The 71,868-nt window shown below is 44.1% G+C and overlaps 5 protein-coding genes across 5 annotated transcripts; 3 read left to right on the top strand and 2 right to left on the bottom strand.

The window, feature by feature from the left end:
• Positions 1-26,832: 26,832 nt before the first annotated feature.
• Positions 26,833-27,294, top strand: LOC128712898 (ESX-1 secretion-associated protein EspB-like). The gene has a single exon (XM_053807763.1). It carries the CDS (start codon positions 26,833-26,835, stop codon positions 27,292-27,294), a length of 462 nt encoding a protein of 153 aa, XP_053663738.1.
• A 2,160-nt stretch (positions 27,295-29,454) lies between these two features.
• On the bottom strand, positions 29,455-32,923 carry LOC128713530 (zinc finger protein GLI2). The gene is made up of 3 exons (XM_053808391.1): positions 32,268-32,923; positions 30,196-30,469; positions 29,455-30,102 (listed from the first exon to the last, which is right to left on the bottom strand). Exons 1-3 carry the CDS (start codon positions 32,921-32,923, stop codon positions 29,455-29,457), a joined length of 1,578 nt encoding a protein of 525 aa, XP_053664366.1.
• Positions 32,924-38,169: 5,246 nt separating this feature from the next.
• On the top strand, positions 38,170-44,702 carry LOC128713584 (cilia- and flagella-associated protein 44). The gene is made up of 10 exons (XM_053808443.1): positions 38,170-38,300; positions 38,371-38,533; positions 38,599-38,908; positions 38,981-40,472; positions 40,551-41,189; positions 41,252-41,359; positions 41,448-41,483; positions 41,673-41,856; positions 41,913-43,616; positions 43,680-44,702. The coding sequence occupies exons 1-10, from the start codon at positions 38,170-38,172 to the stop codon at positions 44,700-44,702; spliced, it is 5,790 nt and encodes a 1,929-aa protein (XP_053664418.1).
• An 11,372-nt stretch (positions 44,703-56,074) lies between these two features.
• Positions 56,075-57,013, top strand: LOC128714408 (uncharacterized). Its single transcript, XM_053809283.1, has one exon. It carries the CDS (start codon positions 56,075-56,077, stop codon positions 57,011-57,013), a length of 939 nt encoding a protein of 312 aa, XP_053665258.1.
• Positions 57,014-58,557: 1,544 nt separating this feature from the next.
• On the bottom strand, positions 58,558-62,321 carry LOC128712103 (THO complex subunit 4-A). Its single transcript, XM_053806999.1, has 4 exons — positions 62,076-62,321; positions 59,542-59,779; positions 59,274-59,480; positions 58,558-58,685 (listed from the first exon to the last, which is right to left on the bottom strand). The coding sequence occupies exons 1-4, from the start codon at positions 62,319-62,321 to the stop codon at positions 58,558-58,560; spliced, it is 819 nt and encodes a 272-aa protein (XP_053662974.1).
• Between the last annotated feature and the right edge of the window lie 9,547 nt (positions 62,322-71,868).

The raw sequence follows: 71,868 nt of genomic DNA, 5'->3' as shown, positions 1-71,868 counted from the left end.
GTTTTTGTGCCGTGGCAGTCGTCCAGCTGACCCGGGACAATGCGTTGCCACACACTGGTTGACATTTTTGGTTGTATGTGTCACTTCTTACATTGTTTCTCTAGTCTGCAATGTAGTAAAAACTTTGTTATTAAAAAATAAAAAATCAATTATCTATTTTTAACGACGTAAAATTTCAATACTTTGATGGAGACGCATGGTATTTCTTAATAAAATTAAATTAATTCAATCATATAGGTTTTAATGATGTTCACATAAAAAGTTCCCACAAAATAGAAGTTTTTACAATGTTCAAACTAATGTATCAACTCCTTCTAACTTCTTCACCGTAAGTGCACTCACAGCGAATTATCCTACCTAATCTAATTACCCCCACGTCCAACCATATTCTTCTGCTACCGTGTTCTGCTACCGCCGCTATGAAGCACTATGGAACCGAGTCTTGGTTCCCGATTTTCCTCATTTCATTATCTCCCTGAATGACCATCATTCACGGTATCGCCGGTAGACGAATCTTACTTAAAACAGGTTCAGCGTTCTGTTTTTGTGTATCTCGTTCGCAACTTTCGCTGTTTTGCGACTGTCAGTTAAAACACAAACAAAATAAGCTGTGTGTGCACACCGTTGGACGGCAACAACAACAACAAAAGTAGCAAAACACACATTCCCGCACAAACACACTGTACGCGCAGACGGTGAAAAAATAAAATCTAAAGTTTTCCACTTTCCCGCCACTCGGCAAGTTAATCAAAACTTTTTCAATTGCACTAAACGATATCATGTCCGGCTCTAAGCTCGGAAACGAAATTTGTAAACAACGGTGCGTGGAACACCCGGTGCGCGGAAGCAGGACAACCGAAATGAGCAGGAAACGACCAGCAAAACCAGCAAATCCTTCAAACGACTTGAAAAAAAATCCACCCACCGGTAGGTTAGGACGTAAACAGTGCCCGATAAAAACAACAAACAGTGTGCACTTCTGAAGTCTGTAAGCGGGTGGCCTTACGGCGGGACGGGAGAAAGCGTAGACAAGGTGAAACCTCGCCCAAGATGACCGGGCGAAAATGATCACCTGTCTGACCCCGGGGCGGTAGCCTATCTATCCGCCCCTGTTCGATGTACACCCTACCCAAACTTCTAAGTGACACGTGTGAATCGTCCATTCCACTCGCTAACATTGGGCTGGGGAGTTAGTTCAAGCACTACTGAACCGTCGCACCCCGGCGCGGCCCGGTTTCGTATGTTCTGAGACGTTATTCCAGTTTGAGGACGTGTGTCCCGTTCGCTAACTCCCCGGAGGCCATCATCGGCGAGACAACGGTAAGAAATTCGGCCCGCGTGCACACACATACACAGGCGGAGCGGACAACAAATACATCAAAATGTGAGCGAACGGAACATGGTACATGGTCCGCGGGGAATACAACCGGCAGACCGGCTGGTCGAAAACCGCACCTGAACCAAAAATAAGCAGAATGGAAAAATGTCCAACAATGATGAAAATTTATTTCCTGCTGCTGGTTCATTTTCGTGCGATGAACTAGCCGCCCTGTTGCAAAACAGTAGTGAACAAACAATTTGTGTGGAGAATCATTGAATCAGATTTGGATTGCTTTGATTATTTTTTTAAATAAATTATTGGTTATTCAATGAATGAGAATGAATGAAAGGAATGAATAAACGTAAATGCTTTTCCTGCATCAAAATATTTTTGGAACTTTCATCCAAGCCATCAAAGCTTCCTCTGACGGGGTTGCCTTAAAGGACTGTTTTGACACTTTTCTGAATGTCCTCAAGTGAGTTCCAGTGCTTCCCCTTCAGCTATCTTCTCAGCTGTAGAGACAAAAAAAGCCAGAAACAGACAAATCTGGGCTGTAGAGTGGTTTTTGAGCCACGTCGAGTTTTGCTTGGACCAGGTCACGAGGAACACGGTGTGACTGGGCGCCTCCATTGTACTGAGCGAAATAATCAAAACAATTCTCCTTGGAATTTCTCTTCCAATCAATTTGATTACCCAAAACGCCATTACCACTTGCCCCATGCTGCTGAAATGCAACTGAAATGTAAACTCATGTGAAGGGGCTTTTCTAGTTTTGCGATAAATCATGTAAAAATTAAAAAGAATTAAAATTAGAGCATGGTAATGATTTAAAAAATTTCAATATCATCGAACAGCTGTTGGTAATGGACTGACTTGTTTCAATGGAGGAATTTTAAAGTACTCTTTTTTTTCGCTCCAACTTTCGAACTTAACTTAAAATGTTTGACGAACATAATAGAACAGTTTTTAAGTATTATTAATTTGGATTAATGGGCGTCCCGGTGGCATGATGGTAGCGGCGCCGGTCTTCACACGAACGGACCGGACCAAAATCCCATCCGAGCCAATCCCCCGTAGCAAGGACTGACTATCCAGCTACGTGGTAAAATAAGTCGATACGGCCAGGCCGTTCTAACGAAAATCAATTTGAATTAATGAAAAAAAAAAATACTAATTTTATTACAAATTAAAACTTTACTACCAAGTACAGCATCCCTAATTCGTTATTCATTAACAATTGCCACAGTATTTCTACAGAAAACTCATCAACATTCGTAATGCGAGCAAAACTCCAACATATTGAGTTAAGGTCTAAAGTGCGTTAATAAACAGCAAAATAAAATTGTCAAACTAAAACAGTGAATAAACATGTGCTACTACTGTTAGTACTAATACTCGTTATAAGTTTAAACAATTTTTAATTTTGTCATTTGCTAACAATTAACAACGAAAGGTTTGAACGCGACGACAGCATCAATGTGCGAAAGTTCATTCTTCTCGAAGGATCGTTGAGCGCATCGTATTAGAGATGAGGATAATCACTCTTTTTGTGAGTTTGAATCAGATATAAACCGAGAGTTTAAAGATTCATAGAATGCAGATTCCTAGACTCCTCAGTGAGTTTCTTACTGTTGAGTAATAGTGAGTTGAGTTGATGAGTAATGGTAATGAGTAATGAGTAATGAGTAATGGTGAGTAAAAGTGTTGTGTTAATGAAATCAAACAGTTAAGCAGCGTTGAGTTAATATGAAAGCAAAAGAGTTAGTATACACGTGAAAGAATAGTAAAACGAGTCACACCCTTCGCGCTGAGTCACAGCCATGCACACACTTGCACGTTTCGACTCACTCACTCACACTTATTGAGTGCGCACATCTCTACATGAGACAAACTGCACAACAATGAGATATGAGCACTATCTCAGTGAGACGATAAAAACGGTCGTCAACAGAGACATCAGGATGTCTTCTACATTATGCCAACAACAGAAGTGTATAGCAACAGTAGAATTTTAAGGTTTATTTACTAATACTTATTAGTATGGAATATTTTGACCCATTAGAACATTACAAACAACATTAAAAAAATTCTTATAGTTATAAGTTACTAAATAAACCAAAACAAGCTTAATTAACTGAATAATTCATGTCGAAGTGTTGCTATCCTTTAAGATGTCCTTTTTCGAAAAGTATCTCATCTGCATACTTTCCAAACAAAACAAACACTGTATATAGTTGTATTATTTTGTCTTGCAGCTACTGTTTTGTCCCACACCGTACAGCAAAGACCGCCAACGCACGATACAAACAACAAAATGTTGTTCTATAGTTGCGATACCATGATCCTGCGTTGCCTTTTTTGTTCTTTCCTTCCGTCTCTTCCTTCCTTCGTGTGCCTGCCTGCCCGTGGGATGGATTCTTGTTCGGTCTAATCGAACATGGTCGCCCGCTCAAGGGCAAGGGCACACGCGAGCACAACGAAACATACGACCGGCGTTCGTACACAAGCGTACCAAAGCAACCATGCGTCTCCATCGTACGCCGGTGCGCTTTTCTTGGTTTTCTGTTGCTCCACCATCCTCGGCAGTGGGTGGTGTATAGCGTCTTGACTAAAACCGGTAAGATAATATGACGACCGGTGGTACTGCAGAGAGAGTGAGGGAAGAGGTCAGGGACCCAGGCGAAGAGCAAGTGAAATGGAAAGTTTTTTATTCGACCGTCGTTCGTCCTTAAAACAAGCAACCTTTATCCCATCTCGTTCTCGCCATCCTTTTTGGTCTAGCTCATGTATTTCGCAATGGCCGCAGACCTGCATTCTCTCTAATCGCCTCTGTCTTCTGTCTTCGTAGCTTATGTGTGACCGACGGTGTGGTGGTGCAACCAACCAACCAGCCAGAAGTGAAACGAGCGCAAGAAGTTCGTCCCCAAGCACAAGCGTTAATGTGGAAGAATGGAAGGTACGAATTGTTATTTTGACTTGCACCGGTTTCCTTTGTCGACCAAACACGACACGATGGTACTGACGGGCCCGGTCGCTAGATCTTCCGGTTCAATGCTTCCGCTCGCTGCTTAAATGCCATGGAAAATAGCATTTTAGATGAAGATCTCTTCCCAACCGTTGCTTCTAATGCATAAACCACGGCTTTTCAGGCGGCCGCGCTCTGCCGGCATACCCATTTCCAGCTCTCTCCCGTCCCTTGGTTATTGCTTGTCTTTGGCCAGGATTTACGAATGGAGCTTTCTTGGTTGCTATGTTTTTTTGTTTTACCTTGTGTTCATACCATCTTTAACACGACGCAACGGCGCACCATGCGGTTCTGGGTGCACCGTTTGCTATTTTGTTCACATCCGCCATTACGCTGTTTGTGCTTCATTCCGGAATTAGATTGATAATGTTTGCGGGACAAAAAGTTTAACAATTATTTACCGCATGCAGCAGACAGACTGATGGTGAGGGTTCGTATCCGTGTCGGTCCGGAGGATGTGTTTTCCTTTTTATACTGATAGGTTGCTTTTGTTTGTTTGGGTGCACGTGAGCGCATTAGACGGCTTCCGGACAGAGGAGCACAATTTATGCCGTTAAGATAAAGGTGCTTTCCAAGACAATGTTGTATAGTTTACAGTGAAAGAAAATGAGGAAAAATATTAGACGTGTGTTCGTTTTTCGGTCCTTTTCAGTTAGCTACTATTTCTTGTAGACGTAAAAGAGTTTTGCCAAAAAAAAAAACATTCCATATAGCAAGTTTTATAAACACAGTATAAAGCTCATTTGATGTGGAACAAAAGCCAAAACGATGTTGCGGTGAATATGTCAAATATGAGTTAACTGTCATTTTCGAGCAGCACGGACAATGAGACACCCTGTTAAATGTCACCCGGATAATCGGAGTTACAGTGTATTTACTTAGCATTGAGTAATTGAGTAATTCATTGAGTAATTCATTCATTCATTGAGTAATTCAGATTTATAATTCTTACTAACTGTGATGTTATTTTGAAAAAATATAGATTTATTATTTTATCTAAAAATATTCCTATATGTGATATTAGACCTCTTTGAAAGCTCCTTATCCAGTCAAGTCTCTCTAAAGTAGTATCTCTCAAAGATAGCAAGCCACTCTAAGTTGAACATTTTTGACAGTCCCTTCATTTTCAATACATTCTATGTCTCTCTAAGCAGCAAAGTCTCCCTAACATCACTTTCTCTAAGCAGCACATGATGTTTGCACAGTAATGTCTCTCTAAGGTAGCCGTGTTTTGGAATTTGCCAATGGAAGCTCGTGATGGCTGCGTTCACAGAGTTGAACGGTTGAAGACTTTTGCCATACAAAAATGGTATACCATCCATGTGTTTTTGTTTTCCAAAGCTGCAATTTATATATTCAACATATTAAATATTATTTGTGTGAGTTAAAATATTACTGAACAAGTTAAAGTTCTCCATGGAAAAAATATTCGAAGATTCATGAATTTATGAAAATTCATTTCATTTCCTCGGATATATTTCTAAAAATTCAATATTTATTTCAAAAAAAAATATTCAGAAATTCAGAAATTCATATTACATCAAAAATTTAGAATTCAATTTATTCAATATCAATCTGTGAGGATTTAAAACGTCTACAGATCATGTCAATTGTTAATCAAATTGACTTTACTCAAACTTTAATCTACACTAAAAGCATTAAATTACTGTGGAATGTCGATTATCCTTCGAGAATGATTTATCCTGATACTGATTATCCGGGGCTCGGGAAGTACTAGAAAATTACGTAAAAACGTAAAGAGTGTAAATTGAATTTTTGTTCATCAGATATCTTGAGTTCTTAAGCTGGTCAAATGTCCGAAATGTCTGAAAAAAATGTCCGAGATCCTTATTTGGTCCATAGTTAGACAAACTACCAGGTTGGTACTATTTAGATGAAGATTTCGCTGATGATGATGATTCGTTGATATTAAGATGATGTTTCTCATTTTAACTTCATTTCTTATCCAAATAGAAATTAAAACACTCCAAATACTTACTCTTGTTAAAATACTAAAGACAACAACTAAAGATGGTAACAGTTATGTTTATCAACCTCAACGCAAAATCGCTATTCTTTTTGATACTTAGCACATACTGTACATCCTCAACCGATTCCATCATAGTACGCTTCCCACCCGATATGGTCCAAAAACTAATCTAACGTGCTCTAAACGTGTATGAAAGTGTTTGCAAATGAGAAGAAATCGCTTTCCTCGGTCTGGACACCTAGTCTAGTGCTGCATCTAGTGAACAAACGATCATCAATTATGCAAATTTCGTCTCTCTTCTGCCGCTACCTTTGCTGGAGAGAAAATTGTTTGTTTTTCGCACTTTGCGTTCGAGACATTACACGCAATGTAGCGTCCTTTGAGAAAGGACCGTTTGGCACATCGGTGCGATGGTATCGAAGACACCCCAACGGTCCGAAGGTTACTGTTGAAGGTGTGGATTATTAATTTTCGTCCACCGCTAGAGCGCGGGGAAAGGAACGTTTAGCCGATCCTCGAATTTTATTCCACTTCAGACTCACCGTCGGTCAAAGTCCTCGAGGTTGATTAGCAAATTGCAATCTGGTGCCGGAGTTTAGTCACATTTTGCACACCCAGTCTAGGCAAAAAAAAAACGATGTTATCACGCTGATAAACTCCAACTCGAAGCAGTGAGGGGAAAAACGGTCAAACAGAAATCCAGCGACCAGAAATACCAGCGTTAACCTCTAATCGGAACGCCAGAAAGGAAAGATTGTAATCGTTTAATTTTCCTTCTTTTTTCTGTTGTGGAGGTCCATTCCAAAACACGGACAATTTCACACGCCGCAAAACCGTCGGGTACATGGGTCCGGTGTATCCGCAGCAACAGGAGCGAACCATCGTCATTTCACGGTCATTTGCGTAATGTCTTAACCGCGTCAGGTTGATGGACGGCTGTGGGGCGACGTGGGTTTTGCGCCGACCCTAGCGTAGGTGTTGCCCGGTGTGACCTTGGGTCCCGGGACATGGGTTTCGTGTGCGACCGAAATAAATGACGCCGAGTGCAGTGCCGAGAGCACACCAACCCCTTCGCTTACATGATGGATTGCTGCAAACTGTCGGAGCCTCCAGTTCGATTGGGGTTTTTTTTTTTGGAAGGGGACACAAACCGGCGTATCGTGCCAGACGCGCGTGTTAGCCGCAATTAGGTGTGGGAATCCGTCTTCATTAGGATGGGTTCGTCATGCAGGTAATCGAATGTCGTCTCCATTAGCTGCCATTACGACGAGAAGGGAGCAAATGGATGGAAATATATCAAGGATCATTTAAATGAGGCCTTACGTTGTATTACGTCAGACATGGCATTTGAGCATGAAACCAAACCCTTGTTTGTTTTAATTATATTTAATGCAAATCAAATCGTTCAACATTAATTACAAATATATTTTATTTTCATTGTTTTATCAGTTTCATCGTCTTCGGTTTAGATTTCCTAACAAGATAATGTTTCTTTATGTTGTGATCGTTAGACGTCTACCTTCATAATAGTATTTTCACTAGTCGAAGTGTCAGTCTTCTTCTTTGGCCCGCTCTTATTGTTGAGCACGTCGTGCTGACATGGCCTGGTCACCAATACGTTTTCGGTATTTTATATTGATGGCTGTTCGTTGCGGTAATACAGGGGGTGGCTTGCAAGGCCTCTCCCCCCGCCACCTGTCTCGTCGGTGGGCCGACGCACCCTAGCTGTTTAACGTCCTGTAGGATGCCAGAACAAGGGGGATGCCTATTTGACCAGGCTACCCCCTCCCCTTCTCAAATTTAGCCAGCTCCTCCCACCTCCCAAGGGGTTGGGTTTCCCCGTATACCCAAGCTCGGCTATAGGATAGAGACTGTTACCGTTCTGTACGACGGGGACGTATTTGAGTAAGAGTAGGGGCAGGAGAGCCTATGTGACCTTCGAGAGGTGTCGGATCCTGTCCCGTACCGGAGGTGTATTGCTACACAACCGTCAACAGAACAACAGAACGAAGTGTCAGTGTTTTGTATGATTAGTCTAGAACCGATTACAGGCAGGATAAAAAATGTTCTTGTACCACAAATCCGAATAGAACGCACGTACGGAGAACGATCAAGCTAAAAATTCAAGATTACCAAAACCACCCTTTTTGTAACAAAATTCTTAGATTGAATGTTAAACACCGTTCTTTTAAGCGCTTAACACCAATTATTTACAGTGGAGCACCGATTATACGGGTGCCATTTAACCGGGTGTCTGGTTATCCGTGCAGCGCGGAAATGACAGTTCCAAAGCAGATTTGACATATTCCATGAAACATCGTTGACAGGAGAAATGAAAGACCCAATTTTGTAAAACAAAAAGAGCGTAAATTAAAGAAAAAAGCAACTACAGTTTCGTTGCAACAATAACACACACAGTGATAATAAATTATACACCAAAATAGCCCTCCCCATGATACATTACACACTATTTAATGGAGTCCCGATGAGCACGGATAATTGGCGTTCCACAGTTTATTTATTGTAATATTTTTGTATACATAAAAAAGTAAAAGGCGATGCTGAATGATATGATATAAATACACTTATTTAAACATGCACAAGCTTAAAGAAAACAAAAGATAGTATAACATACACAAAGTTCAACTAAGTAAATTATTACTTATCTTATTCAAATGTTCTTTATTTTCCCATAATTAATATTATGAATATAATATACGAACTTCAACAAATTTTACATCCCCAAATAAATATATTCAACTAAACCACATCATTAAAATCGGGCATATCTGAAACGGGCCGAAGCGCCTATGCCGGTAACATGAAACTACTGGCTCATAAATGTTCTGTCACGATCGATTGATTTATTTTTAAATGATCACCTTTCGGTCCGCTAAATAAATCTCGCATACGCCACCCCGGCATGACCACACACTGCCCCGAAATGCCGGCATTGACGCAGTTGGACGCACAGTTGGAGGTCATTATCTGTTCCGCTATATAGCCTTTCCCGTACCCACGGAAAGGACGGCAGCACACACATATATATACAATAAGGGGCAGTATATGTTTGCCGTGAAAATTGCCGACCAAACGGCAAATAACGAATCCGATACCTTTCACGGTTGCGATCGGTGCTATGTACATCGTGTTCCCATTTTTCCCGGTCTGCGTCTGCTCGGAACTGTTCGTAAAATGTCTCAAGGTCACGGGGTTGCCCGCCGTACGCACACACGGCTCACACGGGAAATCATCCCCATTTACACACACACACACACAGTGGCATCGATTCCTTTGCTTGGTACATAAGGACTGCAGCCGGTTTGGTTTGTGCGTTCGGGACGGCATCCTTAAAATCGTTCTTCCGTCCTTTCGCCCGTTGTGCTCATTAGTCGCTTATCTCTGAGGCTCACCGAGGCCGGTGTGTCGAGCGTCATCGTGCTGGTAGCCCATGTGTTCGGTATTTCGCTGCGTCCTTTCGGGAGCATTTCAAGTTCAACTTGTACCGATGAGCCCTTTGAGCCCCAATGAACGTTTATTTCTATTCCAACGGTTTGAAGCACCATGCATTCTCCCAAATATTTCCATCAAGCATTCGTTATGTAAAAATTATTTCCCATTTCGACTACAGCAATTGTTCGCTCATCGAAACCAAATACTTTGTGCCTTTCACCTTTACTCTCTCTCACTCTCGTTCTCTGATCCCTCAACTTATGACGCATAAGGCGTGATAATTGTAAGTACCAGTCGAGCCCTTTTCAAAACACATCAACTGATTTCTTGCTCTCTCCCGTAACAAAAAAAAAAAGATGGCCACACAAAAGGATTGAAAAGCCCGTTTCGAGTGGTGCAAAACTTTCGCAAAAAGGATAGACGGACGTGACAGGTTCGAAATGTTTCGGGTAACCACCATCGCCACTAGCGAAACAGAGGAGATGCACGTTGAGCACGCCGGTAAGTGGACGCTTTCCCGGGGACGGCAAACGGTGCAGGCGTAGCCCCTTGAGGGAATAAAATCCTGCCGGTGAGTAGACGGTTAGGTAATGGAAATCGTAAAAATTTCGTGCGCGGGCTGCAGATGCCGCTGGGAGTAGTAGACATCCGGGGTGAGCGTTATGAAAAATGGTTAGGACGACCTTGAAAGTGAAGTGGAAATGTTCAAATCTAAGGTAGCGGAAGGATACCAAAACTGCCCCGGGCATACGGTTGGGCTGGGCAAGTGTTCGTCTCGTCACGGGCCAGGCCAGAAGGGAGAAATGGGAGTTGTTTTTTTTTTGCTTCTTTTCGAGACACTTCCCAGACGGAAATGACAGCCAAGTGGACGCTGAAGTGGAAGAAAATAGAATTTGTTGGCCATAATGCTTAAAAGAGCAAAACAACAACGGCAGGGCGAGCTACCTTTCACTAATGGTTGTGATGTTTAGCATCGGCATTAGCGTATCCGATGATGATTTGTTCGCGGTAGGGAGACCCATCGTGAGGTTGACCTTTAATTCATTGGAGGAATGGGCAATGAGAAGAAAACGTTATTAAAGATGTATAAATGAATTATTCTCTTTTAGAACAATTTTCATTGAGTTTGTGGACCTCTTCGCGTCTCGAAGTATGCAATCGAGAGCAATAGCTTTTATTTTTAACAGTCTGGCAGGTTTTTTTTGCGTTCCATTTGAAGTAAACCAGAAAATTATGTATTTTTAAATTAAGTAAAAATCGAGATAATATTTCTGTAGCGAATTTATATCTCATGCCAATTTCTAGTCTTTATACGCGAAAAGTTTTGTGTCGTATTCAAATTTTGTTATGGGTGCTCCCCTCGCAACAAGGACGAATAGTCCGACTAAGAGGTAAAAGCTTGTCGTATGCCAGTATATGGACGGTCTGAGCAACTTTAAACAGATCGAGACAAACACCTCAAAACATGGGAAAAAAGTCCCTGAAGGTGACAATTCTATGCCCGATGGCCGGAGCCATCCCTTGTGCATACAGGGAACTTATGATATTACAACGTAATCCATATCATGTGTCAGATTAGTTCATTAAACATTGGAAACCTGTACAGCCAGATTGCAATCATTCGATTATGGGACTTTATAGAACCTGTAATCCTATAACTCCGGTACTCATGCGCGCAACGGACACATAGACTCTTCCTAGAACAGACAAAGAACTTTTAACCACGATCGAAAGGAAGATGCTGAAATGTTTGATCCCTCATGTGTGGAAGGATAATGGAGGAGCCTCTGCAATGAGGAAGTATACGAGCTGTACGTTGAGCTCACCATCGTACCTCGGATTAGACTCGCCAAACTCCGGTAGGTTGGTTAGGTCATGAGAATGACACCGGACGACCCAGCTCGTAAATTACTTTAAGATCGTCCAAATGGAGAGTGTAGGCTTTTTTAGGCCCAAGGCCCAAGGCACGAAGGCACTCGACCGTGAGCGATTAGAACAGTACCGGACCATGCTGCTTTACGGCCCTAAGCAAGACGGCAGTTGGGGCTACTACTATTCTTAGTAAGGTATAATTTGTGGTCGGGGTCTTCTAGTTTACGTAGTGGCTTAATTCTCCCTTAGAGTTTACCACGACCACGAAGAGGTAGTAGCTCCTAATAAGATAAAGAGTATGGCAGGAAGAATTGAATAATTCGAAAATATCTCATACATCACATCCATATCCCTCATACATTTCTTTAAGGGCTCACAGGGCTTTTGCTTAGGAATACATCACGAAGCGTCCAACATTACTAAAAACACGACGATCCCGAAACCAAAATTTAAGGGAATATTAGTTATGGTTTGAGAAATGTGATCGTTAAGTAGCATACTTAGTTAAAGGAAGAATGACATTGAACATCCCTAAAAATCTAAACAAATTTAGGTGAAATATTAGATTTTTTTTGTGAGAATTGGTATGTTACATCCATTACTAAGTAAGAATTGCTATAACATCCTTATCGGGCTGCCCGATAACATCCCTATCGGGCTGCCCAATAAGTCCAGGCATAGTCCAGCCGGTTCTCAGTACGCCGAGCAAACAACTTTGTTTCAGTTGTGTTTTACTTCTGATCGCAACCGGAGTTACCTCCGTCTTCGTCCCGAATCCTCTTTCGTTGGGCATATTGATCAAGCTTAAGTAAAAGAAACTAAATACGGTTTCAAACAATCTTACCGCTTCTGTGTGGTTACTGTACTCAACCAGATTCCTGGTATTGTTAACGGATACTTCAAAAACTTCTCGAACTGTTGCTCCTGTCATCAACCTTGTTATAATATCTAGCGTGTTCATCTGTCTCTGTAAATCTCCTTCGATGGACTGCATTCAGTGACTTGAACATGATTCTAATAATGTTTTGGTTAAATTAATTTTTTAAATTAAATTTAAATTTTTGTTTTTTTTTTATGAATTTTTCACGGAAATGAGGTGATAAGTAAACCTTACATAAAAGCCTAATGATTTTAAAGCTTTCTCCTGGTCCTACGACAGCAAAACACAAAACCATACTCCAAACCAACGAGTGTGGCGATTAGCATGCAAAGAAAAACGAATCATAAAATGTCTTCCCTTTTGCAGACATCCAATAGTTGCAAGCACGATATTTATGTTTTGCCCCGTCGTAGGATGGCTCTGCCTACCGTTCGCTGCATGCCTTGTTTGTGCCGCTCGTTCGTGAACATATTTTAAGCTACCGTCTGCGTAATAAAACACACCGGCCACATCTGTGGCATTGATGTGAGAATCGACCGTAAAGTTGATATTTACTGACGTACGAACGTTACTCAAAAAAAAAAATGGCACACTCGCAGCCTTTGCCACGGCTTCGCCACCCAGCGCACGCTTAAAATTACGGTTTTAATTATCGAAAACGGTCCACAAACTTCGTGCGTTCGGATGAGTGCTGGGGGAATAAATTTTATGGAGATGTTTTATGAAGCTGGTAATGCAAATTTATACAGAACAAGTTTAACGTTTTAATTGCGAACTAAACGTGGAGTCGTATTCAATTGACGGGATAATGCGGTTAGCGGTCTGATTAGTCCTGCACTGGGCTGGTGCGGAGTTAGTAAAGTTATACAATCAGTATGAAAGGGATTTACATCAAATAATATTAAAACTAGACAGCATCTAAGCTACTCTTTTTGAATGGTACAAATATTTCATGTTTGCTTAAAAATGTGCGAAAAACTTATGACACACAAACCATTTAGCACCCATTAGAGTAATTGCATTTGTCGTACATAAAAATAGCAACAGATAATCTAATGCTCAAGCTTTAATCCGTCGTAAAAAGCTAACTTTTTTAAAACTCCTCGCATCAGTACCACCATATAGTCACTGTCCAGTTTTATCACTCGCAAGATCACAAATCCTACTTCAAACACATCCAACCCCAAAAACGCAGGACAATCGGGCCGTGTCTGTTCAACGACGTACCAAACCATTCGACTCACTGCCAAACCTCATCAAAACAGTTAATTGTATTTCGTCTGATGTCTGGGAGCCAATCAATCGAAAACTTTATCCTTCTGTACCGCCGGTTCAAACAGCACCGGGACAGCACCCTCGCAGCAGGAGGTGTGTCCAGTGCAGCGAAAGTGCGATATTTGCTCCGGCATTTGCTCGTATCCCGTTGGCCACGGTGACAAAGTTTGTCCCGTGCCCGTATCCTGCGGGCGCAATGTCTTTTGCGAAATGTCACACCTTCCGTTGCAGGCGAAGGGGAATCGGGTTCGGCCTTTGGAAGGAAGCCAATCCACCCCCTTTGGGGGGAAGGGGAGAGAAACGAGAACGATCTGTCCCGGGGTTATCCGCTTTTCGATTGACTGGACTGATTTAATTACGGTGCCCCGTTAATAAGTGATGGGCTAATGAAATAGTTTTTCATTAAATTTGCATCGATCTTAGTTGGTCGGTGGGATCGGTCGGCATTGAAACAGGCAGAGGGCCGGTGGTCACTGTTGGGGATAGCCGTCATCGGTGCTGGTGCTTTATTTATTTATTCTTTGCCTTTTACCATCGGTTGAGAGCTTTGCACGGACGCTGGGCTGCCGGACAGCCGGTATACGATGTACTTCCAAAGCTGCAATGCACTGTGTTTGGGGCTTTGGGTGCGGTTTTGTTGCAACCAGCATTATTGGCCATGTTCGATAACACTATGCTGTAGGGCTTTGGCACTGATAGGGAATGTGGAGTACACAGTAAGTGCTCGGTTTTACGTTTAGGTAGCTTAGAAAGAATTATAACGTAAATATGTTAAATGAATAACAGTAACAATTTAAATCTACTTTTCTCAAACGTTGTTGTAAATGTTGTAAATGAAGTTTATAAATGTGGCAGTAAATTTATTCCCAATTCGTAAACCATGTTTAGTTTTATTTATATATTTGAAAAGTTAAACAACAGTAAAAGTAGTCCATGAAAGGATATTTTTTATTTGCGAATTGCATAACTTTAGGAGTTTAGGTACGACTGTATCTAAATGATGCAATCTACGCTCAAAAAATGGAATAATGCTTTAACTCAGTGTTTTTTAATTAAATTGAAGTTTATTAAGTTGTAAAACAGTGCTGTGTTGCGCAATAGTGTTAACGAAAACAATCCAACACTGTAACAGGTTTACAACTGGCCATGCAGCAAGAAGCGAAGCAGAATAAAGATGACTACGATATATGAATCCCTTAAATGCAGAGGGACACAGGCAGTGCGTGGGACACGCAGACCGAACGAGGATTAGAATTGCATTTTCCAAGCAGCATAACTACTGCACCCGCTGACGCCCAACGAACCCGGCCCGGTTACAATGTGGTGGGAAAATCGATAACACAGTCGGGGTATCCTTCCCGATGCGGGACACACGCTATACGAGCGCCATCGACGCCAAATGCAGCTGTCGACTGAAATCAGATTAAATTCAGTCACCCCTGCTCAGACAACTGGCCGGCTTGGGGTGGCCTGGGTGGTAGAAGGATGGGCAAGGGACAGTAAATAGTACTTTACATTCCAATTTCCGTCGATCAGCGTGGTGTATGGAATGGGTGGCCGGTGGGGGTGGGGTACATGGGGACAACACTGCACGGCGATGCAACGTGCACCGGTGTCCTTGGGTTGCTCGGTCCGGTTCATTCACCGACCATCATCGAAGCGTTGCACTTCGAAACCGAAGCAGGCCATCATGATGAGCAGGCCCCGGTTAGATCGAGTGTGTTGGATTACAATTCACCCGTGCACCCCCATCGACCCATCCTCGTTTCCGAACCTCCGTCACACTTTTTGTGAAGATTCTACTACGAGTTCATCGAATCGGTCTCCGCTCCCGTTCGCTAAAGTGCATGTTTTTCCCACACCTCACTCGCAATGCGACAACGCCCATCCGTGGCCACCCGTCCACGGTGCAAGAAAGCTTTCCTTTTGTTCGACCCAAAATCGACCGTCTTGCTGCTTTGGCAAGCAGCACTGCAGCGGGAAAGCCACTGCCACCGGACTGTCAATCGATGTCGAATGTCGATAAATCTACGTGCACGATGCACGGAACACGTAAATCACGGCGTAAAATGTTGTAAAGCTGGTAGTATAAATTTTCATTCCGTATTTGATCCGTACCGAGCGCTGCCGGTCGTTTGTCAAGATTTTTTTTTTTAACGGGCGCGCATCCAAATCACGCCAATTGGGTTGCACTGTGTGTGATTGTGTGAATCGTCCATGGTTCATCGAATGGATGTTTGTCTCGCGAGCGGATCATTGTGGGGAAGAACATAAATTTGATTCCTCGATAGTACTCACGCAAATCAAAGTCTTTCAATCTACTCCAGATGGCTGTACGTTAGAGAAAGATAGTTCCATGGCCGAAAAGAAACGCAATAAAGCAGAATGTGTTCCAAATAAAAGTGACACACAATATCAAGACATTTATTAAACAGTTTAAACACCTTGACGAAATTTTAAAATATAGGGAAAACCAACAAACTTTTAATGACTTGCATCAAGTGCACTTTTTTACTCAATTTATTGGTATTACTTACACTTACCTACTTACTCTTAGCCGAGCGGTCTTGTCCAACAGCAGGAGTCCTCCAAACTGCTTACGGTCGTCTAGCAGTCGGTTATCTATCCTTTCTGGTGACGCATCAACGCCATCACTCCAGCTATGGACTATGAAACTCGAGCAAGTACAGAGATATTTCACAAGGATGGTTTTTTGTCGCATCCTGGGTTTCAATTGTGACGTGCGATGCCAAAAGCTTGGTCGAAAATCATTGTAGACGGGCCAGACCTCAGGCAATTTTCATCGGCGGGCGTCCCTGTTGTGCCTTCACTCCGTTCCCGGGTCGTTATTTATATTCCTTCCCGTGTCTCCGACGTAGATACGTACTCTAATGACCCCGTTTCTAGTTTGTCTTAGACATTTCAACAGCCTTCCAACCTTTCCTTTGTCTTCTTTCCGCTCCCGTCCTAATAATGTAAGCTTAAATTAGGTTTTACTTGGTATGTATGTTGAAAGTAACTTATATACTAAGCTTGTGTTAGTAGTTAAACCCTCTGGACGGTAAATTTTAATTCAATAAATACAAATACAAATCTTAATTTGGGCCTACCTTGCTTTCTCTGTCCATGTGGACGACCTAGAAGGACTTCACAGACTGGGTCGTCCGGTGTCATTCTCATGACATTACTGGCGATTCTAATCCGCTGTACGACAGTGAGTTCGCCGTACAGCTCGTAGAGCTCGTCATTGTAGCGACTCCTCCATTGTTATTCCACACATACGAGGCCGAAACTCCTTCTTTCGGTTTCGGGAAACGGTTTCGTCAGTTTTGGACAAGGTCTAGGTCCATATCTCAGAACTGGAACTATATACGTTCTATATAGGCCATGCTTCGTGCGTCGCGACAGGTGTTTTGAGTGGAGAAGTTTCCCATCCCACCATCAACTTGGATTTTGCCTTTTTCATCTACAACCGGAGATTTTCCGCCGCCTGCTTAATCCTTTAGGAAGCATACAGATAGTCTACGAGATAGTCTCCGAAGATTTCACCTGCGAGTCATGAATACCCAAGCTTGGAAATATGGTGACGCATCCACACATTCCACACCGCACAACGCGGTAGAGCCAGCTTGTCTACTCCATCCTCTATAATCTGATTGTTCATTGTCATTTGTACTAATCTGTTAAGTTTTGTTCCACCATCTTCTCCAAGATCCGCCGAAGATCTGATCAGTGGTTGATTTTCAGTTTCGGCATCCTCTCTGATAGTTTCCTACTATCTATTATGTGAATGGGACAAGTCAATCTTGTAGTATTAGGGAGAATATCTTGTTGGTGGTAACTCTGTAATGGCATAGGATCCGAAATCTCTTGAAGATCCCACAGGCTCTATCAAACTCCTATTCTGCCACGTCCTCGTTGTGCGGTGTGGAAGCATGCGTCGCCAAGCTGGGGTATATCCCTTGGACAGATGTCAAAACATATAAAATTGTGGGTGTATAGTACAGATTTCTGAATTATCTGAACATCGAAGGTATCTCCAGAGGTACCTGTGGTCTTAAGCGTAGGGTCAGCCACCTTGCCTCAAATGGAAACAGTAAAGAAAGGAATAATAAGGAACCAAATCATTTTTCCATCATTTACCTTGTTGATAACTCAAAAGCTCATTCATTTTCCAAGATTTCCTCTCCGTTTCATATTCCAAACAATAACAAGGACAATTGCTTAAAATTTGCACCACCGTAATAAGCCTTAACGCATAAATTAAGCATGAACGACACGATTCCCGTGGCACACCGAAACCATCACACATTCTTGACAATTTCGTACTCATTACCATCGCAGACCGGTTCTTCTCGAAGACACCGACCTACAACGCCCCACTCAGGCACACCTGTCCGTTCAACATTTCACCCGTACGGTGTGTTTTCGTTCTTCAGGACCATTGTGCCCACAGGTCCCTTCCTTCCCCTGCTCCGCTCTTGCTATCACGTGGTTACGTTTGCTCGCTGCACATCCACCAGACCTGGTGTGATAAAAATATACCCTACCCTGTCCTGCGGGCCAAAAACCGCCGGCAAAACACCCACACCCACGCTTCGCTCAGCATCCTTTGAGACGAAACAAGAGCAATCAAAATTTCCATTTTCGCTCATTTGCATTTTATTATGATCCTCGTCAGCATGTCCCAAGAACGACAAGAAAAGGGGACCGGCTGAAACGAGCAAATGGGACGCGTTTGCATGACTGATGGATGCTTGCTAATGAATAACCTTGACGAAACAGTGTGCAGACATTGGCCCATCCGAACGTGGAGGGTGGCGAAATCCTTCCCAGACACACACACACACACACATACGGGGTGTGTACCACTCTCGATGTCTCGTGCCATCGCCTGTCCTGTCTGGCGAGTGCCACCACTCATGCATGGCGGCATATTACGGACGTGCAGAAGTTCCGTCCCACCCCGGGGGGTCAATATCGATGCATTTGACACGTCACTTACGCGAGGTTTTATTGCGCTCACCCTCCACCATTGTGACGTCACGTTGTGGACGAGTTTGAGACGGATCCGTTGCCACGAATGTGGCGTCTGCTTTGCATAATGAGCGAAGCGGGAAATGATGTGATAAACAAAACAGCAGGTGGAAATGCAGAGCAGTTGGATTATCCACTAGAACGAGCTTTGCGTGGTCTGGCTGGATGGAGTGGTCATCGGATGGTAAGATTTAATTATTTCTAATACATTCAATAAAAATGCAGCTGAAACGGTGGTTGGTAACGTTATGCGCAGGCATTGTATGATGCATTTGCACGTATCGTATCGTATTATTATCAGTGATATAACGTGATTGCCTTTCCCCATTTGTTCACAGACGAGAACAAGTCAAGTGCGCCTGGCAGTATGCAATGTTGGTTTTTGTGGAATTCCATACACTCCGACACAACAAAAAGGTTATTTTTGGTAGGTTTTTTTTTCATTTAAACTACTTCTAAAGTAAAATGGAGATTTATTTCATGGGAATACAGACAGTGTTCGATCTTACTAGGTCCTAGTAATAAGGGGCCTATATCCTTCTAAAGAGAACCGCTGTAGTCTAGATCAGCTAGAGATCCGCGTATCTCAAATCCAGGAGTAAAACCGTTCATGCAGGTTGAAGTTATGAAGTTGAATTGATCATTTTAAATGACTCGTTGGTAGCAAATACATAATTAGAAGGCATTTTCAACCATTAGTTTGAATTGCGTACTTGAATTTTGGGCCTAAAACTAACTCTGCTGTCAAATATAAAGTACCGCGTATCTCCTAATCCGCGTATAAGAGAAACCGTTTATCCCGGGGACTACTTGTACAAAATTTACACTTTCTAGTGTATGTGGAAATTTAATTTTAAATACATATTATAGATATAGCAAAACACTTTACTTGATGATTTTTTCCTCGAACACCATATAGAAGCGAATTATTTTAAAATAATATGAGTTTAGGTACTGAAACTTATATCTTTTTTGATAAAAAAGCGAACATCAGAGTCAGCCAAGTCAGCATAGGATACAGGACAATGTATTTAGAGCTACTGAGGGAAGTTTTTTGATATTTGGTAGAAATTGGTTTAGGGCCCCGAACTTCTAGCGGACCTGAGCGTCACGAATACCAACAACCATAGGCGAATCCTACGACAAGCGAAGAAGGGTCGCTTAAGACCTCGTCGTTACGGGGAGTCCCGGAGAAAGTTACAGTGTAAAAAGTGTTTGTATCCGTCCCTAGTTGTGCGAGTTGAGAGAGAAAAAGGGTGTCTTAAAGATCGGTAAGCCTCGTCTATTGATAGGCCTCAACAAGCATTCTGCTCAGGGTCTCCAAGGATTTGAATTCGTCACTGTTAAATTGTATTTTTAACACTTTGACCGAAACATTAAACATCCTATACATACTTTGGTCCGAAGCTATCAAATATTCGTGAGACTTAGAGCTTTATTAAAACGCAATAAAACAGATCACATGACAACATGGTCTGAAAAAAAACATGGGAACTGTGAAATTCCCCAGTCCTTAAAGTTAACTGCAAATTTTAAAGCAATGTTCATTAATCCAGTAATTTCCAACAACTGCATCCATTGTTAGTTGTTATTGCAATACTTGCAGTTTCCTTATAAAACCACCTCCACTATTCACTCACAAAGAATGTGGCTGTGCTGACAAAAGAAATAATTTTGAACTAGCATAATTTCTGGCACACAACTTCAATCTTTGAGTAATGGCTTTACGTGGCTTTCAAAACAAATCCTTCATCCCACCCAACAAAGGACATTTCGCACGAAAACCCGTTGCCGCTAAGGATTGATCGCGTTCAACTGCACTCACGACAACAAATTTCCCCCCTCAAAAAAAAGGCAAAACCTTCATCATTTTTCATTCCCAATTTGTGGAACAGATCCCGCAATAGCTCACACAGTCAAATGCATTGCCCTGGCCTCAGCCGAAACCCGTGCTGCTCTCCAGTAAAACCCACGCAGATGCCATGGTCCCATTTGACAGCGTTTATGCCGTGAGTGGCAACTTTCATTTAAACTTTTCCCGCTCCCAAATCAGTCATCTGGCGATGGTTTTTGAACTCGCCACCTTAACCATACTGCCACCCCCCACCCACCACCGAAGCACTACTCGTCGGCTGCCCTGTCAAAACGGATAATTCGTGAAAGGGATGAAAAGTGAACGCACCGGCAATGTGCTCCGACGGCACATTCGACGGCCCATTTGCGGTGCGACATCGGGTGCATCCGTTGCAGATGGGACCGAGGGAAAAGTTTCTACCATGCCGGTGCTTTGCAGCTTGATGGGTACTGTGCACTACTTGCCTGCTTGCCTGTGCACTTACTGTAACCGGGGAAAGACTCATTGCGCAGCGCCAAACGGACCATTGCCATCGTGCAACACTGGCTAACTTTTATCGTGCTAGGTTGGTGCGTCTGATACGGTCGCACCATGGGTGGTACGGTGGTGCAGGAGATTCTTTTTGGGTGGTTTCAGTAAAATGCTGCCAGCCCGTCGATGCAGTTGCTTCTTATCCGCTACATCGGAAGTGATGCTGGGTCGAACTTTTGCGGGATTATGGAGCTAAGAGATACATATTTTTTATTACTTTATGCTAGCCAACCGACACTGTTCACTGGTTTGCAACAGTGATGTGCTAAACATTCGCTTGCCATTACTAGTGGATGAGTGTAGTAAGCCCATGTTTATAGCAAATGTTCCATTCACTTCTATTCCATGATTCCCTTCTTATCATTAATTCGGTATTTTATAACAATAAGCAAACACTGGTACAAAATCCTGCTCCTCTTTTCCATTCCAATCATCTGAGAATAATTTGTTTTGATAAAGTTCTCAACTCACTTGCAAAACATACCAACGTTAGTGTATTAGTGAAAACTCCTGCTGACGGTTGCAACTCACCAAAATTCACCCCCATTATCCCGCACACTCGATGGTCATCCTTTAGCGTTTAGGATCAACCCGGTTCGCAGACAGCGAGACACACACACACACCGAAACACACGTGGACACCAATCGGCCACCGCTACCACCGTCATCAATTTCGTACACCCATGCGCCGACCGGACGATGCAGACAGTCTGGGAAAGTTTTGGTTTTTCCACCCAGCCCATTTTCATTTCCTGTTTCTCGTCGGCACTCGGCACACTGCATTTGGGCAAACCCAGTCTACGGTATTCATGTTTTCCGGCAGCCGATGATGCTTTCCGTAGTGGTAAACAGCAAATCCCTCCCGTCGTAGTAGGTGTGGGCCGAGCGAGAGTGAGTGAGCAGATGATGAGTGCGAGAAGTGTGTGAAAGAGAGCCTGAACTAAATGAAATGTGACATGTGCAGGTTAACCATAACTTTCTTCTTTTGTTTTTAATTTTGTCGTGTTTGGAAAACCATTTCAAGAAAAACAATTGTAAAGCCAATTTTTTTAAAAGGTAGAATATAAAAAAAATAAAACTTTAAATTGCGGCAAAAATCCGTTGAAAACATCTGAAATTAACTTAAACCGAACTTTTCCTGTACATTCACCACATTTGCAGTGTGGTAAATTATAAATTATTAGTAGTACGTATAACTAGTAAATTATTTGTAGAAACTGTTTAAATTGTCCTACTGTTTTGAATGATTTAACATTAAATTACTTACTTACTTTCTCATCAGGCACTACAAGTGCTTCCCCGGCGGTTCACCGTCATTGAACATTGGTGGCGAATTGTATGGAGAGTATTTGTTCATCGAACATATTTCCCATACGTCGCTGCGGAGTTCCTAAAATCGGTCACTGTCCAGCACTGTCGTATGTAAAAAATCGTAAAATCTACCAATTGAGTTCATAATATAAAAAAAATAAAAACCATAAATTTATCGTCACTTATGCCTGATACTGCACTGTAACATTAACTGTATAACGTTAAAATAATAACTTTTAAAGCAGTTTGGCAGAAGGAAATGCCTACATAATTGTAAACCTTAGTCGAGACTTAGCTCGACAATGCATTAAAATAAAACAAAAATACATAATAAATTAAAATACTACGCGACCGGTGGTATAATGTTAGTGGTGCCTGTCTTCACACGACATTACCGGTCCAAAATCTCATCCAGACCAATCACCCGTAGCAAGGATTGATGTAAGGCTACGAGGTAAAATAAAGTTAAAGAAAGCCAGAAATGGCAGGCATGACCTAGAATGCGATTACGCCAAGAATAGAGAGAGGCATTAAAATATTTATAACAACTTAAAAAGATTATTGTCAAAAAAAGGTTTAAAGTATAATAGAAAAAATATTCGCACAAAATTTCAAACAATATTTTAAAAACTTTTGAAAAAACGCAATAAAAATTCAAATAAATACTTTGTGGCGTAACGACCTACCATGGCCTGCCATTTTGGAATTGTTAGCACCTTCTTTAGCTCGTTCTTTAGCACCTTCAAACACACCCTTTGGGCCATCCCAATAAATAAAATTACCACATAAAATAAAGCAAATAAAATAAATTTATGTTTCAAACCACATCTAACCACATCTTTTGCTAAGCTTTCCCATAGTGCACACAAGTGAGAAGAATTGGTCACTGCTCATGCTTCAACCGTCTCGCCACAGTACAATTTTACTGCCGTGGCAATGTCTGCCTAAACTTTATTGCTGGTCAAAAACGATCAGCATACAACCAAAGCTCATCAAGATGCGGTGGGATAAGGAAACAAAGTCCCACAAGCTTTTTCGGGGGGACGTTATAAACCCAGCCACACATACACATGATAAATGAGTGGCTCTGGTTCACTTCCTCGTTTCACTATTATTCTGTGCGGCAATAACAAAGCAAAACAGCACATCCTTGTAGTGTATCGTACTACAAAGAGTGTCTCTTGATTTGTTTTTCCCTCCCAAAAAAAAGAAAACGATTTTCTCTCTCTATTATTTTTTGTTTTGCTTTCAAGTTTGCAATTTTACTCGCCTTCGTACACGGTCTGGATCGGATGTGTATGGCTGTATGTAACGGTGGAACGGTTGAACGGTATAGCGCATCGAAGTGTCTGTAAACGAGATCCTTTCCCGCTTTTGCATACAACCGTCGTCGAAAATTTAAAATTCGTTTATTTCACCTTCTCCAATGCCACTGGCAGTGTGGGACACGAAGTGTCTGGCATTGGACGCTGGCCGGAAACGGCAAGATACCGTCGGCACGGTGAGACACCGGGAGACACCAGGGAACGTGCACGATAATGAAAACTCTCCTGCTCACCCGTAAGGCTGGCTGATTTGCATCCGTGCCGTTTTGCATTCCCAGTCGGAGTTAATCGGTGCGGTAGTCGCACTACCATGGGCATGGGGCTGTCTGGCTGGCTGCAAATGAAAGCGCCCAGCGCGGGTTTTCCAGCATTCCCAGTTCCGTGCGTTCTGGACTTTTACGAACTTCGTGCCGTGGGTCCGCTGACAGAAGCTTTGGCAAAAAAGTGGAAGGCTTTATTATTACTCCGTCCGGTTTGTCTACATGCCGGTCAGTGGAAATTAGCCCCGGAGTTACACAGTCCCGTGACGATCCCCCCCGACAGCGGCAGAGGAAACGTTTTGTCCGTTTTTGTCGCGCACTTTTCCACCCGGGCCAATATTTTCCCACTGCATTCCTCTCGATGGTGTATGATTTTTTTCTTGCTTATTTTTGCTTTGCTTTGTTGCACAATGTTTCGTTACGTTAAATAAACCGCGCGGAGTACGGAGTGAGCGCAATATCAACACGCCGGCACCATTGACTGGGAATGCAAATATTGGATCGGTGCAGGCAAAAATGTTAAATCAAACTTTGCCTCTCGCTCGCCCAAAATCCTTTCCTTCACCCGCACGCTCAGTTTCCGTCTGTGTGCGTCATTTCCTATAGCTCGATTCCCGCCGTAACGTTCATTCCCTCTCGGGGTTTTATTTTCCGAAGTCCGTCCTGAATTTGGATGTTTGCTTTGGGAGCGTTTCCTTTTTTTTTGTTTTTTGACTGTTGATGCTTTTATTTCACTGCAATCACGAAGCAGACGGACGCAGACGTACCCCGTAAATCCTTCATAGAACGCATCTAGCTTCAGGCCGGGTCATGCATATGGGGATGCTGACACAGATGTGAGTGTGTGTTTTTTTTATGTTGTGTTTCAATTCATGCGAACCGACACTGGCCATAACGTCAATTAAAAACCTGTTGAAGTTTAATCAAGCGCTCAAAACGCCGGGCCACCGGTGTAGGGTTTGCCCGGCAGGCAGGACGTACGTGAAGTTGATTTAATTTTTATTTCATAAACACAACTTCATCAGAACGCAATATTTAATGCCGGTTCGGCTGGCCGGAGACTTTTCGGATCAAGACAAATCGATCAATCGAAACGAGGAACGGCACAAACGTGTATGGATTTATGAGCAATAAATTGAGTTGCTCGAAGCTCGAGAGTTATGAATTGTGGGCAAATTGTTTGCTATTCATCAGTAAATGATGGACATTCAATTATGGTAAAAGTGCATCAAGTTTATGCATGTGGAATTTATTTGCTTTTTTTTTGTTTTTTTCTATAAACAACATTAACTAATAATATCCTAGTATACGCAATTTCATACACACAATTAGTCTTCTGTTACTAGTAATTTTTCTAGTAATTACTTACTATTTAATTATTCGTAATTAATATCAATTCAGCAATAACTACTAATTAAGTTATTTCCTAAAATGCTGTTTATATCGCACTAGTTAATATATCATTTATTTATAATAAGTGGTTCATTGTTATTAGTGATATCAGATGGTAATTTTAAAGTATCTTAAGCACCGGACACTCCTCATTAGTCGATTTTGGTCGATTTTGTTGTGTTTTGTAGTTTGCAAATTCAAGTTAAAATCGAATCGAAAACATGAGCACCTAATTTGTCAAAAATCAGAAGTTTTACAGATTCGATTGTTCAAAGCTTTAAGTTGTGATAAAGATTATAGATAACTTTAATAAGAAGCAATAAAATATCTGTGCAACAAAGTTTCGTGTCATTCCATGATTATTATTTGAAAAAAAAGTTCCCAAATTTCTAAATTCAAAATGTTTTCTTGAACAGATTCAAATTCTTTGTCGAATATGGACGTTTAAATATGAACAATCGCTCTCATTTTTGTAAATGGAGTTTTGTTCCATGACCAATTTGTTAAGCTAAAAATTTATTTGAATACAAATTTAATTGTATTATTACAATCTGCAAAAAGGTTTCTCGTCCCTGAATACCTCAAAAACACGTTTTACAAATTCCTCCCTACAATTGGAACAAAAGATTGCCTAACTCTAGGCGCCATTTGCTATTACAGGGTTCAATGAGCCACTTTTCCATGTGTCTCGGCTCTAAAATTTTAATGTGATTTGTCAGTCTCGCACCCTTGCTGTGGAGGTCTAGAAATCCGCAGTTCGTGGACAAAATCAGCTGGCCATTACAATCTTACTGATGAACAATGACGTTGTAAACAACGAACCTTTTAGTATCGTGGTACAAACGTATAAATTCCAGAATCGCGCTCGTTTGTACTTTCCTGCCCGATTTGCATTGAATAACACCACCAGTACACATCGTTCAATTTAACGATTTCCGTTGGATTTAGCAAAAAAGTAAAACTAAAGCAACAAACAGTAGGTTGCACCGTGTTGATAATCGTATCACAGCTCATAACTTTCCAAACAACCGCTTCCCGGTCGAGCAGGTTTGCTTGCGGGCCAGCATAACGCATGTTAATTGAATAATACTAACAGACCGGCGAGCTTATCACAACCACTGGCGTCTAATTATTTCAGCGACATTAGATGGTTCCCGCCGGGAGTGCAACCACCGCCATGCACACGGTCATGCAAGTCTCGAATTTAAATAGTCTTTCGTTGTGCTCGTTGTGGAGAAGTCACACAAACCGCGGTCCGTACTTGGGTTGCACCACCAACTTCGAGAACTTGTTCCTCGCACAAACATGAACCAGCGAAAAATAATCTGCACAACTGTGCTGCTCGTGTGGTTCCATTCGCAACATACTGTTGGTGCGGCGCCGGAAGAAACAGTGGAATTACCGGTCAACGATAGTGAGCTGGATGCACGTGCAGGACCGTTTGATGTTCGACCTACGCTTCCGACGACAACTGCCAGCGCTAAACCTTCCTCGACGGAATCTCAGCCGCTTGGTGGAGCAACCGGTCTGCTGGGTGGAGGCGGTCTACCGGAACTAGTACCCGGCGGGCAACCAGCGGGCGCTCCGGCAACGCCTCAGTCCGCGTTGATACTGGGAGCTTTTCAAGCCATCATTACACCCTTCAATCCGGGCATGCTTGGTTCCGTTATAGGGGCACTAGGGGGTGGCGGTGGAAACATCGGTGGTGGAGGTGGTGGACCACCCAGTCTACCTTCCTTTCCCATTGGGTCAAAACCTCAGACGTAGTTTTGTTTTTAAACACCCAGCTAAACATATCAATAAAACTGTTTTGAACTTCCCAATGATTGTGGTTTTAAGCGCCAGCCGAACAAAATGGAAAAGAAACATTTATTTTGGCACTGCATGTGACTGATAAATGCAACAACAAATGCTTCGGATCATGGTTGTTTACCGTGCACTGCGGGATCAATTCAACACTGGATGTCTAATTATATTTGGCCTGCTTTTTTACAGCAAACCGACTATCTGCAGCTTGTTGACTTATCTGATGCCAGATGGAGGCGCATGAACATAGATGGGGGCTCACCCCGGTCATAGGTTTCACCAATGAGGAGGGTTTGATTAAACCGTTGAACTGTGTTGGTTGAACCGTGGGACCTGTTGTTTATTTACTTGCCTGTTTTGTTTTCCTGCCGCACCGGATGCAATGGGAATTAGTGAACTTGAACCATTATTTTTTATTGTGACAACACTCACGTACTCGAGGCACCCCTAAAATTAAATCGAATGATCAAAGGTTTAGAGAAAGCAAAACATACATTTTCAAGGTTGCTAAGCAGTTTGCCTTCTGTAACAAATAATGTTTGTGAAAAATAAATGGAGAAAATATCAGTATTTAATAAGTTTTTTCCAAACTTCTGACCACAATATGCCAAAATATGTCCAACAATATTCTGCACATTTCGAGAATCAGTGGGAGCGGTTTTATGTTCAATGATTGCATACTGTCAGGCGTTGAAAATCGTGCATGATGTAATTCGCATGTGTAAGTCACACATTTTCACTACTGTTTTACTAGATCGTATGAAAAAATTTGTAATTTTCGTAAAGAACATAAAAAAAACAGTTCATTAGCATTTTGCTATTCTATTCTTCATCGTTCAAATCAGTAGGTTTTTCCTATAGCAAATAGCTGTACATCCACAATTTTGTATAATTCGGTTAGATTTAGACGAAGAATGTTGGAGAATTAACATAAAAAATGAATATTGAATAGTAAAAGACACAAGCAAATAAATTGGAGCAAATAGATACAAGAAATAGAAAATTGATTGTTGGTTACCGTAGCCCCAAACATTCGGCATAAAGTGATGCAATTGTCCATTCAGTTCTCATTCAAACAATGACTCGAAACGAAAGTTTTACACCAGCACCATTTCCGAAACACTTTCGTGTATTTGTTTTATATTCCATTGCTGCACACACCGTGCATTAGTTAAAAGAAATTGAGTTTCAATACACACCACAGGGTTTGGTTTTGTTCTATAATTGTACTTCCTCTTTGCACTTTCCTCTTACTTTCTCTTCCTTTTCACTGCTGCTTCTGTCTTCCTTGTCATTGACACTATTTGTAGGTTGTTTTCCATCCATTCGACGCATCTGCTCTTTTCGACATTCTGAGGCAGCTTCCGCTACACCTCCACTAACCCAAACACATTCTTAAATCTTAGAGCCTAACTCTATTATTCGCTTCCATTGTTCACTTTCTTTGTGGCACTACAACCTTGGAGGTTCTGAGGCTTGCGATTACTAGCTTTCCTTCGCTTGCAATAACCCGAACAGTTAGTTGGGATAGTTAGTTCGAACAGGATACCAGTCCTGTTTTGTGAAAAATCCTCAACCACTGTACTACCCCGGGCCGCGTCCCAACACATCCCTTCCTAACACTCACATCCAAATCACAAAACCGTTTTTAGCACCGTTCTACTATTCTCCCTGTGCACCATATTGTTGTTGTTGGGAGCTGTGCATAAAGTTTAAAACATTTGCAGCACATAATAGTAGTAGTTCGATCGTATCGTTACATTAAAGATATGTTAGCTTGCTTGTGCGCGTTGTGGCGCGTTGTAATAAAGATAATCTTGCGATAGATAGTATGCGCGTTTTGCGTGTGTGTAAAATATTAAAGTAATAAAAAAATTGTTTCACTTACAGACTACAAAATCCATCAGTTGCGTTGCAGAACACAGTTTAAAATGTTTGTTTCAAGGAAACAGGGGGCTCAAGCGGGGGAAAGAGCAGGATCGGAAAATGGGTAAAGGACGAGTGTGTGTGTGTGGGAATGGAAAGGGGGAGTAGCTGGTTTGCTTGTTTGGTTTGGTTTTGGTAAGGGTTTTTGGGTGGTTTGTGATTTGCGAAAATAAAAAAAAAACATCGTGCATACTTTCATCGGTGATGTATACTGAGATCGAGCGGACTGTCCACGTCCATCTTGAGCATACGGGGCACCTTCGGGTGCCCGGAATGCTCACCCACGGTCCTGTACAATTCGTCATCTTCAATCGGGACCCCTCCCAGCACCGGACCGTCCCATGGTACGGGATGCGGTTCCATCATCGCGCCCTCGGTTCGTGGCTCCGGCACGTCCAGCACGCGTCGATCGTTCGGTTGATCGCGGTTCCAATAATTTCCACCGTGCGAACTGTTCACCGACTCCTGACAGCCCGGATGTTCGCAGGTCTCCAATCGGTGATACGAATACTCCGGATAGAGCCGTGCCTCCTCATCGCACCGGACCACATCGATCAGTGCGCCATTGTCCTCGGAATCGTAGTCCGGATACGAGCCAGCCGCATCCGAATGGGTGCTGTCCTGCGAGAAGCTTTCGTACTCCATGCAGTACACATCCGACAGCAGGGGCGAACGGCTCTGGTTGCTGGTGTGCTTGAACGTTTTCACGTGCTTGCGCAATGAGGAGGGATCGGTGTAACGCTTGTTACATCCCGGCACCTTGCAAACGTACGGTTTGTCGTTCGAGTGCGTTCGCGTATGCTTAAACCGATCCGACGAGTTCGAGTAAGCTTTGTTAAATCCCTACACAAGGGTTTGTAGAAAGAAGAAAGCAAAAAACCAACAAACCGTTAGCAACGAAACAAACAACAGGAATGCACGAGCGGTTACACTTACCTCCACCGGGCAAACGTACGGCTTTTCGCCCGAGTGGGACCGCAGATGGATCTTCAGGTTTTCCGCGCGTGAAAAACATTTGCCACACTTGCCGCACTGGTGCGGTTTCTCCTTGGTGTGTGTGCGCACGTGCACGAGCATCTTGTAGCGCGCGTTAAACCCACGGTCCTGGCGCAGGCAGCGCTCCCAGCGGCAGTAATACAAACCATCCAGCCCAATGACCGCGTGCTTCTGTGTAACGTGACTTGCTAAATCCTCCAGCTTGAAGAACACACTGCCGGTGGAAAAGAGGCGAAAGAAAATGGAGGTGTTCGTCTATTAGTACACGAGTACATTAGTACAGTAGTACGGAGTTTCTTGCACGATCGAGCCGAGGGGCTGAAAAGCGAGGGAAGGACAGCAAAAAAACCCGTCACGTAGATGTGACCCACCCGATAAGATATCGACCACCATCGGCGTCGTTTGGCAGGGGACCACCGGAACGACCAATGCGGCCCACTTTTCGATTATGCGATCATTATCTTCCACCCATTGCCGGCATCGGTAGACCACGAGGGCTTGCCGTTCGGTAATCTAGCCAACGAAGACAGCGCCTTTGCGAAAGGGTGTTGCCCACCCTATCGGACTATTCGATCGCTGCAACCGGAAATAGACTTAGCATTCCGGTCCCTCACTTCCTCCCACGTGCACGCGCAAAAAGTGTGACAAACAACAACATTTTCTCCACAAAACCAACAACAACCGAAAAAATCCGCCATGGTGGAAATTATTTCAATGTTGCGAAACCATTCTTATCATCCGGTGTGCGTTTGTGTGTTTGCCGTGATGGTGGCCCTGTTCGCATGCTTCTGGAGCAATAACAAAATCACTCAAAATAGCAACCAAACGTCACGGGTTGGACAAGCTGTACCGTTGGTATTCCAGGAATTGTGGCATGGCTGTATTAACGCATTTATCAGTCACGCTACGGCTGATGATCGCAACGAAGATGCGTCGAGAGCTTCTTTGCGACTTAATCTGCACGCACACACAGGCAAGTGCTTCGTGTCTTGTTGATAAGCCCTTTTCGGGGATTTTTAATCGGAGCATTCTGGAGTTCTAACTTCTATCGTTCGCAAATTCGGTTTAAGTTTGGTTCGTTAAAATTCAAAGTCAACAAATCGTATTGCATTGATTTTGGAGAGATGTTGCAAACCGGATCTGCTTCTTTTTTTTTAATCACACATTTCTTCTTCCTCAACTCCATATTGAAACTATCCTACATTGACCAGAGAGCACTGTCCGACTGGTCACTGCTAGTGGCATCTAGCATCTCCGCCGTCTACCTCTTGTTGAGTACAGACATTCACAGCGCAGGCTAACGTTGCTCGCTGGCGCTAACTGACATCTGCACACGGTACACCAGAAAACGTGTACCGTTGGGTTACAGAACGGCCGGAGTCTGGAACGGGAAGTGGTCTGTTTGTTTTACGTGGTGGATAAGCGGATGAATGCGCCACCACTCGGTCCGTCTCGCTCGGTTATATCTCGCGACAATCTTATGAGCCACGGTGAGGAATAAGATAACGTACCGGGCTAGTTCGTTCTCTTCCCTTTTTGTTATATCATGGAAAAATATGTATGGAAGTGTTTAAAGTGCCGGGGCTGTTGCTTACTACGGGGCAATATTTATTTCGAAAATGTTGTTTAAAACATCATTTACGACATGATCTATTTGAATTTGTCTTGACGTATCAATTTCGCTAAATTCTTTGGGCACTTTTTAGCGCCATCTGGTGTCTGGTGGGACATACGCAAACAGAAATGAACAAACAATTCTTCAAAAGACACTTAAAATACTGATGTTTGTTAAAGTTATAAAACAATCTCACATAGCGCTTATAAAGCGATAAAAAATAATTTGAAAATCAAATACTCGTTCGTTTCGCTCTAAAAATTACTAACCGGAATAACAGCGCCATCTAGCTGCAAATACCAGTTACTACACGAGATGTTTCAAATGTGCTTCTCCTTTCCTCCGTTCCTTACATAATTAACGATTCAACTTGAAGTAATGCAAAATGTCCGCTTACCAGTAACAGTTTTCCCAGCGGCAGATAAACTCCTCGACCGTTTCCGTCTCGGACGGTGAGCTGGCATCGGTTTCGCGCTGTATCGGAACCACCTGCTGATTCTGCACCTTCATAATGACGGAATTGCGCGGTGCGGTGGTGTTGGTACCGGAACCGAGCGCCAAATCACCCAGCGTCGAGAGCCCGTACCGACCGGTACCGGTGGGACTCGGTGTACGATCGCGCAGAGGCGGCGTATGCGGTGGTGACAGCGGTCCTGCCGCCAGCTGATCCTTGCCGGAGGTAGTGGCGGCACCGGTGGCGGTACCGTTGTTCGGGGCGCTACCGGCTGTGCGCCCGTTCATGTAAAAGTACAGTGGCGAAGCCGACGCCGAGGAGGGCGACGAGGCGGCCGACGATGCCGGTGACCGGAGTCGGATCGGATCGGTGGGTACCGGGACACCGGCGGCGGCTGCTACCGCTGCAACCGCAGCCGCAGCCCTCGAACTTGGGGGCGATTGCATCGGCAGGATGAAGTCGTACGGGTGATAGTACGGTGGCGTAATGGGATGGTAGGCACTTCCTAGCCGCTCATTCGGTACCGGGGGCGACGACTGGTAGTAGTAGAAGGGCTGCAGACCCATCCTGTACGGAATGGTTTCTTTGTTGATCAGCATGCTCGGCGCGATATGAGTTTTTTTTGTTGTGTTTCGTCGTTGGTGTTGCTTATATGCCTTTATTTCATTTATGTCATTTAAGGTTTAGTTCTTTGGTTAAGTGAGCACAGTCGGCACTGTCGCACTGTCACTTGCCGCTTATCTTAACGTGTTAATTACTACTCATTCCGCTAGCTACAGCTTATTTGCATACATGCACAAACACACGAATACACGCTAGTGAGTTACCAGTGGCCAAGATACACGGAGCACCATAAGGACACCACACACGCTCAACAACAGTCCTGTAACGCTGCGCCAAGATCGCACACACTAGCAGGATGGTATCATTGTTGAAATCTATTCTCTCTCTCCTCACAAACACACACGGCGTTTTTGCTACTTTCCTGCCAACTAACCGCTAAAAGGCTCACACAACATGGACGGATGAGCAGAAACTGAGGCCGACTGGGCAAAGGCAATGGCGCAATCCGATCCGGGACCCGCTGGATCGTCACTTATTATCAACGGCACTCAACCACGCGCGACCTTTTTCGTTGTTGTTGTTGTTGTTGTTGTTGCGAACCTGCGCGGTCCGTGGTCCGAGCGGTGCGAGTTCGAGATGCTGACTAAAAGCCCCCCACCTAACCGGAACACATTTTAACGCGCGACTAAAACGAATGTACGAGCGCGCTTACCACCAACACGAGGGTTGCTTTCGGTCAGCGACTTACGGCACGGTACGAAACCGTCTTATCAGTGTCTCGGGTGGGTTGGCGGGTGAGTGCTAGTGCCACCGCCACCACACCCCAGTAGGGGCGCCGAACACCCACCGGGTGACAGAGATTTTGGGCCCAAACGAGGGACGGGGGGGCATCGGGAATGGAAACGGGCAGATCGTTCCTATCTGTCGGCGTGACGACGGGATGTGCGTGTGTGGTGGTGTCCCTGTTCGAAGGCCGTTTCTGAGTCTCATAATACGGGAGCGTCATTCGTAGCACGTTGAAGTAGGTCTGGAACACGAAAAACGCCCTTTCACGGTGTGTCTGATACCGCACATGACTGCGGCATTATCACAATTCGGAACTGCGGCATGGAAGGGAAGGACAGTTCTCGGGGTGGTATTGGTTGTCCCAGCAGGTGGCAAACCGTACTTGAGACGCTTGACAAATCCGGACGCGTCGATAAAGCGGCGATGACATCTTCGAGGGCATCGGTTCGCTATCGTCCCTAGGCCAAGTGGGTTGCAGGTGACAAGCAATGGATATTTGGAGAGGAGAAGAGGGGGTGGGGGGAGAGGGAGGAAGTGGATATTTTCGTATCGTTACAGCTTGTCAGGAAAGAAAGGAAACTAGTGTGTGACTAGTGAGATAAGATGGAGGCGCACGGTGTTTCTACTTTCTTCTTGGAAGTTCTTCATGAGGGATTAGTTTCTAAGTTCTGCAAAAAAACCCCATTAAATTCTATGAGTCCCCAAAGTCCGCGAAGATATTTGAGATGTCATAGAATTCTACTAACTTCCGAAGTTCAGTTGGTCAGTTAACCCGCATCTAATTGCCAAATATAGAATTGATCCATTTAATGCTTCCAACACCCTGCCTAATGTATTCGTTATTGGGCTCCTTAAGGTGACATCCAGCAAGGCATAACTTTGAGAAAATTGCAGGACTTTTGATACATGAGCCATGTCGAAAGCCATGTACTCGAGTGAATGTACCGTCGAACGTTACAGAGGACGTAAGAGCTCCTTAGTCACAATTGGTAGTGTCCCACACAATAGGAAGAAGAAAATGAAGAATAATAAAAAGAAGAGCAAGAAGTAGAAAAAGAAAAAGAGGAAGAAGAAAAATAAGGAGAGAAGAAGAAAATAAAAAGAAGAATCAAGTGAAGAAAAAGAACGATAAAAGTAAGAGAAAAAGAGAAAACCGGTGAGAAGAAAAAGAAGAATAAGATGAAGGCAAGAAGAAGTAAAAGAAGGATAAAAAATAAGAAGACGAAAAATAAAAAGAAGAATCATGGGAAGAAAAACAACGAGAAAAGGAAAAGAAAACGAGAAAAAAAGGTGAACAAAGAAGAAGAAAGCAAGACGAAAAAAGGAAAAGAAGAAGAGGGAGGAAATGAAGCAGAAGGAGATGGAAAACAGATGATAATTACATTAGACTGGCATAAGTCCAATAGTTTTCATCTCAATAGAATGTTATCATATATTCATCGCAATAGAATTTAATTCACTCAAAAACAAAAACAAAGGATAGCAAAAAAAAAAAACCCAGACCGCACAATCAAAGCATAATATCTCATCAGTACAGGATCGACATAATTGTTTGTATCGGTATCTCATCGTCTAGACATACCAGTGCCGTTGTCTTCACATCTGTTGTTGTGTTCACATATTACGTATAACTTTAATAGGCGACCACTAACGAAGAAAGAACACGACAACGGTTGCCCACTGTCGAGTGTTACGCAGTGAGTGGATTCTTCTTCTGTAATGCCGTGACATAGCGTAACGGTGGGATTCCCACCAATAGCCGGCACACCAATGGAATCAATCCCCTGGCTGGCGAGGCGGTTCTTACCAGTTTCCTTGTACGATCGCTAGACTATGCTCACTGGTACGTGGAAATCCTGTACGAACCGGTTCACGAAGGCGTCCCCACGGCGCCCCAAACAGTTCGAGCAGTGCATCGATCCTGTTTAGCCACCGGGTCGTCACATGCGCTACAACGCCATTATGCGGCTCAGGGTCGTCCGTCTGGGTTCCCCGCCAAAGGGCATCTCCGGTTCGGCCACACCGACGCACATGTACTACGCATCATTTCGGGTACGACCACTGTACCCCTCCCCCCGACCCTCCAACCCGGGCACCAAGAAGTGGAGTCAGGCTTTCCGATCGGGCGTGTGCTCTCCCGCAACCTAACCTTACATTTTGTTTTGTCCGACAATAAATTCTTAGCATTGCAAATATTGACTTTCATCGGGCATCCCGGGGGCGCTTCTTGATAACGTGCGCCACCCAGACGTGCACGGTAGTGCATTTGATAAGATCGAAACAAGCTACCCGGGGGCATCTTCGCTGCAATCCGCTATCTATGACGTAGCTAGTGTGTGTGTGTGTGTGAAAGGTTTTTGTGTGTTTAAAGGTACGAATCGGTCACTTAGGTCGTTAGTGGTACAACCACCAAACCGACACTGGACAGTGGTTCATGTATAAGTACTGTTCCAGGGTAAGACGCTTTCGAGTGCCAGCTAACCACAGGTATCTTGTGTCACGTAACTCGTACCTTAATGCTTAACTTCCTTTGCGGATTTCCACTTCAAAAGTCCTCTCTTAGATGGCTGTTGGTGTACTCTTTTTGGACTTGCCACTCCATTCGGCCAATCGGCCAAACGGCCCCTCCGGGAATTGCTGTGCTGTGTGTCGCTTTTGTGTCATCTCAACCCATGAAGCAAGTTGCGCGCTTATCGCGTCTGGAGCACAGTACAGCTGATAAAGCCTTAAACCGTACCGGATTGCTGAAGCACTCGGCCACGGATGTAACCGGTTTGTGGCGGTTCGGCACCGACGATTAGCATGCTTTTCCTCCCGCTATGAATCTCGCACCCATTCTTATCGCGAGCAATATTCCGTCAATTACGGAAACAACCCATCCAGGGCTCCGAGGTTCGGGGTGCCGTGATTCCTGCAACGGTGGAGGGTGAATGTTGCCTTCAGAGAGGTGGGGACACATTTTTTGTTTTCACTACAATTGAAGCCGCTCGGTTGCCAGTGCCCCCGCCGAGACGGTTTGGACTTTGGATGGGATTTTCGGGGTGAAAGTTTTTGTGGCAATATTGAACGCACATTACATCACCCACAAGTGATCATGCGGATGGCACAGGAACTTGTTGGAATTGCGCACCTAGACTCCAGTGCATTGAGGCACGTTCTGAGAGGCCACAAATACGCGATTCTACCCCTTGCCGTATCGTAAATGAATGGTCTGAGTTAGATGTAATACACACATCAAACCTGTCACGACTCATTGACGCGAACAACCAATCCACCCGGTGAGGGGGAAATTAACCCTCGGGGTTATCAAAAAAACCAAACCGCCCCAAACCGGATTCGATCGCCGCCGGCTATGACACAGTCGTTGGGCGATCCGCTTATGCGCAGCCCGCTCTTATCGCTAACACGCTGTCCAAGGGCCACAAGCGGTTTGTCCTACTTAGAGCGAATGCATCAAAGTGCAACCGCCAGGAAAGATTCGCGGCCGAAACCGTAACGCCGGTTACCCTCCCGAATTCTGCGCCCTTTGCCCTCGCTCAGCTTTAATCGACCGTTTCGGCAACAGTCTACCTGCCGCGTCTAGGTCCAGGGACGTCGATTAATTATCTCTCCCCTTATGCTGACGCTGTTCGGGAAGTCCGAAAATAACTGCTAAGCCCAGCCCCAATCCCAGGCGCATGCTGAACACGAATCCGGTTCGTGTCGGTTGCCTGGGGCATACGGCTTGAGGTGACTGATATGGTACCCTGTGCCCTCCAACAGGGTAATTTCCGAAACTGATCAAGCTTGTCGCTCGTTCTGAACGCGATGGAACCCTTTTTTTTGATAGTGTCACGATGCTTCTAGCACCTTGGACCCGGTCGATCAAAACAAGGCAGAACAGCTGTAACGCGTCTTATCAGACGCATGTGGTGAAATTGGCGCGTGATGTTTCATCAGCCACGTAAAGGTATGCTGCTGGGCGGGGTTTATCGATCAGGGGGTGGCAATAAACCAAGGTGCCAGGAGGGGAAGTATTTTGTTTGTTTGATTGAGTTGCGAATGGAGAGACCAATGTCACGGTGCATCGACCGATTTGAAATAGGGATTGAGATTGCATTTAATCTGTTTATTAGGGTAAATTTTACAAAGATTTATTATCTCAAAAGTTTGTGAAAGACAAAAAAAGGAATATTCCAAATAAATATTTAAAAATAACATTAAGAAAGCAATAAAATTGTACACAACTATATCCAGATTACTTTGTCACCCAAATTGCATAACTTTAGGCGCTCTGAAGTTAATTTGGTTTTGGCCTTATTAGTAGCTAGTTTATCAATGCCAACAAGGTTATGTTAAACCGAACATTCTTCCTTGGTTGCTAGAGATTTCCATGGTTACCACTCGCCCGCCTACGTGTATTAGCAACCAAACAGTTGGTTCCCAAATGTAATGCAGATTCTTGGTAGCCTTCGACACATTACCACCGTCAGTGTATAACAAACCTTGGAAAGCAATGGACCAACAACGCGCAGCGTCATCCGAACGTTCCGCATACAATACAGGACGCTACGATGGGAAATCGCTCATATCCAAACCGATCCGTAATTCGTCCTGTACGATTCCGAACGAACTGCTGGAGTTTGAGTAAGTGACTCGCAGCCGATATCATTTCGGCAACAACATTCACGCATGCATTCTGCCGCCCCAACACTAGCTACTCGTACGGATACGACTGCAAACGCTACTTTAATCTGTGCAAAATTGCTGAAAACGTGCTGGTGTTTGCATCGGGAAATCTGATTCATTTCTTCGACGTGGCAACACGTACCGTCACGACACGCCGCAGCTCCACCGGTGGTGGAATCGGCTGCCTTACGGTAACTATGATGGCAACGCGGTTGTTTACCTCCACTAACAATGCATCGCGCTGCATCGTTTGCAGACCAACCCGTGTGAAGAGTTTGTGCATCTCACTGTCGGCGAGAATGGGCTCGATCCGCCCATCATCATTTACCAGTATCCTGAGATGACCGTGGTTAATCTGCTGGCTGGTGGTACGACGAGTGGCTATTCCCGCATTGACTACACCGTCGACGGTAAGCTGCTAATATCGCAAGGCATCGAGCCGGACTATATGCTCACGGTGTGGAATTGGGGCGAGGGCGAAATAATTCTGCGCTGCAAATCCTTCTCCAACGATGTGCTGAACGTGATGTTCTCGCCGAGTGTTCCGGGACACATCACCACATGCGGTGAGTATTACGCCGCTTCTACCGGCTGTTCAATGTTCTAATCCACCAGTATCGTTTGGATGCTTGGGGCAGGTCTTGGGCATATTAAATTCTGGAAGATGTCTAGCACGTTCACCGGATTGAAGCTCCAGGGAGAGCTGGGGCGTTTCGGCAAGACCGAGATATCAGACATTGTGGGTATTTTGCCGCTGCCCGACGAGAAAGTGCTTTCCGGCTGCCAGTGGGGCAACGTGCTGGTGTGGGAGGCCGGTTTGATCAAGTTGGAGGTATGCCGGAAAGCCCGCAAACCTTGCCACGACGGTCCGATTACGCAAATTCTTATGCGCGATGGCGAAGTCATGACTGCCGGGCTGGATGGTCGCATCAGGGTGTGGTTCTGGGAAACGGTGGAGCTGGCCGATCCACCCGACGATGATCGGTTTGTGGAGATTGAGCCGATCATGGAGTTTAGGATCGGGGCGGAGCTTATGTGTTTGGTGCGCCGGCACGGTGACTTCCAGTGGTATGCCCAGGATGGAAGTGGTGGCATCTGGTTGTGTGATCTCACCCCGGCGCACCACACTGAACCTCCGCAACAGCTGTTCAAGTGTCACGCCGGTGCAATCGTATCCGTGCAGGCCAGCCCTGTCTCCAGCCATGTGGCGACGCTCGGTGTGGACGGGATGCTATGTGTCTATGAGTACGGAAAGCGGGAACTCCTGCTCAGCCATCGGTTCCAGTGTGCCGGCCAAACGATGATCTGGTTACCACCGACGCTTGATCCAACCGGTGCCATCCTGGTGCTTGGCTTTGCTGATGGATTTCTTCGTACGGTCGCGATCAATCTTCACGAGGGGCATCTTTCATACCCGGAGAATCGAGTTAATCTCATACAGCTGCTGAAACCACACTCGCAACCGGTCACCGCACTGGGGCTAAACATTCGTGAAACTATTCTCGTGTCCGGATCGGAAGATAAGACGATCTTCGTGCACCGGTGCGTGCAGGGCAACCCTCACGTGACGCTGGAACCGATCGGACTGGTTTATACACCGTCTGCCGTCTCCTCGTTAAGCTGGAAGCCGGACACCTCCGCCACTGCTCTCGTCGGCTGCAGACACGGGCAGCTGCTGGAGGTGGAGCTACCGGAGACACCGGTGGATTACACGACCATCTCGTACCATCTACGGCACGTGGAGATCAGACAACTTACCTTTCAGTCGGTTAAGTCGGAGATTAAGCGTAATCTGCGCGTTGCCGAGATTGAGAAACGGAAGCAGGAGAAACGGGCCAAAAAGCAGCAAACGCTGGAGCGTCTGCGGATCGAGAATCCGAAGGCAGAAATCAACGAAGAAGCCTTCCTGGCCGATTCGGACGAAGAGGAAGAGCTGGAACCACTGTACATTCCCAAGGTGCCCAATTCCGTACTGTGGGCCCGGTATACGGACGACGATACGCTGTGGCTGTCAATGGGAGGTTATGACGCTGGCTACGTCTACGAGTATGGCTTTGATGATGAGGATCCCCTATCGTGCACGCTTATCCCTGATCTGGAGGATGTCGAGATGACGTGCTACCTGAGAGAGTAAGATTAACTTTAACTTGGAATTGTGGCAATTGGGTTCTGACGTGTTCTTCCTCCCTTTTCAACTGCAAACTGTAGCACTAACTACACCATTTTCGGTACCGGTGACGGTGCGATAAGAGTTAACCGAACAAAGCGTGATTTCCGCGATCTCAGCGATTATTGGACGCTGCCGATGCATGATAATCGCACGGGACGAATTACCGCGCTCGCCTTTAGTTACGATTTTTCGCACATCTTCAGCGTCGGTGCGGACGGGAATCTGTTCGCGTATCGCTGGTACGGTGAGGGCGAACCCTACCAAGCCGTACCGCCCAAACCGCTGGAAAAATCCGTCAAGCGTGTGTTCGACATCGACGAGCGGGACTATCCATCGCTCGAGGAACAGAAAGCAAAGCAGGAGCGTGATCGGTTGGCGAAGATCGTGTCCGATCGCAAGGAGCGCGTGTTGCGGACGGTTGCCGAGCATCGGCAGCGCTTCGAGGCACTGCTCGAGCGTAACCGGGCCGTGCCGGAAGCGTTCCGTATTCCGGTGACGGATTTTGTGCTAGACGAACGCATAATGGACGATTTGCGCCAGCAGCTAGAGGGCGAATTGGGTCTGGTGCACCGCAAAATGGCGTTCGATGTGGAGAAGGTTCGCATTGCGGCTGATAAGCTGCAGCGTTTCTTTCTCGAGCCGCTGGAGAGCTATCCGGTTGAGGTGCTGGCAGTAGGGTGCGTAGTGAATGGGGCCATCAAATGAGCGGTTCGCTTAAAACACATTTTCCATTCAACAGGAGCGGACAGTCGGTGAAAAGTTTTCGTATCGAGAAGCTTGATGATGATTATTTTCAAATCGTAGAGCAGGTGGAGAAATTGGTTGCAGAGGAGGCGGAACGTAAACGGTAAGTCTGATAGTCCCAGCGAGGTAAAATGTCTCAACCAATTAAACACATTTTTAAAGAAACATTTTGTTGTTGTCGTTATGCAAAGCCGCTTCATTGAGCTGTGCAAAACTCCAGAGGACAGGTTTGTTAAAAGTGATACTCATATGCACTGTTTGATTGATTGCACGGGATTGAGTGGTTTGTTTTGTCCATCTCCAGACACATTATTAGACACATTCCAGACACATGCATTAGAAATGATTGTGTAATTTTACTTGAGTTATGACAGCTTCAGCATATATTGCATTAAAATTCCCCATCTCTTCCGAAGAATTCCCGAGGCATCTTCCACCAAACGGAAAGATCGCCGAAAAGACTCGCAGCTGCAGCGTAAGGAATCGTTCCTCGAAGGATTGTCCCAATCAACGATCGATTTTAAGCTTGAGAGCAAAATGCGACGCTTGCTGTCCAAGTATCGGGACCGAAAGAACCAAGAAACGATACGTCAGCATGAGGTAAGCATGCGTTACACCCCATTAATGCCGTCGCAGATAAACGACTTCCCTTTCAGTGGGAAGAACATAAAGCCTCCAAACCGGACCCGAACGCAAACGATCCGGCAGATGATCTAGCCATCAAGGAAGCGGCTGGATCGATCGGTGATTATAATCTGAAAAGCGATCCCGATTACGAGCCCACCGAGGAGCGGGTGGAAACTGCAACGGGCAAATACCACGAGCTGTTGCGTGTGCGGCAAGAGATGTTCACCTTGCGCAAGGATTACAACGCGCGGGTGTTTGCGCTGCGCGAGAAGAAGGTTGCTCTGATGCGATACATGGCGAAGCAAAGGGCGAAGCTGAAACAAATTCACGCGGAAATTCCGGAGGAAAAATGGAAACAATTTCCGCTGGACGTTACGCTGGATTTGGCCGTGGAATACGCGGATGATCAGTACAAGTTTGAGGTGGATCGGCATAACTTTAGTGCTGGGCACGACTTCCAACTTCAGCAACGAACGCCACATAACCATGACATGGTGCTGAAGGAAGTGCTGGGATTAACGCTTCCGGCAGATGAGCAAGCCAAACTGACTTTAAGCAAGCACGAAAGGGAGCTGCGCGAGTTACGTCTGATCCGAAAACTGTTCAAGCAGGACAAAATCATCGACAAGGCAACGAAGCGCATCGAGCAGTTCGATCGCGAGCTGGAAAAGTTGGCCCAGGAGCGGTTGCAGGTCGAAACGGATGCAAAGTTGTTGGAGAACTTTCAACTAACGCTCTACCAGGAACTCTGGATACTGAAGGACTTCAGCAAGATCGAAACCGACGTGCTGAACGGTGTGGAACAGGTGACAATCGAGCGGAACGAGTTGCTGCAGGCAGTTCATGATGCACGCTTGGCGATCGAGCAGATAGAGCTCGAGATGGAACAAATACAGCGCGAACAGCGCTCGAACCTGCAGCGCTTCAACTCCAGCTGTCTGGATAACGAGTTTGCCAAGGTGATGAAGCGCATCTACAAGAAGAAGTTCAAGCCATGCAAAATCAACGACAACGATTCGGACTCCTCTTCCGAGTATTCGTCGGAAGATATAGACGGGTTGGAGAATGCGAACGACGCCGAGGTTAGCAAGGTGTTTCTCGACCTTGGCCAATGTCCAGCGGGATGTGATGCGGACATCTACAACCTAGCCGTCCAGTTGCGCAACGAGAAGCTCGAGCTGCAGCGCCGTCACTATGCGGAAGAACGCACGCTGAAGGAAGTGCATCGGCAGCTGGAACACTTGAAGCCCAGCCTGGCCGATGCGGAAACCCGGCTCAGACAGCGCAACGGTGAGCTGCTGGAGCTTCGGCGCGAGAAACAAAGGCGCCTGAACGACATCGATACGCTAGTCATAGTGAAAATGGACCAAATGCAGTACTTTCGCATCGAGACGGAGTTCCACGATGTGGAGCACAGCTTGCTGTTCAACCGGGAAGCGTTACTCAAGCTGTACGCACGCGTCGATCAACTGGCGGCGGAAACGCTCGAGACCAAGCGCAGGCACCGGGTGAATGTGGTGCATCTCGCACGCATGAAGACGGACATCAAATTCATGCGGCAGCAGTTGGTGTCGCTGAAGGAGGAGATCAACGAGACGATGATGAAGAAGTTTGGGCGCGTGATCGATTTGGACGAGCTGGAGGAGACGATACTGCGCCAGTACACGTTTGAGATGAGGGCCAATCTGGACGATGTGAAGAAAACCTACGAGGAGCGTTCACGTGAGCTGAAGGTACTGCATTCGACGTCTTCCCGCTTTGGTTTGTGAAACTAGTGATATCCTTTTCCCTTTCAGAAATTGTACGCCAACAAGCAGGAGGAGTTGAAGAAAGTCATACAGGAGGGGACGGAGAAGCTGCACATTCTTACCGTGCTGCAGGAGGAGTACAACAATCTGGTAAAAGCTCTCGCCCATCAGAAGATTCTGTTGGAGCGTCGTAACCAACCTCCACCAACGTACTCGGAGGACCTCAGCAAGCTGCGCGAAATCGCCAAGATCCAGAAGGAACAGATCAACACGCTGCAGCGCGAGATCCGTACGCTCAGCATGAAGTGCAAACCGCTGTCGGCGGAGAGCCCGGACGTGGAGATCACAATACCACCACCGGTGTGCGGGAAACCTGCCCCAGTGGCAGACGAATCTGTCTACAATGCCGTCATGGACTCGGCACCGCCCAGCACCCGGGCCAGCTCACCGGACAACTTCCTCTACAACGAGATCTCTAGCCTGATCGATGATTTTCTGGTGGAGCAGCTCGGTTCGCGCGTGCTGCAGTCCGACATCAAGCGCGTGGTTAACCACCTGGCCCACTATCTGTCCAACATCATACACAACTTCGCACCCGAGCACGCATCCGACCTGTTGCCGCACATCATCGAAAACTTCAAATCATTCATCCCGGAGGAGCTGCTGATAACCATCCCGCCGCAGGCTATTGCCGAGCTGATCGAGAGCATCTTTCGCACGTTCAAGGAGGGTTACGATATCGACACGAAGGAAATACTCGGCGAGATTGTTAGCAACAGCCTCGAGATGATCTTCCCGGCATCCCAGAACTACTCGCACAACATACTGGTGGACATCATGAAGCAGGTGTTGGCCACCCTGCACATTGCGGACGTGAACCATCCGGACACGATCGCTTTTATTGCCAACGGCATACGCCACAAGCCGGGCATCGATCCGGACGGTGTGAACGTGGAGTTGATGTGCGAGGAGATCCTGCTGTACGCACAGGAAAATACGGTCGATGAGATCGGGGTGGATTTGGTACGGGGTGTAATCGAGGGCATTCTACAGTGCGTTCGCGAGCAATAAGTACTATTTGGGGGGGTGAATATACGTAGCGGAGGAAGGGGTGCGGGGGGTGGAGAGGGGGAGGGGAATATAAACAAAGAGAGAAATAAAGAGATTGTAGATTGATCAGCTGTACGGAACGTGTGCGACCGGGTACGCAAAATATCTGCCCACGATTATCGACACCCATCGACAGAGGGGTTGACCCCCGTCATAATATCGTGTGCGTGTGGATGGGTGTGTGATCGCTAGTTTACGGCACGTCACCAACAAAAAACCCTCCACCGGTGTGTGGCCCTTAGCGACAGTGCGCACATATGTGCGGGGGCTTGCGAACCATTGTCATGCGTCCGTGGCGTGCGCCCCGAGGGTGACGACAACCCGTGCCCCGGGGGTGTTGTTATCTATCTGTTTTCCACCGACAATGGAACCAGCTGCACAGATGCGTACGCCGTTATCATGGTGGTGGAGGTAAACAACATTTTGCACAAATCCGTTCCGCCCTCCTCCCCCTCTGCGCAGGGTCCTGGGTGATAGAGGGGGGTAGGAGCGGGGGGCGAGTGGGGGTGTGTGAATTGCCATCAGGGTTTTTGCTATTATTTTCACCAATTCTCGACCCTAAAAACTCCTGATTGCTTCCTGACCGATCCAGCCCAAACCTTTGGACACGGGAGCTCCGTTGGTAAATCGTTCCGCACGGCTTATCTGGACGGTGTGTACTTGTGTTGCCCAACCAAATCCCATCTCCGATTCTGGGCCACTTCCTTCCCCCATTATCTTCCCTCGGTCGGCCAAAAATAGTACCTTCCCCGCTTACAGTCGCTGTTAGTCATCGGAAGTTTTGGAAGGGTTTTTGTTTCGCCATGTGGGAACTTGCGCGTCTGCTTGTTGATAAGAACGAAGGTAAGCACGGGCGCTGGTCAGCTCGGCCGAAACGAGATTTGCTCGTGGGGAAATTCTACCGGCCGAGATGATTGTGCACATCTAATGGTACCTTTTAATCGAAGATAAACAAAAAAAACACGGTTAGGGACAAAATGTGATGCAATCTTATGGCGTAACGCAATCATTCGTACTTACAACAATGCTGGCGAAAGCGTTTGCAAAACTTGTTAACACAATCGTGTTGCTGCTTTCAACGACGGTGGTAACAGTGCCCCCCTATCAGTCTCCATAAATGGGATTTGATTTGCGGCGCGTAATCGGTGGCTTAATTGCGCCTAACAGTATGCAATTTTTGGTACAAATAATAACCGTGCTTCATCTATTTATGCAGCGAATTTAGAATTATGCGCCACTCCGTATATTGCATTGCTTACGATGCTAGGGTGCGATGCGAAACACACAAACCACAACACATTTGGCATGCCACAAAATGGATGTGGCCGGACCCATCAATTAAAGATTAGAGCAAACCCCCCCCCCCCCCCCCCCAACGCGCCAACAGCAGATTTGATTTTTGTAATTTATCACTATTCAAATGAAACCTCTTCACCCTGCGGGCGTGTAAACAACCAAACAAAACACTGACTGGCCATTTTTTTTTTGTTGTTCGCCCGATAAAGGGCACCGCGTGCACGGACCGGGCGCATGGTTTCCGGGCGCACGCGCACACACCGCAAAGTGTGTGCGCACCGGGCACATGTTTTTTGCGTCGGGTTCGATTATCAGTTGTGCTTTTTGGTTGCTTCCATTATTGTCTTTGATGTAGCAAACGGTTTTCTTTTTGCTTTGGGTGTTGTTTGCGTCCATCCTTATCCTTATCGTGGTGCGGTGTGCAATTTCCCCCCCGATGTTTGCGTCCGTTCGATAGATGGTGAGCGTGTGCAAAACGAGACGTGTGCGCACCCGAACCATTTGTTTGCGCGTTCAAATGAACCCCGCTACCACCCGTCGGATCGGACCGTGTCTTTGCTGCGGCATTAATGTGATAAAGTGTGCGCCCGTTCGCTAGCGTTTCCCGCGCGGGCGCACACTTTCTAATCGTGCGCTGATAACGGGCAGATCACGCAAATGTCAATTTTTGTCTACTAATTCCCTTTCTGTTGTTGATAGTGACAACGTTTCTTCGCTCTACCGCGGTGGTGTTTGCCGCAAACATACATCGGTCGATGTCGATTTGACTGTCGCGAGATCACGGAAACAGTTTTTGGTTCGGAACAAACTAAGCGGTTGCGGTGGGGCTCGAGCTGAATCGGTCCCCGAGCCGATGAGGTCCCGAGCCAAGTCTTCACTTTCTCCAGGGGGCTAAAGCCATTGTGCGAGTATGTGCATCGTGATGGATTAGCCTGCATTTAGACCACATGGTTGGGTGGCCACTAAGGATTTATTGTCCAGGTCTCACAACTATTCAGCCCGCGGGCCTCATTGGTTAAGCTGGCAACCACTTAAGACATGCAACAGTTTCTTATAATGCTAACTTAAAATGGACTGATTTTAACGAATCTTTCCTAACGAGAGTTCCCTGCTGCCTTGTGGACAACCCATTCGTTAATAAATATTAACGGTCCGAGCGAATCTGGCAACATTTTCACGGCAGATGGCGTTTTCGTCGACAACCATTGAACCATGAAGTCAGGTTCGATCGTACTGAAATTGGGGATCGGGCAGGGGTCACTGGCCTGCGTGTACCAGGAAAAGGAATTAAGGAACGCTAAAAGAGTGTTTTTCAGTGATAGCTGATCTGTGATATAGCGAAAGATCAGTGACAAATAGTAGTCCTTCTCCGGTTACCCAACAACAAACATGACCGTAAAGTAACAGGTAAAGTGGAAAAAAATCTCAAGATGGAAATCAAGTTCTAAGTGATTTTAATACATAGGGGCTCATTCAATCATTACGTAACGCTGACAATGGAGGGGGGGGGAGAGGTTAGTACCAGCGTTACGATTTGTTGCATAGGCGGGGGGGGGGGGGGGGGCTTAACTTTTTGTTATGTAACATACAAAAAGATGAATCATAGATTCCCGCCTCATAGATTATGTATGAACAATTAACTTATTTATGCAAAATCCATGTTATATATCGACTTGTTGATGTTTAAAGGATTCAAGATTCTCGGTATCTTCTGATACCCACTCATGGATACTTTCTGAGGTACACTGAGAGCTGTGTTTCAGATGGATTCAGATGTGTAGTGGTGGGTCCTGCTTACATCCATTGTCACATAACAAGGATCGTCGACTTATAAATATAAATAACAAATCTAGAACTTTAAGAGCTCTAAGCAGTTCTCAAAATCTTCTTGCGTTTGAGTAAAAGCAGCATCAATTATAAAATCAACTGGCATATATCCCACATAATGTTCAGAATTGTAAGTACATTGCCATCCATCTGATCTCTGATGCATCCCAGATATCCGCTATCTCATAGAACTTCAGTTTTTTTATCATACGTCAGTTCATTATTCAATATCATACAGTGCTCGGATGACCATTCTCGGAACAATGATCAGTTTTCGATAGCCAGAACGTGCGGCATCATGATCGGTGCTTGTATGGCCGTGTTGGAAGTGAGCATACCAGCTAAAATAGTTGATTTTAATGGTAATGAGTTCCACGATGCTTATCAATTCATTTTAACCGTATTTTTCCCATCGATTTTCAATTTTTCATTGACACTGTAAATTCCTGATGTCCTTTTGAGTGTTGAATGATAGCAATGGAGTCACTAAAGCAACTTTATCAACCAGTCGTCAATTTTTTAAAATCTTTAAATCTATGTTGTGGCGTGAGTGGTATATTTACTAGGCAGTATGTTTGTATCTTTTTGCATCTGTCGAAATACGATGGAAGGAAATGGATGAGGTGTAGTGTAAATGGATCACCTACCCCGTTAAGCACTTAGCCCGAGAATTGATCATTTAATTAACATTGAGCTATGTTCGAGGCATGTTCAATAACTGGGTGACAATTTTAGAATCGAGTACTAAAAAAATTAGCACAACATTAGGTAAAGAAAATCTCAACAATTCTATACAAACAAGAGGAAAGGGGAGAAGAGGGAGGGGGGGGGGGGGGGCTCGACGAAATGTAACGTAATTGATAGAGGGGGGTTACGTCCAGTGTAACGTTACGTTACGATAGGGGGGTAGAGAGTCGAATATTGTCAATTTTTGCGTTACGTAATAAGTGAATGAGCCCTAAGACCCGGTTGGTGAAAGAAATCGCCCAAGCAATTAAGAAGTAACATTACAAAATGGATTTTGTATTTTTGTACCTGTAGAGAATATCCTAGATGTTGCTGAACTTTTCGTTCTGGTGTTCTGGTGTTATTGATTAAGGATAACGGCCACGCAGGCCACCAACATTTCTAAAACCAGTCAGAAACGATGGACAAAACTTTTATGGGCAAAACTCGCAGAATCAGAATCAACAGCCATAACGTCTAGGTAAAAGCAGACAGACTGTAAATGGCCACGAAAAACTGTGTTGGGCAGTTGGCGCAGCTTCTTCATCGGCACAACAACCACAAGAGGGGTTTGGTCTGCCATTTTTGGCTTTCTTTGGCATTATTGTACCCGTAGCTGTATAGTCAGTCCTGCGTACAAGGGGGGTGTTGGTACGGATGTGATTTTGGACTGGTCCTGCCATGTGAAGCCCGGCACCGCTACCAAATACACCACCATTAGGTTATTTAGCCTTATGTTGTTTAAAGTCGGCAATATTTTTGAATTTGAAATATTTTATTTTCAAACAATGACCGTGTTTCTACCACATTAAAAATATGCATTCTTCGCTCTTCTTTACCGGTACAACAACCTCGAGAGGTTGTTGGATAGTCTGTCCTGCATAGGGAGGATTGTTCCGGATGGGTCCTTTTGAACCGGTCCTTTCGTATTTTTTTCCTAAGCTTCAGTAAGCTTAAGAGTATAAAAGGCATTATTTATGTGTTTACGCAAGTGTTTGATAAAAAAAACACTCATCCTCTGTTATCCTCACAAATTAAAACATATCCCTTCGTACCACAATCATACTGCTCGTTAAGGTCTCGAAGGCTTAAATGTACACTGTTTAGCAATTTTATTGCACAAACCAACGCCAACCAATTTTTCACGAACGGATCAAATACAAAACAATCCCGAAGCTATGGAGAGCATTAGTTTTTAGGTAAATTAACTATGTTATATAGCAACGGCCTGTTCGGGTTGCACACTTCCATGCAGATTCCTATTCCTAAAGACATGTTTTTGTAAAACCCGCCGGGCGCTGTCGACTCTTGGTCTCTCTTGGTCACTGCTACCAACTATCAAGGCATCCAATGAGCCAAACTCACCACCGTTGATATGACAAAGTTCTTATCTCAACTCAACTGCAAACGCTTTCAATCACGCCTCACCTTATTAGACATGCGAGCTGTAATGGTTGGGAGGAAATGAATCGAATGCATTCCAAACACGCAAGCACGCTTCAGTTTTTTTTTTTTAGCTAAACTCTTCGGTTAAGCAGACAAATTTCACAACAATTTCCTACTTTGTGCACCACTCACCATTACGAATGTTTCTCCCAAACGCGTAATTTACCACACTACTCGCTTTTACACTGCGACAAACAAACAAAATCACAACCACCGCAGACCGATTCACTTTCACGCCTGCACTCGGGTCGTTTGCAGCAAACAAAACACGTGCGCATCCGTGCGCCACGGGTTGAGTCGCGTGAATCACAACAATCGTGCGCTGAACGGTGCACGGTACGAGCCATACTCACACGCAAGCGGTCCCAACAGGGGCGTAAAACCGGCGCAAGAGAATTGACCCCCCGGATAGGACGACGGCGCACGGGTGTATGAGAATGTTTCCACACACACAAACAACCCAGCGCCATGTGACCACCAACGGCACATGAAAATAGAAGTGCGGTTTACAATTGACATGAAAATAGAAGCCTTCGTATGTGAAAAACGGCATTGGTTGCTGTTGGTTGGATCGGATGGGCGGATTGCACGGGACGATTTACCTGACGAACGTCTGCCCTCACATGGGTCGTCGGTTTGGCTTTGCAGGAGATCAACCGATTTATAATTATCGAACCCAAAGCAGAATTATCATTGGGAAGGAATGCTCGTCGCAATCTGAACTCTTCATTTGTGAACCCGTTTCCATCGCCCTTTCACGCCACACGTTAACCAGCTTGAGGTTGTTCTGTTGGACATAATCGAAATCACATAAGGAAATGCGCTAATGCTGACATATATACTTCACGTTTTATGCACCGTGTAGTTGGGGGGAAGCCCGATGGTGTATTCGATAGCCGGTTTTTCACACGACACGACCGGGACAAAATCCCATTCGAACCAATCCCTCCCGTACGCAGGACTTGACTGGCTGCGGGTAGATTAAGTCAAACGAATGCCAGAGAATGCCTCCTTCAGGTTGTTGTGCCGGTAAGGAGGAGGAGGTAGTTGTGGAAAAATGACAGTTAGCTACATCTTTTACATTTAGTATTGTTGCGAATTTCGGAAATGTGTAGAGATTATTTACTCAAGAGGAGATCCTTCCGAACTGCCCTGTACTAAAGCCAGGTTATTGAGGATGGTGGCCAAATTTTGACAAAACGCCTATAACCCAGAGTAATTCTGAGCCTCTTTTTAAGCGGATAGTAACAAAATAAAAATCAACGAGACAGAGCATACAAGCATTAACCCTTATCATCCACACAACAATATATACACCTATTTACCAAACCCGTGGGGCCATGCGCCACAAACATTAGCCATCTAACTACCAAAATAGCTAAACACAATCCATCCATAATTGACTTATCTACTATTTATTAATTTATTCTATTTATATATTACCCAACATCAACGTCTTTATTTATTATATATTTATTTATTACTGAATGTCCTGAACAGATATCCCAACGTCGAGCTTTTGTACACATACCTGAAACACTATACCTCGTTACACCTAAATCCAAGCACCAAAAAAAAAAAAAATAATACCTGAACCAACATCTTGACTGTAAGACCCCCAAACATGCCTACAATCGAATACTCCGTTGCCATAACAAACAGAGGGTTTCTGACTGCGCATCCTTCCAATTCCTAGCGAATTGGAACAAGATGTGAACATCAAAACCTGGACCTTAAACCCCCTCACCCTTTTTGGAGTTCTGTTGGGAGAAACCTAACCTCAATTCAGGAAACAGAGGGATCCCTGAAACATTTCATACATCTGCACAACAACATGAATAAATACCACAAAACAAGTAATAATACAAGACATAAAACAATAGAAAAACAGCTAAACAAACAAAACTAAATCAAAAAAAATAATGAACAAATTACAACAATAACCAAAAACCGCACACAAACAACTGCAATAATAACAAACAATTTAATAAAAATTAAATTAAACCATTAAAAAAAAACAAAAAAAGGCTCAAGGAAACAAGCATAAAATGAAACGACTGAATGGAAGATGGAAGAAGAAACCAACCGGGCACTTTAAACCAACAAATTCAAAACATAGAGAAATGGACACCAGTCCTCTCTTTCAACCCCAGGGGGTACGCCTCTGAATATGAGATGTCAAATCTCATAGGAGGATATAAACCACCGCCAAAAATAGAAGAAGAAGAGCATACAAGATGACACAAAGTAGTATAGACGAAGCATAGCATTCAAGTACTGTTCATTTAGAATTCGGTCATTCGGTTTTATACACAGTGGCGCCCCCAGTGGCGCTTTATGCCACTTTTTGACAGTTAGGTGAAGGTATTGGAGCACTCTTCCTAGTGATGCAACAGTTTTTGCATTCTCGTGCTTGTTTCAATGACAACTGCAACGTAGAAAAAATTAATTTTGCACAAACACGTGGAAATCCAACTTGGTCCGGGAGAACGTTCAAAGCCAACCCTGGACTTTCAGATGGGGAGATGGCAAAACAATATGGCGCAAACATAAGTACCGATAGCAGAATACGAATGAGAGCAAGCTATCGCTCTTTTCGTGCCTCAAAGCAACCTAACAGAACCCAAAAAGAAGTAAAACTTCATCGCCAAAACACGGGCCCGAAAATTGTATGACGAGGTTTTGACGAGGTACGCAGGTTGCATTCTTATGGATGACGAAACATACATAAAAATGGATTTTAAGCAAGTTCCTGGCTAGAAATTGTATGTTTCTACTGCACGGGGCAATGTCCACAACCAATATAAGTTCGTTTTTCATGATAAATTTGCCCGCTAACTGATGATATGGCAAGCCATCTGCAGCTGTGGGCTTAAAACAAGGGTTTTTTTTATAACAAACAGCACTATGAACTCAACCGTTTGTAAAGAGCACTGTTTGGAAAAGTGTGTTTTGCCTTTTATCAATGCTCATAAAAGCCCAATAAAGTTCTGGCCAGATTTAGCAAGCTGCCACTACAGTCGGGAGGTGCTAGAATGGTACACCAATAATAATGTCGATGTCATCGGCAAGAATATGAACCCACCTGAACTGTCCAGAATTCCGTCCGATTGAAAAATATTGGGCTATAATGAAACGGAAACTAAAAAAGACAGACAAAACCACAAAAACCGCTCAACAACTCGCATACTGCTGGAAAAAATAGCTACTGAAGTCGATAAATCGGTTGTGCGGCGTCTGATGGAAGGAATCAAAAGAAAAGTCCATGATTTCATCCGTACATCAAAATTATATTTTTTTGTTTTTTGTTTTAGTAAACGAACAATAAAAAACCTTTCGTTTGATGTAAAAATTATATTTCTATGTTAAACAATGCAACAATCCATTGCGCTGGTGGCAACAGGAGCCCAGATAGCGCAAAAGTGTGCTGAGATGATGTGGAGCAGCAACACAAAGTCCTTATAAACCGAATAAGATCATGAAAATCACAATCGATATACGATGGACCTTGAGGTTTCCCGAGGTCTTTCCGATAACATTATCAATTATGGGGTTTTTTTACACGATGATTATCTGCGTAGTGCCACGCTGGGGTCCTGTACGAGCTGTGCACGATGAACAGTCATGTCGTAGAGTGAATGTGTGGTGGTCAATGGGATGGAAGAGTACTGCTTTAGGCACCACAGCTTCGTGAGCACGGGCCCTTCCGTTTGTTGTCTTATTTGATTTGATTTAATCGTAGCGTACAGAGGCTTGGTGCCTACTACACAAAACCTCAGATCCAGGCTCTTCCTCAAATTCTCAGTGCTCCGAATCTAGAACAGCTATATTTATTTGAACAGAAGAGTAAGGCCCTCGGACAGATATCAAGTAAATACTATTCTCTGCTTCAGGCTACAACATTGGATTAATCCTAACTTACCACTATAAAGGAGAGGTCAAGAAGGAGTAGCTCCTTCTATTGAGAGGATGGGCGGGGATGAGTGCGGAAAGCATCTAGCAGAGAAAGGGAGAAATCAAACAGCTCTGAGTTGGAATTGAAGGAACGTACTAGAGATGAGAATAATCACTCTTTTCAATGATTTGAATCGGAGTCAAAGAGTGGGTTTAAAGATTTGAAACCTTTACTCACTCTTTTGAGATTCATTAAAAAATATTACACTGCATTTATGTTTTTACCACTCTTTTGCGTTTATACTCACTCTTACTCTCTGTGCCGACTAGAAACTCACTCAGGAGTGAGTAAAACTGTTTTATCACTCTTTGGATTATAATCACTCTGTAAAAGTGAGTAAAAGAGTATCATCACTCTTTTGGGATTGTAAGCACCGAGGATGAGTGAGAAAACGTGTTTTATCACTCTCTTTGGATTTTATTCATCGCCCGCCAGGGGATCTCCTGTCGTTTCCTGGACGTTTTTTCACTCATCCTCGGTGCTTACAATCCCAAAAGAGTGATAATACTCTTTTACTCACTCTTACAGAGTGATTATAATCCAAAGAGTGATAATACTCTTTTACTCACTCTTACAGAGTGATTATAATCCAAAGAGTGATAAAACAGTTTTACTCACTCCTGAGTGAGTTTCTAGTCGGCACAGAGAGTAAGAGTGAGTATAAACGCAAAAGAGTGGTTAAAGGAGTCATAAAAACTCTTCGTGCTGATTTATATTCATTCACTCTCTCGAAGGTTTCAAATCACTCACTCACTCTTACTCAGCGTGCACATCTCTAGAACGTACCCCACAAAACAGTGGATCATTTCTACCTACTGCTGTGTGCCGTGTTGCAGTAGCAAAGGGGGGAATGAGGACGTAGACGATGGCCAGGGACATAGAGGTTACTGGAGGAGCGCCCTCAAACACCCAACGGCGCAACATACCAAACGTTCTGCTGGCTCTCGAGGTCTCGTTGTCAACATGATTTGAACACAAGAGTCTCGAGTCGATCGAGATGCCAAGGTCCTTCACGCATTCCGGCCGGTTTAGGGGGTTGACTACACAGATAATAGTTATAAAGCACAGAATTATGAGATGACAATGGGAGAAGGAAATAACTTGACCCGTATTAGGGCACAGTGAAAGAGCATTGAGCGAGCACCAGTTAGAAAAACCTAGGAAAGAGTTCTGGAAGGAGACACAATCGTTGAGGGATTTAATTGGGTCAGCATAACAAAGGAAAGCGCCGAAAGGGAGGATGGTGTTGAAGTCGTTAATCAAGAGAATAAATTACAGGGGGCTGCCTTGAGGGACACCAGAGCAATCGGACAGAATAAGGCCAACTTTTACACGATAAGCGCGATCCTTCAAGATGGAGGAGCAGAGCCAATTAATGACCGACCCTCCGACCCCAAGCATCTCTGACTTCTTAAGAAGTAGAGTGTGTGGGAGATGGTCGAATGAGGCTTTGAAATCATAGCCTTGTATTCATAGTCTTCATTTATCTATCTATGTTCTTCGCAATAACTTCAATTTATCATGATTGGTTCAGAACTGTTTGCACTAGGTTTGCGAAACTTAAATCTAGATCGGTTGTGCTCGTATGCCTTGCGTTGCACACTCACCGGTTTTCCCTGGCCATTGGTTTGGGATCGAATAGATGTCATGGGTTAGGAGAACCAACTACACACCATTCAACGTTTTTGGCAACTGGAAAAAAGCCTTTTGAACAAAACCATGTTCTACAGATATTGTTTGCTTCTTTCTCCCGTTTTGTTCGTTCTGCAACTGGCCACTTGTGTCTGTAGACACTGTATCACAATGCCAACCATCGCAAAGTTCCAATGCAATAGGGGTAAAATGAGGAAATGCAACTGTATTGGGAATTTGTATTTTTCTGCTCTAATGAAATGTCAAACTTTACCGCCAACGTTGATGTTGTTTATAATCATGATTTTGACAGCAGCTTCCAAAAAAACATCGAAAACACGAGCTGCGCCCGCTTTTTCATGCGAAGGTAAAGAACCGTTTCTTTTTTAAATATTTCGACAATGATCTATCTCTACGTACAATTGCAGACGTTTCGTACCCATCCTTCACGATGTGTGACTCGATCGAGTCTGCCTTCGTGGCAATCAGCCGGTTAGCGTCCGGTTCGGAAACGACGTACGATCTGGACTCCACTCTCTTTCCCGCTGGTGGGTTGCGCCCCGGTGAGTTGGTCGAAATCAGCGGTGTATCGAACAGTGGAAAGTCACTGCTGTGTCACGAGTTGATCGCTCGTATCGTACTGCCCACGAGCTGCGGTGGTCTGGAGCTCGGTGCCGTGCTGATTGATTGTGAGAACGGCTACAGTGAGACAGTACTGCTGAGCATTATGGAAAAACACATCCAGAACCAAGCGGAACCCACACTCGCCCGTACGCTTGCCGATCCTGAACAGATGAAACACATTCAGCGGACCGCACTCGGACGGCTCCATCTGATCGTGTGCTACTCTTTGGAACAGTTTGAATTTTCACTCCTCGCACTGCCGTCCCTGTTTGTGAAGCATTCCGACGTGACGTTCGTACTGATCGATTCGGTAGCGACATTCTACTGGACCAAGTGTACGGCTAAGAATCTCATCCGCCAGGACACGTACCAACGGGCGCATTGCAAAACGCTCCGCAGGCTCGCCTGTAAGTGGAGAAAGATCGTCCTGCTCACGAAACCGTCCCACTTCGGGAGTCGGCAGGGATCGTGGCGTGATTTCGAAACGACCAGTTCGGTGGGTGCTGGACTGCTGGACGGTGCTGCAGCAACGTCACAGTCGTCGGTTTCCTTCGCGGGTAATCTGCCGTCGTCCATAAGCACACCGACCGTCAGCAGTTTAATTGATCATCGAGTTGAACTGTGCGAAATGGATAATCCGAGTCCCAGCGGAACAGCCGATGGGGACGACCTGCGGTTCAACGCGTTCGTTACGATGGCAGACAAGCGACAGTACGTGCGATTCTACCTAATTGATAAGTTCGGATTCAATTGGTTAGAAGCGTGAAGCTGCAAAGTTATTTCTTCCTATCCAATCAGCCCCTAGTGTACCTGACAACAAACACTATAACGTTAAGAGCAATAAATTAACTTAACCACCATTTACAACTCCATTTTCCGCCTTCAAGAGTTTTATTACACGTTATGTTTTGTTTGTCTCTCGCAACCATTCGTTGGTTAAGCCTGTATTTCATAATTAACCACACAGCGCCTATAATTAATAATTCGTCCTTACTAAAACTGAAAACCGAAATGGTATGGGCGAATGTAAGATATTCCTTTTTTTATGCACCTCATAATTCATGAGCGCGTTTCATAGAGAAAAATAAAAGACCACAGGAAAGGTGTTAAGGATTTTGAAAAGACTGGGGCTCACAACCAAAAACAATAGCAAAACCGTACGCAATAAAAGCGCACAGAGGCTCCATTATTAAAAAGATTCTTTTGCAACCAGCAATCCCCTTATTTTGAGTTTTACCTATCTTTGGTCGTGAGGAAACATTTTTGTGAGCAAAATAATCGTTAATGTATAGAATGGTTCAAGAAAAATAGAAAAAAACGATTACAAGGATAAATGTGTTACAGATGTTCGAATATCTGACGTGAAAGCCCTCTTTCTTCGGTAGTACAATAGTGTGTGGTGCCCCCGTGGTGGGCATGAGGACGATGGTGTGTGTGTGAGGTTAATCGTTTTCTAATTGTATTGCGCTTCATGTTCATGCTCACTTTCCTCTAAACTCACGCACACATACACCGCTCACTACGGAGATGCGCGCTACAATTTACCTAGCTTAGTACAACTAAGGATTATCTGTTGACGCATTGTGTTTTTTTAATGTGAAGGTGAACGATCGAACACGAATGCAAGTATCTTAACTAGCATATATCCGGGTTAGTAACCATGAATCCATCCTATCAAACGGAGCCCTAGGTGCTTGCCATTTTACAGGGCAAACTAAATGTACGACGCGTCGTCCAACATACCACCACACATCGACTGTGTGGTTACTGTCGTATTTAATCGGAATCAAATCTAACTGAACGTGTGTTGTTTTGCCAATCAATCCCTAGCCCGCAATTGCTGCCGTTTGTTTTTTTTATTTCCCATATCTAATCGCGAACATCGAATGCCTTCATTTTTGTTTCTTTTTTATAATTTGGGCTAGTAGAGATCGACAGCGAGAATACGCACGCTGCTGGCATTAATTTATGTGCAGTTGATGGGGTGGGGTAGTTCTCCCACTTTTCCGTATTGCCTCTCCTACCAGAACGGTGTTCAAACTAATCGATGTTATTAGAGGTTTACTATGTGCTATGTACAAGTCATGTAAGACATTAAGAATGAAGATAAAAATAAAGTCAAATTAATCGTATCCTTCCGGTCGAGGTGGCTGCTGCGTGTCACGTACACTGCATCGTTGAGGGAATTCCGCTACTGCACGGAAAACAAGCCCGCGATACATTTTCCAAACTATATCTCATTCGACGGTGTTTGGGTGTTTCGCGGGAAACCTCTTTCTGAAGGACAGTCTCTCGCCTGAAAAATTCTTTTTACTTCATGTCTTTGGTGTAGGCATCCAGCTCAGCATCCAACTCTTCGGCCGTTTTTGTTTCGCGAGGTTGACGTCTACCGCCGCCGCTACCGCCACCGCGACCACCACGGCCTCCCTGAGATTTACCTAAAATAGAAAATAGTGCAAATTGTCAGAAGTCGTTGATAATATTACAGCAAGACCATTTCCAGGAGCTAGTTTGTTGTCTTAACTAATGATGAGTTAGATACTGGATACACATAGCCTGGACACGGCCCCAAAATACGAGTTGAATGAGGAAATGGAAATAATGCATGTTATTCCCATATGCGTTGTTTATGTTTCTATGACTCGTACAGAGTATACGACAACCTATGAAAATCGAATCCGACCCATGAATTCAGCGGGTACGGTAACATTGCATTTACTGGACTTACTGAACCTACTTCGACATGATTCCGACTCGAACTCGCTGTACTCATTGATCGTAATCGCTTATGCTTTCTGGCACCTATTGGAATCATTATACCTACTGGACCTACTGGACACACTAAACCCGCTTGGACCTACTTGGACCTGATTCTGACTCGAACAACCTGCATCGACCCGTTAGGCACCTAATAAACCTACTTTTCGGGATTTAGTCGAACCCAACCACTGCGAGTCGTGTACGGATGAGTCCGACCCGTTACATTCGGGTGGATCCTTGCAACACTAGTCTAAACGATAACTTACCAGCACCGCCGCCTCGACCACCGGCCGGTTTACGTGGAGAACGGGCAGAGGATGCCGCTAGTGCAGCTGGACGAGGAACGCGTGGGGATGGAATTTCCGACGTTGCCATCTGAATGCTCATCGGGCGCCCGTCCAGAGGTACTCCGTTGTATTGCTTCATCGCTTTTATTGCATCCGAACGTCTTTCGAAGACCACATCTGCCGTACCTGTCGTGCACAAAAAGCCTTTTATGACCGTGAACAATTTCCCAGCAAGATGCTAACTTACCAAGCGATCTTCCCGATCGATCGTAATGTACTGAAGCGCTTCGTAGCGGCCCAAACTCGGTAAACAGCTCGTTGATGTCCGTCTCCGACACGCCAAAGTCCAGGTTCGACACCAGCAGCTTCGATGCGCCACCGGGTCCGCCTCCACCGCCAATACTACTGATCCCGGTCGTCGTTAACAGACGGTTCTTACGTGGTCCCTCATACATATCATGTTTCCATGCGCTGTTCACGTCGCCCTGTGGAATGATGTGACGAGGAGGGGGGGGGTTTGTTTGTGGGATAGAGTCATCACTCATTACTTTGCTCGGGGGGTTTATAAAGGTACTCCTGCACGTCTCTCAACATCTCCTTCATAACACGCGTATCACACGTCCTTCATCCTCTGCAGCGTCGCGCGTTCCATCGAATAGGCCAGCAATCCCCACACGTCACGCCATGACTCGGTCAAACTAGCACCCATCTTTCTCCGGTCCCTAGGGAACCTGTGTCGTGAGTTCTCTACATTCCCTTTTCTGCGTGTTTTAACATCTATGTTTTGCGCTGTTTTCATTCGCTTCTTTACGCTGTCTGTTCAAGAGCCTTCCGTATTTCTGGCTGGTATTATCGCGTGGCAACACACGGGCTACGCTCGTCCGTGATCAGTCAGTATGGAGAATTTGCGACTAGTTGTAAGGAGCATCTGCAAAAAATTGGGTTCGTCTTTCCCACACAAGAACAACCGCAACTATGTAACCCGCGAGGAAGTCGCTTCATTTCAGCATCCCTCTACTCATTCTCCATTGCTATACACGCATCCTTGGGAAGTTTGAGTGACTCAAGCAATGGGAAGCGATAAATCAGCCGCCTGCTTCGATCATTAATCGGCGAAGACGCCGGGTACTGGTAACTCCAGCTATACGGAAAGGGCTACTGCGTCCTTCACGCAGCCGTGCGATATATTTGAATAGACAAGAGCGTGTATATGTGTGTGTGTATAAACCATGTGCGATTTAGTAAATCTCGGAATAGAGAAAAAAGTGAAGAAGATCTGCGTCAAGCGTTTGTCCCGCTGGTAGTTATAGGTTGGAAGGGTCGTTGACAAACTTCAGAAATGCTGCAAAATGAATATTATCGTTTCTAGGAAGGCAAAACGAGTTGGTTGGTTTGTTTTGGGGTTGAGAAAGTGTGACCTCCCAAAATGGGATAGCGCGGTAAGTCGCAGACAGGAAGAGTAGATAATCGAGAAGATTGTCACGGTGATTGGATGCACGGACAGTTACAGGACACATGTCTCCAAAGTATGCTTTAATGCAATAAATGTCATTTGAATTTGTTCATTTGCTGCCACGATTTGAATTCTGCAATGCACACTTTTGCGGGAAATAGAAATCTTTCTTTTTTCTCCACACAACACGACACGATACGCACACAGAGGAAACTATCAAGACATTTTCGATCAACACTAACAGAACAAAGGTTCATTATCTTTGGAAATTTACAACAGTAAAAACCAGAGCTTCATGTTTGTCGTGTAAAATGTAAACTTCACGCTGACAACACAGCAGCAACGACCGGCCAATCAAAGATTCGGCATGATAAATGACCAGCACAATATACGCACTTCAGAACACAATAATAATAATACTATACGCATTGATACAGGACGACCTTCAGTGCGATTCTTGCACCCGCATCATATTGCCGACAAACTAACCAAAAAAAAAAGGTATCAAAACATATCAAACACGCGACGCACACACACACACACATGTAGACCACACTGTTGTACGTACACACCGTAGCGCATCTTTTTCACACTTCATTCTCTTGCTTTTTTTACCACAGAACGCGTGTAGGGCGACGACCCACTCTATGCACGGCACGGATTTGTAAACCAAACGCAACACGCGCGCACCCACTCACACTTATACACACGCGCTCGCACTGTTCCGGACATATGCTGTCACAACTACACACACGGCTTTGCCGATTTCGCGCCGTACCAAATCATCCGAGCTGACATTTTTCATCATCAAAAGCCGCCATCTTGCTTTTGTAATGGCGTCATTTTTCCATCAAGGACACAATGCTTTTGTGGTGTAACAAAAGTTCTCCAAAAAGCGTTTTACACAGTAGGCTGATCTTTTTTTTCTATCTGCAAAACGCTTGCTAGATGCCCGCAGCACGGACGCACCTTTATAGCGCGAAAATGTTCATCCGATTGTGTTTTGCTGCCTGAATTCATCTTTTTTTGCGGTTCAACTGATTCGATTCTATACGCGGGTTGGAAGATTTATGATCCGCCGTTTACGTGCAATTTTCTTTCTACAAACGATGCTTACAAGCGCGCCGTGTTTAGGCCAAAAACAAATCTAACAATGATTGTAATCCGCCAGCGGAAGTGGTACATCCCTTGAAGTAGCTTTTATGCAGAATACGTTAGTATGGACGCTAGTGCGCGGGAATGGTCATTCGACACACCGCATTTTAACCCAGAGGTTGAAGTCGCCGCATTAAGGAGTTGCTAAGTTATGTTTCTCATCCATCGCTTACCCGCCCGTAGCGTGCCCGGGAGATTCCGCCACGATTGCGTCCCTTGAGGACTCCGCCACCGCCGCTAGCACCACCATTGCGTTGACCACCCGATCGGAATCCGTTTCGTGAACTCCCGCCACCGCCGCTTGCTCCCGCACGGCGGTTCACACGGCCTGCTCCACCGGAACGGCCACCACCGCGCGGACGGCTCGATTTCTGGGACTTGATGATTTCATCAAGACTCATCTCGATTTTGTCAACCATTTTGTTCTTGATGCGAGCCGTCGTGACGTCGGAAGGTATGTGCTGCAGAAGTATTGTTTGTGCCGCTTTACCAATGGGAAAACAGTACAACTCGTGCCGTATAGAACGCTGTTGTATCTGCACTTTGATGTGAACTAACTTTTCTCTACAATAAAACGTGCGAAATTCGGACAAATGGCTATGATAAGACGGAGCTTCTCTGCTTCGTGCCTAGAACACACACACCGACTTTTGCGAATGAAAGTGATCGACATTTCAAGTAATGGGCCATAGTGTAAACGCAGCGAAGCGCTGTCAAGAAAGTTGGTTCCCAATCAACAAATTTGGGTAAAAGATTTTTGTAGTAAAATATTTATTTATTTCAAGTATTACGGTCTGTTGCCGTATTGTTTGTAGTAAAATATCTTTCAACAAAATTTTTTTCATAAAATGTATTTAGTTAAATATTTAAAATATTGTTATGTTGTTAACTATATGATAACCATCCTGCAATCATTAAAATACTAAAAGTTAATCGCTGATAGTTTTATGTTTTTTTTAAATATTTCGGTAAAAGATTTTTGTAGTCCCCACCTATAGGGTTTGAAGCTACCCTGGACATATTTGTTGCACTATGGGCTCGAGTTGGTCATAGATAGGTAAAAATTTTATGAGGTATGTTTTAATTTTTGTTTCCGTGGATGTAATAGTTAAAAACAATGGTGGTTATGAAAATTATGAAAAATTAAGGAAATATTTAAAAAAACATAAAACTATCAGCGATTAACCTCTAGTTTATTAATGATTTCAGGAGGGTTATCATATAGTTAACAACATAACAATATTTTAAATATTTTACATAATATCTTCAATGAAAAAAACTTTGTTGAAACATATTTTTATTGAATTTTGCTAAATTTATTAGGATTATTTCCTTGCATAAATATTTACTACATCTTTAGATAAATTTTACCAAAACATTCATTCTTCACGCTAGCAAAATCTTTAAGTAGTAATTCTTTAAATTAATAACAAAATACATGTTAAACATTTTTTTCTTAACTTACACCTTACTTCCCTTAAATCACAGTTGAAAACTACCATTGCAACGAGAATCAAAAAATAAAAACACTTTCATTTTTATTTTATTTTCCTTCATGACTACGCTCAGCCCGTAGTGTCATGTCAAATTTTTGTCCAGGGTAGCTTGAAACCCTATAGGGGGGGACTACAAAAATCTTTTACCAATATTTCCTTAATTTTTCATAATTTTCATAACCACCATTGTTTTAACTATTACAGCCACGGAAACAAAAATTAAAACATACCTCATAAAATTTTAATTTTTACTAATCCATGACCAATTCGAGCCCATAGTGCAACAAATATGTCCAGGGTAGCTTCAAACCCTATAGGGAGGGACTACAAAAATCCTTTGCCGCAAAGTGCAATAAACATATGTTTCAACAAAGTTTTTCTCATTAAGGATATTTAGTGAATTATTTAAAATATTGTTATGTTGTTCCGCGTAATTTCCGCGTAAGTCGAATCCGGGAGTAAAATCGTGTATACTTCAAAGTTAGATAGTTGACTTCCTTTTCAGTCCTTAATTTATTCAGCAAACCAGACTGCTTTTTGGTAGAATACATTAAAATAAACTGCAAACAAATGTTTTACATGACAGAGGAAGCTATTTTAGACCTATTTTACACCTTTTTGCTTAGATTTTGTACTATAAACTAACTCAGCTGTAAATTTTCCAAAAACCGCGTATCTCCGTATCCGCGTTTAATAGGAACTGCGTTTAGGGGTGTCCAACCGAAGTTGGGTCCTACTTTTATTTTTCCTTCCAACTGCTGGGAGTTAGGTCCCAGACAACTTTGCTTCCCTACTACACGATTACTAGCAGAAGAACTTTCTCGTCGGAGAGCGGAGCGTTTACAAGCAGAAGGACTTTCTCGTCGAAGAGTTGAACGATAACTAGCAGAAGGATTTTCTCGTCGAAGTGCTGAATGATAACTAGCAGAAGGGCTTTCTCGTCGGAAAGCGAAGCGTCATAATTATTATTATTATTTGAATTATAGAGACTTTGGCCTCCCGGCTGCATTCGTCTCTTTTCATGATTATATCATGTTGTAAAGTTTAGTCTCTTTGAGATATTTTAATAATTTTTCTTCTTCTTTTCGGTCGTTAGACAGAGTGATTTGAATGTTGGAGTTGAGGTTGTATTTAATACGTTCTGCAGCATATCCGCGGCAATCAATGAGAACGTGTTGTACTGTTGTAGTAGTTCCGCAAAACGGGCAAATGGGAGGGTTGTCCTTTTGTAATATGTGTGTGTGTGTGAGGCGAGTGTGTCCCAATCTGAGACGGGTGAGGATTCTTTGATGTTGATTATTGGGATGATCGATCCATGATACTGTGGTGGATTTAAATGTGTGAAGAAATTGCTTTGGGTGAGTGTTCCATTTATGTTGCCAGTATTGTTGAATTTGATTGTTTTTCCATACTTTCAAGTCCTGATGCGTGATGGGTGCGTTATTTATTGTTGTGTCCGTTCGGCCTTGGTTGGCCAGTTTGTCAGCTATGTCATTGCCGGATATGCCAGAGTGTCCTGGTACCCAGCAGAAGGTGATATTACGTAAATTACGAAGTGTGTCAAGTGCTTGTACATGTGAGTTTTGAGTAGAGCCTTTTTCTAAGGCTGATAGAACTGAAGCACTATCTGTGAAAATTATGCTTTGTGTCACGCTGGATGTGAGTTCTTTTGCTGCTATTAGTATTGCTATGGCTTCAGCTGAGAAGATAGTAGTGAAATCGGGAAGCTTGATGCTGTAATTGGCAGATTTGCTGTGGATTCCGCAACCTGCAGCCGTCGAGAGTACGGATCCGTCCGTGAAGATGTGGTTATGATTTGAATATTTGTCTGATATGAGTTGCTTGAAATATTGTTGGGTAGTTAGTGGGTTGTTTACTTTGGATTTGATATTGTGCTTAATGGACCAATCAATGGACGGAGAGATTTGATGCCAAGGACGATCGCCTTTTCTGATTAATTTGGTTATTGGGGGGATGGAAGGAATGCTTAAATGTTCTAATTTTGTGTTTGTTCTGCGTATTAAGGATCTATTTGGGTTTGTTTTTGAGGCAATTCTACCTGAGGCTGCGATTTGTTTTGATAGAACCACAAGAGATAGCGGAAGTTGACCGTTTTCACATAAGAGTGATACTGTTGGAGTAGTGATGAAAGCTCCTGAGATGTATCGTAGTGCTGCATTGTAAATAGGTGATAATTGGGTGTCTATTTCTTGATCGCCAATGGAGACTAATTCTATTCCGTATAAGAGTTTTGGTAGGAACCAGTTGTTGAAAATCTTAAGAAGCGTCTCCCGAGAGGAGCGGTATCTGCCTGTGCCAAGATATTTGAACAGTGTTACTCTATTCTTGATGTTTGCTTTGACATTTTTATAATGGGCTTTGAAATTTAGTTTGCTGTCAATAGTGATTCCTAAAATTTTAATCTGATTGACTCTAGGTATTATTGTACTATTAAATGTGATTGGTTTAAGTGCAAAGACTCTATTGATATGCATTATTTTACATTTATCGGGTGAAATAATGTAACCTGAGAAGTTGGCCCATTGACTGACTTTGTTGAATGCAAATTGCATGTTAGTGTGGGCTGCTATTTTGGAGCTATGATGGGATATGATAGTGATGTCGTCGGCATAAACTAATGTTTTAATGTCTGCTGGTAAAGATGTGATAAGGGTTTCGAGGCTAATGAGGAAAAGTGTGGGGGATAAAACTGCTCCTTGTGGTACTCCGTTTTCTTGTTTGAAGACATCGGAAGTTGCTGTGCTGACGGTGGTTTGGAAGGTCCGGTCAGTGAGGAAGTTGGAAATGTATTTGATGATGTTTCCACTAAATTTCCAGGTGTGGAGTTGTTGCAGTATAAGGGGGCGCCATGTTCTATCGAAGGCCTTCGCTAGGTCTATGGTGCCTAGGATGATGTGGTGGTTAGAAATGGTTGCTGAGGTGATAGTATCTTCTATTTCTGTGAAAAGAGTCTCGGTGCCTTTGCCGTTAATGTAAGCATGATGGCATTTGCTTAGGAGCTCCCGATCCATAAGCTCTTGCATAAGCCTTCGATTGACCATCCTTTCGAGAACTTTTCCTTTGCAGTTCAGAAGAGAGATAGGCCGGTAACTATCTGCACTATTGGAAGGCTTTTCAGGTTTTAAAATTGGTATTATGAAGCTGTGTTTCCAGTGTGCGGGAATGATGCCTGTATTCCATATGTGATTAAATATTTGCAATAATTTTGTTTTGCCGGAGTATGGAAGGTTTTTGATGAGCGGGTATCCTATGGAATCTGGGCCGTTGGATTTTCCTGTGCACTTGTTAAGTGCGTATTCTAATTCGGATAATGTGAAAGGTTTGTTGTAGTTTTGGTTATTGTTGTTTGCAAAAGGGATATTGTGTGGTTTATCTGGATTACAATATTTGATGAATGATGGAGAGAAATTTTTTGTGGCAGAGCTATCGTAGAATTGTTTGCTGAAGATTTCTGCAACTTTTTTAGGATCAGAAACGACTGTGTTATTCTCCAGTAGGGTAGGTGTGGTTTTTTTGCTTGTTTTTGTATCTTCCCGAGAGTTGACCTACTATTTTCCACATATCCTTGCAGGAAAGTTCCGGAGTGACTGAGCTTACAAAGTTATTCCAGCTATTTTGTTTGGCTTCTTTGACTATTACTTTTGCTTTGGTGTTGGCTATCGTGTATTCTGCGCGTAATTTTGGAATGGCTGAAGTATGTCCGGTGTTGGTTGCTTTTCTTAGTTTTCTTAGTAGGGTTCGTCGACATTTAATTGCTTGATATACAGTGTTGTTCCACCAGGGAACAAGATGCCTGCTGGATTTGGGGTAAGATTTTGGTACGGTTAGTTCAGCTGCTTTTAAGATGATGGATGTAAGTTGTTCTACAGTTAGTGGTTCAGTGGGGGTGATGAGTCGATCTATTTCGATTTGATACCAGTTCCAATCGGCTTTTTGGTAATTCCATTTGGGGGGAGAAGAGGTGGGTTCTGGATCGTCAGAGAAGTGTATTAAAACAGGGAAATGATCGCTCCCATGAAGGTCGTCCTCGACGTCTATTTTTATTTTGCTGGCTATGAATGAGGTTGTGAAACAATGGTCTATGGTTGTTCCGGTTCCCAGGTAGGTAACGAAACGGGTGTTCTTGTTATTGTGTTTTACAAGTAAATCGGTGGTGTTAAAGATGTTGTTTAATATTTTTCCTCTATGTGTGGTTTTGTTATTACCCCAGATTTTGTTCGAAGCATTCAAGTCTCCGAGACCGATTACAGGGGAAGGGAGTTGGGTAAGAAGGTCGAAAAGATCGGCAGTGAGTGGTGAAGGTTTAGATTTGAAAGGAATATAGAGGCAAAGAAGTGTGTATTCAAAATTACTTTTAATCCGGAACGCTATTGCTGGCAGGTTAGTGTTGAGAGTTAGTTTGGTTGCTGTTATGTTTTGTTTCAGACCTACTGCAAGATTATATTGTAATTGTGGTGATTCATGGCAGTGCCAGTTATAAAGATTAAGAGGAGAGGCAGTCATATTATTTGAGATTTTCCATACTTTTTGAAGAAGTATGATGTTGGGATTGTGTTGGGATATAAGCAGTTTGAGTTCATCAATGTTGGTATTTAATCCTCTGATGTTCCAGGAGATAATGTTAGTAGATGAACTAACGTTTGCTGTTAGTTGATCAAAAAGGTTTATATAAATAATTGAAATTTTTGCGTCGATATCAGAGGAAAGAATAGAAATCAGAATCGAAGAAATGATTTAGTTTTGTTTTCCTTTCTTGTTCTTCCTCGGTGTGGTTTGTCCATGTTGTCGATTGGATTTCTTGTTATTGGTGCTGTTGTTGCTCGTCGTTTCGTCGGATGAAGAATTTTGTTGTGCTTTGCGTTTTTGGGTTATATAATGTCGTGGGAATTGTTTATTTGCTTTTCTGTCAAATCCGTGTCCATGCCATTATTTTCCTCTGAGTTTTGTGCGTCGCTTTCAGATGCAGATTGGGAGCTGCATTCTTCGTCGCTATTGTCGTTTGATGATCCGTTTTTGTTTCCAACTTCCATTTGAAGGGTGTTGCGGAAGAACTCCCGTTCTTCTAGCAGGACTTGCATTTTCTTTGTAAAATCCGAAAGTTTGTTTTCTAGTGCAGCTACTGTTTTCTTAAGATCAGCAATGATTTTATCTTTTCCGTTGTCATTTTGTGCAGCATTTATGCGTGTATTGACGGATTTCTGTTGGTTGCTTTCAAAAATTGCTTTGGCTTCATTGTATGAAATTCCATTGTTGATTTTGATTCTTATTATGTCTTGTTCTGTGGTGTAGGCAGGACAGTTGCGATGGAGCGAGTTGTGGTTTCCTTGGCAGTTTCGACATGATGGTTCGTTAGAACAGTCTCCGTGAACCGCTTTTCCGCACGTTAGGCAGCTAGCCTCGTTAGTACATCTTGTTTTGGAATGCCCCAATGTGAAACAATTGTGGCATATCAGTGGGCGGGGGTAATAGGGTCTGGTTTTGATGTTAATGCATCCGATGCGAATTTCGTTGGGTACTGCCAGTGCGTCGATCTTAAGAAGGAATGAGTTCGTTGGTTTAAATTCACCATTAATTTTGCGGGTAAAGCGTCGTACATTTGTCACCTTCTGCTCCTTCAATTCATTGGTGATTTCTTCGTCGCTCAAGCCTTCCAATTGGTCGCAAACAATGACGCATTGTACACTGTTAAGGTACGGGTGGGGAATGATGGTTACCGGTGTATCGTCGATTAGTTTTTGGAGAGTTTGAAGCTTTACAAACTGAGCCCGACTTCTTGTTTTAACAAGAAGTTTGGTACCTTTTTCCAAAAAGGTGTATGGTTCAATTTCTCCGGCATGATTTGTGAGGCTCTTTTGGAGTACGAAAGGATTTTTTGGTAGTGTTGATCCTTCGTTGGCGCTCATAATTAAAAACAACAATTCGCCTTTTTCGGGGTGATGGCATTTGCCTGGCACGATTGTTGGAGGGAGGGGGGTCATTCCCCCATGGATTTCCTGGTCCCGCCATCATGCGGGCCAGGTGAAAAACAGTTTGTATACGAACAACGCTAAAGATTTATAAGCGCTAACAGAAAATACGTGTGCTGCAAAATAAAAGAAATTGTACTTGCCTAAGCGGTTTCTAGAAACCCTAGACGAGCGGTACTGGACGTTGGAAGAAATATAATCGCCTCACTTCTTCGAAGCAATTTACTGCTCCGGCTCGGTAGACTTGAGTGCACGAGCGTGCTCCGCGCACCGCTCAGCGCACCCCACACACACACACTCACACAATCCTCGAATTATTCTGATAAATTTCGACCACACACAGTGTAAGTAGCTGATCACCAAGCACTATTATTCTCGGTAAAATGAGGCTTTGTCACCAGAGGGGTTGCTCTCCCGAGTACCTCCTCCTTCACTATCCGTTTATCCAATCCTTTGGAAACAGCAGTTCAGCTCGTAAGTAACACGTCCGTTCGAGTCGACTACCAAACCAAGAATGAAGCGTCATAACTAATTTTTGGTACGGACATGGTGCCGTTTTTATACCAATTTTCGTCCGTGTTTTTTGGTATGTGTTCTTTTTGTTTTCCTTGTCATATTCGTTTCGATTCCCTGTCCTATTGTCCTAGCTTTACCGGTTGTCTAGTTTGGGTTTACCTAGGAACAAAGAACTCATTGTATTCGTCTTGTCCAGGCAAAACTTCCCAACTAGCAATTTGGTTAGTACCCTCTTTTTTGTCTAGGTGGCGCTTTTTTGTGTCTTGGCTAGTTACGACGTGGTTGGTCGCCACATGCGTATCTCGGTGACTGCCTGTACTCAAAATTCTATCTATGCTCTATCTGTTCTCCTGCAGCAACGTCTATCGGAGCTATTGGTCTTACTGCTACAATACCTGCTGCGGATGCTGCTACTCCTTGTACTTTGCACTTTGCAATTGGCCCTGTTTGTACACATGCTGTACACTGCCACTAATGCCTGCTAATCTTTCGGTAAAAAAAATCTTTATAAAAATTGTACGTAATTATAGATTATGCGATATCGCTACATTGAAGACTTCACAGCATAACAGTAAAACGCATTACATTTTTTGGTTTAGCTTATCTTTACTCAGATACTAGCAACAATTATTATTCATCATGTTAGCTGCTCACATGTTTTCACTGGAAATCGACATTTATAGATAACGAAAAAAGGCCGATTATAAACGGGCGATAATCACTACAAGAGACTCACTGATAATAATTCTTTCTCCACGCCTTATAATTTTCGTATGTCAGGTATCGCAATGCAACGAGAATCCACAGTTCAATAAAGTTAGCCTGCCATGCCGGTGCTTTTCAATTGATGTCATTATTTTCCTGTGTCACGGCTGAAACCCTCCAAAAATTATTAGGCAGTTAAGCAAAACTGTGAGCGTGTTGATGAGAAAAATTGTGTTTTGTGTGTTTAAAATAAAAGATACAGGTTTCGTTTAAAAGGAGAATCGCAGAACACCCCGAAAGCGAAAGAGCGTAAACCGTTCAGTGAGTTTGAGTTCGACTACCCAAAATAGTGCATGTTCCTAGTGTCGTGATTTTCAGTCATATTTTAAAATTTTTCTTTATTATCTGATGCCTGTAATCGTTCTTCCCTCTTTCCTTAAAGCGTTCAAGACTGATGTTTCGCTGCTTGCTTCGACGCGCTGTCGCATTTGGTTTTGCCCCGATACTTCTTTCGCTCTCACTTTCTCTTTCTTCTCAGTTCGTCTTTTCGCCTAATGTTCTTTTTGAGTGTAGCATTACGTTATGTTCAAGTCAAAACTTTTATTTGCGTAACTAATTGCGTCTTTTTATTTTATGCTTCTCCAATCGTCTAATCACTTGGCTTCCTTACCAGTCTTAATCCCTACACATAGTAGTATTGTAGCCAGTAGATTTAGGTGTGTTACTATCGTATACTTTATTTACGATCTATATTACAGTAATGTGTATCCTGGAATTAGTGTAGTTTCGCATTCGCGGAATAAAATGGTGATCGTATCCGGGAGAGCAATCCTTGCTCGTGGACAGTTGATCGCAGACTGGCTGGTGTTAGTGCAATACTGCTTTGCACAGGAACGTGTGTGTGCGCTGCATCCATTAATACAATCCCGTGCATTGTATTCAGCGCAACTGCTTGCGTTGAAGCCTTGCAGGACGAGAAACTGAACTCAGGTAATTGCTGCTCGGGTGGCTATTGATGCGCTGGTGATCTTCCTGCGAAGACGCTGTGTTGTTTACTCTTTATTTCAAATGTTTGTCGATTCTATTTATTTAATTGTTGTGAAAAACGTTAAGGTTTTCCGTAAATTCCGTAGGAATTTACTCTACAATATGGTGGGAGGGGTTAGCTTCATATAATGGAACCTGTCATGATTTTTGTTTTTTTTTTTTGGTTTTCTAAAAACTAATATATACTACAAAGTAACTAATTATAACTAAATTAT

This window comes from Anopheles marshallii, chromosome 3 (assembly GCF_943734725.1).
Source record: "Anopheles marshallii chromosome 3, idAnoMarsDA_429_01, whole genome shotgun sequence".
NCBI lineage: Eukaryota > Metazoa > Arthropoda > Insecta > Diptera > Culicidae > Anopheles > Anopheles marshallii.
This window is presented reverse-complemented; position numbering and strand designations above follow the sequence as displayed.

Bases quoted from the DNA above. Each gene is read 5' to 3' on its own strand.
- LOC128712103 (XM_053806999.1), bottom strand. From the start codon at position 62,321: ATGGTTGACAAAATCGAGATGAGTCTTGATGAAATCATCAAGTCCCAG. The intron at 59,780-62,075 runs GTAAGCGATGGA...ATCATTCCACAG, and splicing joins CCCGGGCACGCTACGGGCGG to GGCGACGTGAACAGCGCATG. The intron at 58,686-59,273 runs GTAAGTTATCGT...TTTCTATTTTAG, and splicing joins TGGTCGAGGCGGCGGTGCTG to GTAAATCTCAGGGAGGCCGT.
- LOC128713584 (XM_053808443.1), top strand. From the start codon at position 38,170: ATGGACCAACAACGCGCAGCGTCATCCGAACGTTCCGCATACAATACA. The intron at 38,534-38,598 runs GTAACTATGATG...CATCGTTTGCAG, and splicing joins GTGGAATCGGCTGCCTTACG to ACCAACCCGTGTGAAGAGTT. The intron at 40,473-40,550 runs GTAAGATTAACT...TGCAAACTGTAG, and splicing joins ATGACGTGCTACCTGAGAGA to CACTAACTACACCATTTTCG.
- LOC128714408 (XM_053809283.1), top strand. From the start codon at position 56,075: ATGTGTGACTCGATCGAGTCTGCCTTCGTGGCAATCAGCCGGTTAGCG.
- LOC128713530 (XM_053808391.1), bottom strand. From the start codon at position 32,923: ATGCTGATCAACAAAGAAACCATTCCGTACAGGATGGGTCTGCAGCCC. The intron at 30,470-32,267 runs GTAAGCGGACAT...TTCCACCGGCAG, and splicing joins CGCTGGGAAAACTGTTACTG to TGTGTTCTTCAAGCTGGAGG. The intron at 30,103-30,195 runs GTAAGTGTAACC...ACCCTTGTGTAG, and splicing joins CGTACGTTTGCCCGGTGGAG to GGATTTAACAAAGCTTACTC.
- LOC128712898 (XM_053807763.1), top strand. From the start codon at position 26,833: ATGAACCAGCGAAAAATAATCTGCACAACTGTGCTGCTCGTGTGGTTC.